Raw genomic sequence first — 72,089 nt, 5'->3', positions numbered from 1 at the left:
GATCTTCTTTGAGAGGTACTAGTGCCCTCGGTCTTTCTCGGCTCCGGCTGAAAGGAGTCATAACTTTTGCTTTCCTTTATCCATTGTCTTTGTTGGAAGGACGTTGGGTTCCACTATGCGGTTCAAGTCCTTCTGCGCATCCTGCTCCTCCTTCCTTTTCTTTATTGGAACGAGAAGGTTACGTAGGATCGAGGAATTTGATGTGGGACCATCGGAGGTAGGACGGGAAGAGTTGTCTCGGGGGTAGGAGTAGCGGCGGGAGCCTCTTCAATCTCACCTGTATTTCTAGGGAAGCCAAACGTTCTCGAACTTCCTCAAATCCGAAGGCGGGGAACTCTTTGCTACGTTTAAAGCTTCCCCCATACTTTTGACGGTATTCGCGGCATAAAGCCGCGAATTCCTGTCCATTGTTCCTCGGTGGTCGCTACCCCTTCGTCGAAACTTGCTGCTTGGCGGCTTGAAGAGAGAGTTGGAAGGAGGCTGGCTTCTTCCTTCATCGAGCTTGGTTGTTTCTTCGAGATCCGAGCACTCCATTTGAGCTTGGGAGAGCTCTTCATTTCTTTCTTGAAGGAGTTTGCGCTTTCCTTCTATACGGGTCTTCATGGTCTTCAAGTTTGACTCGACCCCATTCTTCTCTCTCCTCGGCTCTGCTACCTCGAGGTCGGCTTCTCGTTCTCGGCAAGGGCTGTACCTAAGGTCTTCTCGGTCTCCACCCTAGTTTCGAGCTCAGCCACTGGCTACTTTCCGGGCGTCTTCAATAAACTTTTCAGCTACAAAGACCTCTGAATAGCACAGCAAAAAAGCATGATGGAGTTAGGAATAACAAAAACTAATTTACTTATAAATATTGTTAAAAGGAGAAACACTTACCGGTGCTAAGTCTCTTTTTAGAGAGAGGAATAGTTGTGGTTGGCCCATCTTTTCCAAGGTCTCCATGTCCTTGGGCAGCGGGGAAAGAGGGCGTTCTAGGACCTCGGCCGGGGTGGTGGGCGTGGCCTTGTTGAGCTGCCCTTATGCGGGTGGCGAGGAGATAGGAGCGCCGTCCGGCCTTAGATCGGGGTACCCGGTGGCCGGTGCTCGGTGCACTACGGCCTCGTCACGATTTCCCCAGTTCGGCCCGAACGTGCTCTACCCTTGCACTTGTCCGGCTCCTGGCTGCTTGGGCCGGTGGGAGTTGTTGGCGTGGTTTCTTGGGGTCTTTAGTGATCGCCCGTCATTATCCCCCTTTCTCTTCTTCTTGGGATCCTCGGTGGCGGTTTGGCTCGGCTAGAGGAGGAGGAGGAGGTAAGGCTGGGGGAACTTGGGACGTCCCCGTTTTCTTCTTCTGCACGACTTTGGCAGCCCTATTGAGTGAGAAGACCCTCCATTCGTCCCATGTCTTCTACGGATTCGTCCTCGGGAAGGGCAACTAGGCAAACCTTGCGATTCCGAGAGGCCTCGGTGGCTTCTTCCTCCTCGTCGGAAAGTACCACGAAGCTGGTTTCCGCGAGGTCTCTCGGTGTCTTCGAGATGGAATTGGTCTATCTCATCGTCAAGAGTGTGTGAAGAAGACACCTCCTCTTACTGGAGCGACGATTGTTTGTGAGTGTATGGCGAGGGGGCTGCTTTGCTATCGGCCGGTTGTATAAAATAGTGTCGGGGAGCGTCGGGAGGGTCACGGTCGTCCAAAAAGTGGGGCCGAGCTACGTTTATCCTCTTTCGTCTTCGGTCGCCGGCAATAATGGCGTCCTCATCTCCCCCGAAAGTCTTTGGAAAGGGGTGTATCCTAGAATAAGATGAGCAGCCCGGAGTTGTAGGTACGCACTAACGAATACCTCGGAGCGAAGTACTCGGTTTAGATCGGCAACGTTACGGTGACTCGGACGAGGACGCACGTCTTTGCTTACGCAAAAAAGACGTCAAAACAAACAAACCTGAGTCGGATTCACACAAATATTTAACGAATTTAAGTAAATACAAATACGCATTTACGTGTGTGTGTTAGGAGAAGTTGTGTTGTGGGGAGATTAATCCTATGGTGTCGCACACTGGATCCCCCCCGTGGGCGGGGCGAGTGGAGGCCGTCGTGCCGGTTCCCGGACACGATCGGGTAGTCGTCCTTCATGCCTTTGTTTGATTTGGGCGAGACGGGAGATTAGCCTAACGGTGATAGGCAGAGATTTCATATAATAGCCTACCTTAGAGAGTTTGTGGGACTCATATAGGAACACGACATCGTGCCATGTGAGGTTTAACTCTGTCTGTCGTTTAGAGCATCTACACTACCTAAAACTCTAAAAACATTTGGAAGGCATTGGTCGGGGCACGACCGGTGGTTGCGAAGATACTCACTCATTACGGGTTTCATTGGTAGGGTCATCCCACCCTCTATGAAGGCTATCATAGGAATGATAACCTCTCCTCTTTCCTAGAACCAGCCACGGTACATTGCGGGCGGTATTCTAACCCTACGTCGGCAGGAATATGGTATTTGGCTCTAAAGCCTTCCATCCCGGCGGCGGTATCAACTAGACACTTGAATCTTCCCATTACGGAGAGACGATAGACTAAACTTTAAAAGGGAGAGTGATTGTATTGGTAGCCGAGGAGCGTATCCGAGGAGAAAAGGTCAAAACTAGAGAGAGCAAGAACTTACAAAGTTGAAGGTACGGGTTTCCACGGTTTTTCTGCTGGTGAAGAATGATTGTTGTTGTTTTGATGGGATTGATCCACGATGACTTAAATGAAGGCGCGGGTTCCGAAGCGTCACGACGTGCGAAAAGGCGGCCTCGAAAATTATGTACGTCCCGCCTAAAATTTCGTGGAGTGAGGAGAACCGTTGGATGCCCGTCTCACCCGTTGTGCGTGGGAGACAAAGAGTAACTTACGGTAATAAATGCGCGCGTTTTCGAAAATGAAACCGCCAAGTGTCATCTTAAGGACGCGAAACGATTTCCACACGTGCCGTCACTTATAAAGTGTGTAGAAGCGAGGTTCTCGTCGGATCAAAACCCTATTTTTCTCCTCGGACGTTGAAAATTAGAGTTTTGAGGGGCTATTGTGGGGAGTAAAAATATCTTAATAGGGATATGGGCCATTGGGCCTTGCTAAGGAAGGCGACTGCTCTTGGGTTTAGGGCTTGTTGATACTCTAGGTCGGCCCATGCGCCGAGGATCCAGAGGACCTAGCCGAGGATGCTTTTCCCCCTCGGAGCGACACCCAAAGAACCCGGGACTTCATGGTACGGGTTAGGGAATGGCACGGTCAAGACCAATGGTTAAAGGGGGTGAACCCCGGGAATGCCCCGAAGCACGGTGTTGAAGAAATGTCAAAAATAAAGGCTGCTACTTCCACATTAAAGACCACACACCTACCACCACAGGCTGCATTAATGGGGAGGTGACACTTGAACAGTGGAAGGGAAACTTCTAGTTACTGTTCAAAGGCACTAAGAAAAGAAATATCTAGGCTAAGGGAGGAATTGGGGCAACACGTGTATAAAGTATTAAAAAGAGGAGTATTTAAGGAGGGACCGGGAACAGAAACAAGGGGAACTTTTTGGAACCTAAAAAGAAAAAGAAAAAGAGAGAGAGATATAATATAAGAACAGCTCTCGGCTTACGTCCGAGGAGGCCTATTTACATTACTCCTTTTTGATTCCAAGTGCTTGCAATCTTTAGTTTGTCATTTCATCCTCTTACACTTCTAACCTGGGTTTCAAGCCCACGCTCTACAAATTCATATTGTTTAAGGCTCATTGGGCCTGAGCCCATAACTGTTCTTGGGTCCAGGTGCAATTGTGCACTTACAGTAAGTAAAGCCTAAAATGGAGTTATTCTATTCTGTTGCAATTATTATCTCTTACATGCAAATAAGAGAAACTTGGTTTAGCAATATACATTATAGACGACCATTGAGCTGGATGGCGACCTAGTGGTCATTGGGCTTACACCCAAGTGGTTTAAGAAATAGGGGTCCCAAGTTCGAACTTGTAATTGAAAGTGCCTGAGCAAAATATAATGAATATATATATATATATATATATATATATATTTATTTATTTAAAGAAAATAGGTTGAAAAGGGCGATCGAAAGTGGCTTCCCTATCTAAACATTATCATTGTAGCTTTCTTTTGTTAGGCATTACCATAAAATGTAACTTATTGCAAATTCATTTGCAAATTGTTTAATTTCAATATTAAAATTGTGATTGATTTGCGTATGTAGTTCTCATTCAAATATTTGGTTCTTATTATCTAAGTAAATGAATATGTAATCAGTTGATTCTTGTCATGTAGATGTAGGCCTTGTGGCCAAATCAAGAAAAGCTTTCACGTTTTCCGTCTTCTCTTTTTCCCCTCAAATTATTTCAAAATTCTATTGTTTCAAACTATTTCAAAATTCTACTGTTTTTATTACCACTAGCGGCAGACCCATGTTGTAACACACTGTATTTTTTTTTTTTTTAATACCAATTTAATTATTATACTTAAATTATAAAAGAGGCCTACAATTAAATGGATTAAATTGATCTAGGCCTAAGATATTAAAAGTGAGATATATACTTTGGAATATGAAGCCCAAGTGAGGTGACATAAGTGTGTGTGTGTATATATATATATATATATGGGCCTTGTTAAGCTTTAAAAAAAACAAAAAAATAAATAAAACCATAGCTTTCTTCCTCTTTGGTCACACGTGTATTTCCTTTTACTTCAGCCGACTATTGAACTCTGCTTTCTTCACTGTGGTGTTGAGTTGGAGTCTACAAGTATGATTTTCTAATGCTCTAGATTTAAGAAGTTGGAATAGTCATAGGTAGAAATTGTTATGAACCTAGACTATCTCTATACTAATAGAAAAGAGTGCAGCCTCCATTGTTGATCGAATCAACCATCACCTTTTTGTTATTGGCTAAAACAAGTCCAACGGCATCATGGGAATTATAGGCTACTAGATTGATAGTTAAGGCTTCTACATGGCTCCCTATATTTGATTGAATAGATATATGTATAATAATTTTTTACTATGAAGGTTTAAAGCTTTTAAAAGGGAGTTTTGGCTTCTCTAGCAGACCATGATGATTATTGTAGTAGAAATTGTATATATATAGCCGTATGGTCATCATGGACTTTGAAATTGAACCAATAGAGTAATAGGCTTGGACTTTGTGACTATGTTAAAGGGATAAGGGTGCTTGTGTTAATATGTATTCACACATAGCCTCCATTGTTGACCAAATTAACTATCACCCTTTTATTGTTTTCTAAAACTTGTCCAGCAGCTTTAATGGGGGAATATGCAACTAGATGAACGAATTAAGGCTTGTACATGGGAGCTATGTTAGATTGAATATATATATATATATATATATATATATATATATATATATATATAAAATGTTAGAGTCAATAGATATCCCACTTGATGTATATATATAATATTAGAGTCAATACCCAGCAGCATCAAGTGGGAATGCTAAGCAACTAGATGGATAAATTAAGGCTATACGTGACTTCCAATATTAAATTGGATAGTTAAGTGAATAAATAGAGGATTTTGGATATAAAAATTTTGTCTAGGATAAATCCGTTTAAGCGTGAAAATAGATTTTTAAGTGGGAAATTGTGTATTGATGAACCTATTTTTGGTGTTGCTAGGTTCTAATTCTACAAATTTGTTGTGATTCAAGGGAGGTTGATTTCCTTTATTTTTGCAACTAAGATGTAAGTGGTGTTTGCTAATTTTGAGAGTTTTCCCAAACAGTGTTTGATTATTAAACTATTCTATATCAAATAAATATGTTGATATTATATATTAATTGATACTTCATAAATGCTTGATGTGCACGTTGAATATTCATTTTACGAAAAACATGTGGGATAACCTAAATTTATTTAAACTTGTATGTGTGAATATATATTGATATTTTGAGAATTATGAATGGATTATTTATGTGGGCATCTTGAATATATTTTGAAAACCTATAGCAAGTCGTGATTAAAAAGCTCAGTATTGTGTTAGTCCTTAGCAAGAGACAATCATACTACAGCTAGTCCTTAGCAAGGGATGGTCCTAGAAAAAGAGACAGTGCACATTTGGTAGCTCCTTCACAAGGGAGTATACTATTGATGATCCAAAAAGGAAGCTCCTTAGCAAGGGAGTGCACCTTTAGGTTCCAAAGGAACCATCCTTAAGAAAGGGAATGAAAAGGAGGTTCCAGTCCCAGAAAAAGGGATAGCACAACCTTGTTAACGGGACGTAAACGTTGACCACGAGTAAAGCCTAGGAAATTGTGTTTGTGATGGTATCGATATATATATACATTATGATGGCTCACTATATAAAGATTATTATTTCTTTTATATGAAATATTTGATGATAAAATCCTGATGAGGTATGAGTAATGAATTGTTTGTAAGAATTATTTTTTTAAAGGTTGTTCCCACACCCCATTGTTAGTGAATTTCACTTATTGAGTTATCTCACCCCCCTTTATTTCCCCTTACAGATACATTAGATGGATTATTGGAGTAGAGATTCTTGGAAGTCAACAGTTACAAATTATTTTGTAGGACTAAAGATTTTATTTTTACTTTTATGATATTAAACATTGTACTGGAGAATTTTTTTTAGGATGTTTTAATTTTTGGTGGATTAGAACTCTGACATTTGTGATGAAATTTTTAGGTTGCTGGATTCTTTTATTTAATATTTTTATGGATTTTTCAGATTAAATAGAATTTTATTGCTTATGATTTTTGGAGTGTTACACACGAAATACGTGAGAATATAAATATTATGTAATGATGTGTAATATATAAAAAAGTAACAATTACTTCAGGTATTGTCCATCCCAAGACAAATATTAAAAAATGAACAGACCTATATATGATCCACAACATAAAAGAGGTAGTAATAAAAGGAAAAAAAAAAAAAAACAAAAAACCAACAATCAAAAGAAACAATACTATTAATCTAATCCTTACATTGAATTATAAGTAACAGACATCAATTGTGAATTTAAATTTGTGCCAAGGAATTGCATAAATCAATAAAAGACACATTCCACATGTGCAAGTTATTAATAGTTTTGTACCAAGGAACTGCATAAATCAATTTTTTTGCATCGAGGGGCTTGTTGATTTTTTGTGTTTTTTTTTTTCTAGCAATAGATTCTGAACCCAAAGTTCATTCTTGAAAGTGGGAAACTTTTACATCCACCTAATTAGGAGAGAAGATTGCAAAGTAGAAAGTTCCATGGGACAATTGAGTGACATCCTAAAAAATCCACATACAATGACTATGAGACATGGTGGGAAATTGAAAACCCCCACCTTTGCCCAAACATGTTTGCAAAATTTCAATGATACTCACAATATGTTCCTAAACCCAGATATATGGACTATATGACATAGTGAAAAAGATAAAACCCACATCTTTACTCAAAACATGTTTGAACAAAATACGAAATTAATTGAATCACCTGGAATAGGAATTCAATCATATAAACAGAGAAATAGGTACATAACTAGTTATGTTCACATATGTTAATTATGCAGGAAAAAACTCACAAACTCCATGCGGAGATGCAAAGGTAAAAGAAATTTGTGACTACAAAAATTGCCAAGATGTTCAACTGCAAATATCATAATGATCAAAATAAATAAAATCCATTATACAAAATTTAACATTTAAATAAATAAATAAAAAAGCAAGAAGGTATGGTATGTGTTTAAAAAATGAACGTACTTGGAGTCTGAGTGAATTAAAATAAGAAAGAAAATGATAAACATAAAAGTGGTGTGTGCGCTGTAATTCTTCTCAAGCTATGAAAAGTTATAGTCTGCATTTCTCTCTCTATTCCTCTATTAGTTATTTTCTCTAATTTCCCTCTTTTATTCTTTCAATTCTCTTGGAGGTTAGGCTACCTCTAATTAGCCATAAACTCTTGAATTAGGATCTTAACCATAGGGTCTTTTTAAAAAGGACAACTACAAAAAACTAAGGTAGTTGTCTTGAACCTAGACATTCCGAAACTCATGACCTTAGAAGGGATACACCCAACAAATAAAAAAGGGGAAAAAGAAATTCCAATTAATCACTAACTGATATATACATATATAAGATTATGGCCTTGAACTTCAAGTTATCATAGTTGGTGGGAGGTGTTTAGGCAAATCCAAATTGAAATAGATAAAAGAGGATCTCTGCCAATTATATAAAGGGTACAACTTATTTCTTTCTTTTCTTCTTAAATATCCCGCTCTTATATGTTAAAAAAAAGAGAAAAATTATTGAGCTGTAGCCTAAAAGAGCTTAAGCATATATAGTTCTGCTTCTGTATAACTTTAAAGTCACTAAGACAAATAAATGAAATGAAACTGAGTTAGCATAAAGCTAGGACCCACCATTAGATTTTCCCAAAAATACAACATTAATTGACTCCCTTGAAACAGGAATTCAATCATATAAATAGAGAAATAGGTACATAGCTAGTTATGTTCATATATGTTAATTATGTAGAAAAAAGCTCGCAAACTTCATGCGGGGATGCAGAGGGAAAAAAAATTAGTGACTGCAAAAAACTACAAAGATTTTCGCTTGCAAATATCATAATGATCAAAATAAATAAAACCCATTATACAAAATTTAACATTTAAATAAATAAATAAATAAGCAAGAAGGTCTGACAGTATATCTGGAGCATTTGCAGCACTGGAGAAGAAATAACCCTTGCTACGAGATACAACAGTAACAGATGATAGCAAATATAAGGCCCCTAACTATGCGCACAATACCTGTCAAGGGACACATCATATGTAGACTTAATTAGTATCACGTGTTCTGCCCATCCCATAACCAATTTTAATAGCATCTTCCTAGACAATTTGTCTACTTACAAATATTGGTGCCTGCACAAAGAAAATTTTAAGCTAATTAAAGAAGCTTTAAAGAAACGTTCATACATAACCAAGGAATGTTATTAGATCTGTTAAAGTCTCAAAGGACGTCAAGAGGGATAAGGGGGTGGCATTGTTGTGCAGTCCTTGTCAGATTTCATACTGAAGAAAAAATATTGCATCACACACACAATGAATGCATAAATGCAAGCATGTACTTGCTTAACCAAACGCCTATTAATTTTTTTTTTCTTAAAAACCACCAATTGGAAGCTCCATTCACATCAAGGTAACTTCAACTGTCTTGAACTAAAAAGTCCGAATTTCGTTTTTGTGCAAAATTGACTTGTACCAAATGCAATGCTGATCTGTGGAAAATATATACCTTGCATCTATTTGCCACATTGAGGGACGTGCATCCACACCCAAAATGTCATTTTTCCCAGGTTGCAGATAACAAATGCTTTGATATAACATAAAACTGAATTGAAGATAATCAAGACATACTAATCGTAAATTTCTAACCACCTTGATAAAATATAGTCTGGCAAAGTAAAGTATTAACGACTCTTTCTGTAATTCTCACCATAGTAACCTGAAACTGAGAAGGGAAAAGAAAAAAGAGAAAACTTTATAAAAGGAATAGATTTATACCCTAGTTTTTGTATAACAAGGACTTAATAAAATAGATGTGTAGTGCTATTAAGCCAAAAATTAAGAGACATGCACCTAGTCATATTCACACCTTGGACCTCGTAGGTTTTTTTTCGATCAACAAACTGATTGAAGTTTGCAATATTTGTTCTATTATCGAGATTTAGTGTTGCATCGTGGGAGCATATCAACACTCCATCTTTACTGTTGAGGATGTGTGTTTCTATGAAACTTGTGCCTTCTTCAATAGCTCTCACCTAGTGTTGCGTTCAAGTTTTAAAGGTCTGAAGTGAATCATTTATACTACTATTTAAGAGGCTTCTTCTATTCGGGATCCTCATTTAAGTAGAGACAAAACTAAAGGACAATCTGATAAAAATACAACTCTAATTCTCACTAAAACATTATCTAAAAAATAGGGTCGCTCTCCTGTTGATTTTCAAATTGCTTTATCCACTTATATAAAAAAAAATTACTTTATCAACTTATAAATTAGACTTTCAAAATAAAAATTATATATAAAAAATAAAGACATAGACATTTTTTTTTTGGGAATAAAATAAGACCACTAAACTTAAAAAAAGCCTCATTGCACGTGCGAAAAGTGTAATGAGGTTGGTCAAATTTATTGCTTCAGAAAGCCGAAAGTCTGAAGTTTTGAAAAGACCAAAATGAGGGGATACAAAAAGGATTGGCATTAAAAGAGTAAAGGCTATTCGGATTGGGTTTGGGCGTTATGGTGGACAACATTAATATAATAGACATGTATATAGATTTGGGCTTTTTGGTTAATGTAATAGTTGGATCTATGGTGAAGTATTTTCTTTTTAATAGTATTTTAAAATTATAGGAGAAATTTAATAAAAAGAATGGTAATAACATGAGTGCTGATGCGGCTCAACAAGAGTGTAGCACAACATTAAATACTACGCATCAACTTTTATATATAACTAGTTGCAGACCCGTGCGTTGCGCGTGATAATATTTTTAGAGTTATCTCATAAATATATATTTTATTATTATTATTGTTGTTGTTGTTGTTGTTTTACTATTATCTATGTAACTTATGTAAAATTCCTAATATGAAAAAATTATCCAAATCATGCTATATAATAGAATAATATTATATTCTTTATAATGTAATAAGATAACATTTAACAATCAAAAAGAAAAAAAAAAACTTAAAACACAAAACTAAATTGCATCAACTCAAAGGAGAGTTCTTAAAAATACAAAAAATTAATAGTCTAGAGCAGAGATGCAAGAAAAATAAAAAATCTACCAAGACATTGAGAGAGAGAGAAATAGCATTTTTTTTTTGTGGGGAAAATTATGCATAAAAATATAGTATAGAAAAGATAATGAAAAATTTATAATAGTAGGAAAAGAAGAAGAAGAAACAAAATAAATGAAGCTAAAGGGAAAGATGAAGAGTGATATTAAAGTAGAGGATAGTGGGGAGATGAAATGTGAAAAGAATGAGAAATGTTGGAGAAAATGTAAATGTTAAAAAAATGAGTACGATTTTATAAGGAATTTTTTATTTATTTGTATTTAATTAAAATATTATATGTTTAATTTTTTAAAATTAAAAAATGAGAGAAAATATTAATAATTTAATGATATGGAAGATATGACTGAATTTAAACGGTTAATTGTAGTAGTGCTATTATTGATGTTAGCTTGGAGAGATATATATATATATATATGGCAACATGAATGATAAACCCTATCCATATAACAAATTAAAGTTATTTTATGATGTTGAGTTAACAAAACGAATTTGAGGTTACCAAAAAGCTAAGCATTTTTTTATAAAAAAAATAAACTTGAAAGCTAAACATGAATTATCTTGTTTTAATTTATTGCTTGTCATTTGGGTGAGAATGAAGCCTCGCATAAATTAATGAAGCCTCATTAGACCTATCAACCATTATAGCTCTAAAGGATACCAATAATAAAAAGTTAGCATAAATCAGTATTTATCCTTTGCAAGTCAAGAGGCTACACAAGCAATCTAATGTACATCATTACTCAACAATGTTTCAACTCACCATGCAGCAAAGTAATCATACAAAAAAAAACTTTGAAATATCTATTTGGTGCTACAATTGATGGTATGTAGCTTTTAGAAAAAAAAAAAAAAGTGTAGTAGTGATAAATTAAACAACAATACTATTCAACTACTCAGATTTATCACGATATGAGGAAAACATGAATGCATTATGGACCCCTTTATTCCTTATGGCCCATACAAAATTTAAACTGTTGGAATTATGAAGAAATTAATTTCTAAATATATATAAATAGAATAGTTTTTGTTAGAAGTCAAACATTGCACATAAGGAGAGAAAAATAAAATAAAATGAAAGGATACCATATCAAGTTTAAAAGGAACTTTATAGAACAAATGTCATGTTGTGCAAAAATAACATATATAGAACAACTAAATAGGTGAATCCAAAGCAACCCAAACTAAGAATTTAAAGAAAAACACATGTAATAAAATTAACAATTAAAGAGAGAAAAAAACTTAAATCACAAAACTAAATTGCATCCACTCAATATAGAGTTCTAAAGAACATAACAATTTATCAACCTAAAGCAGAGATGCAAGAAAAAAAAAATCCACCAAAAAATTGAGAGAGAGAGAGAGAGAGAGAGAGAGAGAGAGAGAACCTTTTTTTTTTGTGAGGGAAAAGTATGTAAAGAATTGAAGAGAGAATGACAACTTTATAGTAAGAGGGTGTGAATAAGAAAGAGCAAAAAACAAAAAAAAAATGAAGGGAAAGATGAAGATTGATATTAAGATAGAGAGTAGCGGGCAGATGAAAAGGTAAGGTAGAGGGTAGTGGGGAGATGAAAAAAGATATTAAGGTAGAGGGTAGAGGGGAGATGAAAAGGTAAGAGATAGAGAAAAGTTGGAAAAAGTGTAAATATTTTAAAAAAATAGTAAATGTTAAAAAATATATATAAGAAAATTGGAAAGAAAAATGATAATGACATGAACGCTGATGTGGCTCAACTGGAGTGTAGCAACAATAAATACTACGCTTTAGCTTTTAGATATAATATATAGATAGATAATATATATAGAAGATTTCAAACGTTTCAATTTCATTTATGTATTTATTATCTAAATTTAGGAATTAGAGAAAATTGCATTTCAACCCTAATTTGATTTATTTACATGTGGAATCTAAATATTACTTGGCTAATTCTTTTTTATAACCCTATTAAACACAATACATTCATGTTGATTCTGCTATTAGTTTTGGACGAATTTACAAAATATGGCAATGAGTAAACCAATACATGAGATGAGACATTTTGATTGGACAACCTCACATTTGAGATTTTTGCTTTAACCTCCCAGCTCCAATATAGTAACTGCTCACCTTCTCGCCCTTACTTAACATAGGGTTCGCTGGTCATGTCCTTTAAGAGTTGAATTTGATTAAAATTAAGATGATAGCTAATACTCCTAAATTCAAAGGGGGATTGGTCTATGGTCTATTCAGTAACAAATAAATAAGAATTTTTATTGGGAAAAATTAATGGTTGATTAGTTTTAAAGTTCAATGGCGTATGCCTTTTCCAATAACTCGTAAGATATGATTTTTTTTTCCCGATAATACTTAAAATATTATGATTTTTAATCATATTGTTCAATGTAATTGGTATTGATGTTTGAAATTAAATATCATTATAATCTCTGTTGGGCATTTGAAACCATTTTTTGCACACTTGTGGGTATTGTCTTTAGTCTGATTTTCTACTTACAGGAGTCCAAATAAATGAAAAAGAAGAATGAGAAATTATTATTTATTTTATATGGGTATTAGTTTGGGTCATCAGGCATCACAGTGCATTTGATCTTATATCTTGGGTTATTAGGTAATGGGCTTTCTATGGCTGATAATGGCAATGCCATTTTCAACTGGCCTATATGGTCAAACATTTTTTTTTGATGGTCCATACGGTCTAACATACAAACCCAGTTATTTAAAAGAGTAATTAAGGCCCATGAAGTTCAAAGTTCGAGAATTTAGACCATTTAGCACATTCTACCAGAAAAAAACCACCACCACCACCACTACCCATTTTTTTAAACAATAAAAATTAAATTATAGAAATGAATGTGAATGTATTTTACCTTATGCTTGTCACGTTTGCTCTATAAGAACTGTTTTTTAGTCTTTTTACCACCTAGAAGACCATTAACCATTGATTCTCAAAAAAAAAGAAAAAAAAAGAAAAAGACCATTAACCATTCTTCGGTAAAGATGTCATTTTCGGGCCTCTTGATATAGACATCTTTTTGTTGACTCAAATCAATATTAAGTAATAACAAGTTGTTCAATGTGTTAAGATAAGTTATTGGAATAATCGCTAATTAACATGAAACATTAAAATGAAACATGTGTTTGGCCCCATTTAATAAAGGTGGCTTAAACTCACATGTGAAAAGAGAGTGCTAGATTAATTTATTAAATTCATAATTTTTTAACGGTGTAAACTTTTGGAAAAATGATAAACTTAATCATTTAATCTATCACTCTTTTGTTATATATCAAGTAGAGTTCAACATTTTGAATTCATTTCAGAGAAAGAGAAATTATGAGATGTATAGTTAGTCAAATGTAGTAATTTAACACCAAATCAATATATATATAAAAGCAGAGACCTCATGCAGAAGTGCATGAGGTTCTGCCATGTGTCGCTTTGTATGAGTACTTTTTCGTTTAGCCTTTCACCTTCCATCTTCTTATCAATGATTAGTTAAAGCCATAAATGTAGAAAATTACTGAAGATTTGGTTCTACTCTCTTTTCTAACTTCTTGAACTCTTCTATTTTTAATTTCATTAATTTAAGAAATGAAAGGCTTTCTCCATTCAATGTTAGTTTTCATGTTCTTTTATATATTCCAGGTTCACAAAATATCAAAATTCCAAAAGAAAAATAGGATTGGAGAGATAGAGAGACAAAGAGTTAGAAATTAGTGTAAAAAAGAGTATGAAATTGTCTTTGGTTTTAGGTGCATATGCTCTAAACTCCTTAACAATACTATCAAAACTTGATACAATGCTTTCATAACATAAGGGGTTTTTAAAAGGTATGTGCTTTTTGTTTTTATTTATATTTTTAGAAAATGTTTAATCTTTGTAAGTGATTAAGGTACTCAGACATAAGTAAACTCATTAACAACACTATCAAAGCTTGATACAATCTTTTCACAACATATGAGGTTTCTAAAAGGTATGTGTTTTTTGTTTTTATTTATAATTTTAGAAAGTATTTAATCTTTGTAAGTGATTAAGGTACTCAGATGTAAGTAAAATTAAACGTAAGATACGAAATAGTATAAGTTTATATTTCCCTATTCAATTATTGTTTTATTATTAATCTCTTGGCATGTATATTTAGTTTTAAGAATTAGAAATTATAAACCTTAAATTTTAGATGTTTAGCCTTCAAAAGTTTACATGTTTTCTTTAAAAAAAAATACTTCTAATGAAAAGAAAAGGAAATAATAAAAAAAATTATATTGGAAATAGTCAAATGTAAGAACTAAATATACATGTACATCTGATCAAACATAAAATGGCATATAGTGACATTTTTAAAGTCTAATTAATTATGGTTACTTATGGATATATTGTGTTACAATTTTTTTCATTCATTATATTTTCGTGATGTATAATACATAATCGAAATTAATTTTTCAAACATTATAACACATATGAGTATTATAGAATAACTAATAACGAACACGCGCATCGCGCAGGACATCCACTAGTTCCGTATAATTACCTGACCAAGTATATTGAATACAAGACAAACTTGAAACTAGAATAGCTCTTTGGTTATGAATTTTGTTAGAAAAATTCATATATGCTCGGGACAAGAGAGAAAAATATAGTTTAGTCAAATGTAGTCTCAATAATCCCACAACTTGGTTACATACCAGTCAGACTGAATCAGTCTTTTATTGGGGTCTCCGTCCAAGAGAAAAATAGCTCAGTTCAATCTTGGAAGATGTTTCCCTTATAAGTTGTAACCTCAAGGAAAGTCCTAAAAGGCTAAAACCGCACATCGAGACTTGTTCTTCTTACCATTTAAAAGATATTTCATACTACATATTAATCACTTGAGAAGATAATAAGAACTTGAAACAGTCCCCATGTTGTAACATGTAAGCGTGTCTGAGACTCTTTTTTTTTTTCCCCTAAATTTCTTTGTTTCCCGGCAATTAACTGCATGCATATAAGAAAGTCTCCTAGCTAGCCAAATTTAACAAAACTAGTGCCTATAAAACATGTAGTATAATGTGTAAAATCTAGAGGATATCCTAATTGAAAAACATGAAAGTTCATTGTAAGTGTCACAAACTCACAGCTAACCAAAATTAGCAACCATCTCATTCACATAGCTGAGGAGATCTGATAAAATGGTACTTCATGAAAAATCATTATATATAGAACCTTATTAACCATTTTGAAAACAACTATATAGCTATCTACCATAATTATAAAAGGAAAAATACTATAAATTGGACCCCGTAAAACAAATACAAATTAAAAAGAAAACTAACAATAAAAATAGGAATTGGGACTTTTGTATTCCGTTATATATCATAATCAATGGTGGAGAAAATTTACGTTCAACTTGTGGAAAATGACCATGCACTTCATTTTTCGACACGTATTGTGCAGATGAAGATAAGTTGATTGACTTCTAAAGTCCATTCCTGTCGGTTTGCTCTTTTTCTTTCTTTCTAAATTTGTCACCATCTAATGCTACTTGCAAAATGGAATCTTGAATATTTTCATTTTGTGCATGCAGCAACACCATAATTAAAAGGGAACTGCAATCAGATTCCCTTTATTTAAAATAGACACATTTTGACAATAAATATTACAAATTTTAATGATATATATATAGTGCTGCGGCTTAGATATTTGAAAGAAAATAACTATGATTTGAATTCTTTTCATTTTACTTTGAAATGAAAATTCCTAATTCAGTGCAATAAACCCTTGTTTCAATCGTTTGGCCCTTTGCGAATACTTTCACATGGAGGACTTACTGAAAACAAATACAAAACAACAAAACACAGTTTTTCGTATTGAAAGCTTCAAAATTTCTGCATACAATATTGACTCTGCATAAATTGGTTTTAATTTAGCCAGTGAACGTTAGGCAAAGCGAAACTTCGGAGTAGGGGTGTGAAGAGAGAGAATCTCTGTTCTACAGTCCATGCAACGTTTCGTTTTAGGGTTTCCATTACCCTGTCCATTTTTGCCTGCACTTCTCACATCTTTGGGTCTTCGATCTCTCCATTATGACATCATAGATTAGATTAAATGAGTATGTATCGTTCAAAAGCGTGTACAAAACCCCGCATTGAGTGTATACAAAATCGATGTCTCGCCATTAGCCATAGAATATGCCGCGTGGAAAAGTCCTTCCACAAACAACAATATGCCGAGTGGAAAGTTCATTTGAGGATATATGATTTTCATATGCCGTGTGGACTGGAAAGTTCGTGGAATCTTGTACTTTCGGAACTTGGTCTTTGGTCCCCACCGTCGTAATCCTAGTTGAAAACTATGTGTATATACCGTAGACTCCTTAGTTTAGGAAATTGGAAAGTTCATTCACTATCTGCAGAGCTGATTGCCAAAACAACTTTAGCTCCGCCAGAGAGAGAGAGATAGAGAAAGAGAAAGAGAAACTCTAGAGAGACAGAATGGCGGAAATTGCACTTGCCGGAGCAATAGGTCTACTAGATGTCGTGCTACCCTTCCTCCAGCATGTATATCATAAAAGGGCGAGCCCCGACATTAATGAAGTAAAAGAATTGTTGAATACCATGAGAAGCTTCTTGAAGGACACAGAAGGAAGAGAAGAGACAGAAGGCTGGAAGGATCGAGTGCAAAAGGTGCGGAATTTAGCGTATGAGACCGAGGTTGCAATCGATGAGTTCATGTTTGATGTTACTGGAAACTCCCATCATCACCGGCTCACAACCTTTCTTCATAATGTTCGTCATTCTTTTACTGACATTAAAAGAATCAATCGTTTGTCCTCCCAATTGAAAGATATCAAAGCCAAGATCAACAACATCAAAGACACCGATGCATTTCGCTGTTGTCACTCTGCTGTTACTTCCGGCTTTAATGTTGAAGAAATCCCCCCAGAGGCCTATCCAATTTCTAGGGATGATCATCTTGTGGGCATTAATAGGCGCATAGGGAAAATTTGCAGTCTTATCCTCAACAATGAATCAAGATATGCTATACTTTCAGTCTTTGGAGGTCCTGGCACAGGTAAGACCACTCTTATCCATGAAGTTTATAAAATGGTGAAGGAAGATTTTGAATGCTGTGCTTGGGTTCCTGTCCCACGCTCTTTTGAGCAATTGTTAGAGAACATTTGCAAGAATATGGGATTACATGTTTGCCAAGGAATGGATGGAAGACAGATGTTGATTCAACATATACAACAAAAAAGGTACATCTTTGTTTTTGATGGTATTTGGAATGAAGATGAGTGGCATTACATTGAAAGTTTACTTCCTTTTAATAATAAAGGTAGTAGAATAATTATCTCCACTTGTAAACGCCACTTAGCTTCTATTTGTGCAAGCCCTCATGATTATATTTATGATCTCAATATTAATCCATTAACTTGGCAAGAGGCTTGGGAGCTCTTCTATAGGAAGGCCTTCCCGAGTGGCAAACCGCCAAGTTCATTGGTGGAGTGGTCTGAGAAAATTGTGAAAAGATGTGAAAGATTGCCTCATGCTATTGTTGCAGTTGGCAATATCTTGTCAAATAAACCAAGTACTATTATGGAGTTCAAAAATGTCCATGACAGTCTTGAGTTTGAACCGGGAAGTTCCGTCGGTCACACATACATTAAAAAACTAGTTCAAAGTTATTTTCATCTATTGCCCAATCTCAAATCATGTTTCTTGTACTTCTGCAATTTTCCTGAAGATCACTCAGTTACACGCGGAAGACTGGTTCGCTTGTGGATTGCTGAGGGGTTCATTGGGGCAAAAGCAGGTAAAAATCTAGAGCAGGTGGCAGATGAATACCTAGATGAACTAGTTCAAATGAGTTTGGTTCATGTCAACCAATGGGATTTTGATGGAAAAGTAAAGAGTTGTCGTGTTTATAATCTTGTAAGAGGGTTCATCCTCTCCAAATCTGAGAATGACAACTTCTATACAATTGTTAGAGGACCAGAAACAAGGTTGGGTGAAAATATTCCTCGGCGATTATCTCTCCACAATTTCTCCCCTTGCATATCACAAACAAAGGGCTTCCCTAATGTTCGTACCTTTTCTGTGTTCGGGGTAGGCAATCGTTTGGAATCAATGGCCGAAGATCTTTTCAGCAAATTCAAGTTATTGAGAGTTCTAGATTTGGAAAATGCAGCCTTGCAACATTTTCCTCAAGAAGTTGTCAAACTCATCCTCCTAAGATACTTGAGTCTAAGGAATACAAAGATAAAGTTGGTTCCAAAATCTATTAAGAAGCTTCAAAATCTAATGATATTTGACCTAAGAGAGACTTTTGCAACCGAGTTGCCCAAGGAAATTTGTGAACTTCATAAGTTGCTCTATTTGTTAGTTTCTTGTGTGGAGGCGTGCTTAGGAATTGGGCATTTGACATTGTTACAGAAGCTGTCACTTATCAAGGCAAATAACAAGAAGCAAAGCATTGTTAAAGAGTTGGGAAACTTGATTGAATTGAGGAAACTGGGGATCACTGAGCTCATGAAAGAAGACGGAAAGGATCTGTGTGCATCCATTGAGAAGATGGAACATCTTACTTCTCTGTATGTAGAGTCGGTGAGCATGGAGGAGGATCTTGATTTGAATTATGTTAGGAAATCTCCTGAACTGATTAATAGAGTATTTCTTGGAGGGAGGTTGCATTATATTCCGAAATGGATTTGTTCACTCGACAATCTGAGTAAAATTAAGCTCAAATTGTCAAAACTGGAGAACAGCCCTCTTGAATCCCTTCAGGATTTGCCTTCTCTAAAGGAGCTCCATCTATTTGATGCTTACAATGGCAAGGAGCTGGTATTTGAAGCTGAACGGTTTCTGGAACTAAGGATGTTAGTTATTGAACAATTCAGTCAATTGTGTATGGTGGTCTTTCAGGAAACAGCAGTGCCTAAACTTCAGAAGCTAACTATAAGAAACTGTGACTGCCTGAAGAGCTTGTGTATATCACAGAGTATTCTTCATCGTCTGGAGGAAAGGCATGTTCCCGGGTATTTAAATCAAGGACTTACTATGGAATAATAAGTGACATGGTTGGAATGGAAAGCTACCTGGTAATTCATTATATAGTGCTATCAATACATTATGAGTCTAATACAGCAAAAATACAGTGAGGATTGTCAGTGGTTATTGTAGTCATGATCCAATTGATGTACTTTTTTGTTTCCATTCGATGCCGTCATGGAATTATTTAGTTCCAAATTCTCATTTTCATTGAACTTGAGCTTGACGGATGGTCGATCTCAATCCTTCATCTGTCAAATATTTTTGTGTCATTTTATGTTTCTCTGTAGTTTCAGTTCAGTAATAAATATATATATTATCTTGGTGAAGGTACTGGTTATTCACATACCTCTAATAAGCAATATTAGTTTCTCAACCTTAGCGCACCCCATTTTGTTCTTTCTAATTGAAAATGGTCAATTTTGAAAGACAACTTAGGCTTGTGTTTGTATGTGTAATTCTAAATTAGCCATCATTCATAATTCAAAAAGAAGATCAGTCTCTCAAGAGACAACTTAGGCTTGTGTTTGTATGTGTAATTCTAAATTAGCCATCATTCATAATTGAAAAAGAAGATCAGTCTCTCAAGGGAGGAGCCAAGTAATTAATAGGTACAAACTCTACAATTTTAATCTTGGGTGTAATTAATTTGTAGATACATATGCAAAAATTTCTCTAGAATGATTTAAAAGTTAGAAAAGTTAGACATTCGATCTCACAGTTGCAGTCTTGTTCCTGGCCAATGGAATATTATTAGGTACTCTGAAAGTATAGTGATATGTGTTTCCTCCTTTTACATACTCGATGGACCCCATAATCAATTTAATCAGTAGGATTTATAATGAATATAAGAAGAGGGAACACCATGTTACCATACTTCGGAAGTATTTAAGAATTACTCTCGTTCGTACTTCAAAAAAATGACCCTAAACCTACAAAAGTTTCTTGAATCAAAGAAGAGATAATCTAGAATCCAAAAGAAAAAGATTGAAAAAAAAATCCACATTTTATTTAATACAATGAAAGACAGAAGAGTGGATTGAATTATGTCATCAAATCGCTTAACTATATTTATTTCTTTAAATATCATTAAAATCAAATTATTAATGATGTGACAAAATTCAAATTTCTACTTCAAAAAGAATAATTTTAAAAAAAATTAAAAATTCTAGAATACACACGATAAAAACACATAAAACATAAATAAAAATGAAAGACAAGTTGTAGCAAGTTCCAACCACAAAGTAGGCAAGGACTTGTTGTCATTTTGAATCAAGTAAAGTTATGCACTTCATATTTGAACACGTAGATAAAACTTTGTTGAAACAGAAAACTTTTTGTTGAAAGTATTGTAAATAAAGGTAAAAGTTAGTTAAAATAATACAGTGAAACCCATAAATAGTAGCAAAAATAAGCTGAATAGTAAAATAAGTTGGTAAAAATAATCTTGCCAAACAGACATGAAGACAAGTTAATTGATTTCTAAAGTCCATTACGGTTGTGTTTGGATATATTATATTTGATAACTTATTTTACTATTCAGTTTATTTTTGTTACTATTTATAAATTTCACTGTACTTTTTAGTACTATTCATAGGTCTCACTGTACTATTTTAGCTAACTTTATCTTTATATACTGTATTTCTAGTAAAAAAATTTCAGTTTCAGTAAAATAAGCGAGTCCCAAACCGACGATTCACTATATACTATTTACTCTTCAATTGAATCAATGGCTTGGATCCATTGTATTTTAGATTCATATCATATTGCTGGTTTACTATATCAAACACTACAAAAAACGGGGTCTATAGCCGCGTTTCAAAAACGCGGCTATAGACCCTGAAAACGCGGCTATATCCTATAGCCGCGTTTGTAAACGCGGCCTAAGCGGCGCAGCAATAGACCCACAGGGTCTGTAGCCGCGTTTTTAAAAACGCGGCTACAGACCGGACCTGAAGCCGCGTTTTTGAACCACGGCTATAGGCTTCAGGTCTATAGCCGCGTTTTTCAAAAACGCGGCTACAGACCTGCTTGAGCCGCGGTTATTAACGCGGCTATGGGCTGCGGACTATAGCCGCGTTTATAAAAAACGCGGCTATAGCCCTCTGTCAGGTTCGTTTGCCAACCTTTCATACAAACTATAGCCGCGTTTTTAAAACGCGGCTATAGCTTCTATTTTTTTTTATTTTTTATCCTGCCCTCTTTTGTGGCTGTTTTTTCCCTGTTATCAAAACTGAAGAATTTTTCCCTGCTATCACAAGTTCCAACACATGAAAAAAAATTTCCAACACAACACAACCATCCAAAATGTCTCTTTAGTTCCCTGCTATTACAAGAATGTCAAAATGTCTCTTTAGAAAAAGTGGTGAGCTGTGTATTCACAGCATCCAAGCAGCAGCACTTGATCCTGCAAAAATACAGTGCCAAGAATGTCAAATCCTAAACTCCTGGTTCTCTCACATTTGAAACGGCAGTAAAAGCATGGTGTAAGAATGTCAAACAATGGCCAACTAGTCAAATTGGCAATAAAAAGAACATATTTTTTAACAATGATCAACCAGTCAGACTATATTCCATGTCTCCAGCTAAAGTTTGTAGGCCACAAACATTTCAATTATTTTCATAGGCCTTAGCAAGGATCCAGGAAGAGTACCCAAAACAATAAAGATAAACTTTCCTTCAAAAGCTTAGAATTCCAAAGTAAAATAGAACAATAATATATAATTAAAAAATTGGTGAAAGTAATGATAAGACAAGTGTTACATTAACCCAAACATGACAATCAGTAATAGTGAATGGTAAATGTTTACACGCCTCATGAAGCGGACAACTACAGATTTCTACCTTTTGCAACATCTTTGTAAACCAAAGCCTTTGTTCCTATTTCAATAAGAGCGATGCTTAGGGACAATTCCTTTAGAGTTGTACCTTAGCTTCCCCAATTAAATTTAAGCATGTGACTACATTGGGCAGTGCAATACAAATGTGTTATGTATCTGAAGGACAATTAAATTTAACAACGTGGCTCATGGATTAATACAACCACTTCCACAACCTTGTTCATCATGTCACAAAGCCAATTTAACAGTCCAAGAAAAAGAATTCTTTTTCTATTCTTTTTTATAAGTAAAAACAAATTATTAAATACAGTCTCCATCTTGGTTGAAGATAAATTTCCCCTTATTGGTTGAAGATAGCACTTATCCTATGCTATTGGTTGAAGATAAATTTCATAAATGATTTAGAGCTCAAACAGAAACTCAAAAAAGAGAATCAAAATTTATCTACATTTGACATCCACTCGTAATGGCTAATTTATCTACAAACAGAATCAGTTTTCTGGTTTCTTTATACAACAATTATGCACATTTTGGCATCTTTCACCACAACATCAAAGTTAACCATCACAAAAGGAGGAGATTAGGGAGGGAAGGGGGGACATATAATCCACTGCTTAGCTTTAGTTTCATCTACAAATTCCCAAGAAAATAAATGGTTTAACTTGTGAAATTAAGGTCAAATGATCTAGCACTTCCCCTTATTGTCACTTTAGATACCACTATAATACCACTATATATTCACAGCTGTTGGAAGCTTGAGGCAAACTTCCTCGCTTCCTCCCTAACTAGTTTTAAATTTGAAAAATTTGCTTACCATGTTTAGCCCCACTATAATACCACGAAATGTGACTAGCTATTTTGCTCGTACAAAATTTTTTTGGCTCTGTATCTAACTAGTTACTGTAAAGAAGAGCTACTGACCTTTGACAAAGATACTGCAGCGGGAAGCACCACAAAATATTGGTGCAAGACTTGAAGACCACTTTACATATTTGTTGGAAGCTTTGCTTTGTTGGTAGCTCACTTGAGCAATAAGTATTAACTCGTGGCAATGCCTCACTGTGCTTGCAGTATCTTATTTTTCTTCTTATACTAATATTGTATAGTAAGCTGGATTTTGTAGCTCTCTGTTTGCTCTCACGTGATGCACATGCAAGTTTACCCACAAAGTGATAAAGATTCTAGCAACTTAATGGACCAACATGTGAGCTCTGAGATACACTGCTAGCATCAAAAATATATTTCAGAGAAACCAGGAAATTTTGGCCATTGATAGAAAGTATATATCTAAGATTCCCAAAGTAGATCATAAGTACTTAAATTAATATGATGTATATATTGTGTGGTCATAGGGTCCACCACATGTGTGCATGATACATGGGATCCCACATGAATTTACATTAAGATGGTGACTGCCATGTGGTTCACTATCAGCACATTATTAACAAAGGACTAGTAGTTGATTTTGGCAATCTAAGTGACCAAAACTTTGGTATCCCTTGGATAGGGTACGCAAATAGGTGGGTTGGTGTTGATTTTGGCAGATCTAAGTGAGGTTTGCTTCACAACTAACTTGGATCTAGCAAGGATCCAATCAAATTAGTAGATAAATTTCTGGCTGGTGCTAAGTTAAAATTTTAAAGGAAGTGACACTTTATACTGAAACACATTGAGGTACACAAACATGTTACCATGGAAAATTCTTGATGGTGAAATGGATGAAACTGGACTTATGATATCATAGAAAATGGATGGTTGAAAACTGAGGCGTGAGATTAAAAAGATTACGAGAAAAGATGTGGTAGACAGTAGTAAATTTTTTGTGACAGTGCGCCACAAAGATTAGTGGCCAAGCTGGAATTGCATAATTAGAGCTAAGGGATGACTGATAATTAGAAGAGCCGAGAACCCAGAATTGAATCAGATTTTCCTTGTGTAACATCATTTGAACAGGAAAAATTATGAGTGTTAAGCATGTTGGCAAGGCTTATTATTGGCATGTTATTATTTAAATGATTTAATAAACCAAAAATATTTTCCTATCCACTTCAAAAATAACCCTATTTGCAGAATTGTTTGTAGTCACAAAACCTGCCGAAGTTAGTTTGGCTCTAAGAGGATAATCTGTAGAGCATGGTGTTCCTAAGCTTTCTCACCAATTGAAGGGTTTAAGATTTGAGCATAGGTGGGCCATGTGAACATTCTATGAAGAAACACATAGAATATGTGATGGTTTTTGCTAGTTAAGCTGCCACACACACACACATGCTACCTCTCTCTCTCTATCTCTCTCTCCCTCTCTCTCTCAAAATGAATAAATCATAGAGCAAATATGACTTAGTGTTGTCCTAGAAATTTATAAATGTGTGAACCTCAGTATTTACATAAAATATTTTCAATTAAATTGTAAGCTTATTATTATTTTCATGTGTCCAACATATAACAAAGTATAGAAAGGATGTTCTGTTTCAATGTTCATAATCTATCTGTGGCACCTCACTAATGGCAGAATTACAACATAGGAGATAAGCATTTTGCTTCTTTTTTTTACAACTTTTATTTATACTATATGTTGAAGCCGCATTTTATTAAACGCAGCGCTAGACATGTTGAAGCTGCGTTTGATTAAAACTACCCTTAACACACAATATCAGACACACACAATATTAGACTACTAGCTAGTTATAGGCATCTGAAAACTAACAATCTTACTATCAAGGCATTTAAACTTCAATTAAAAGGTCATATTGTATGAGACCCGCTAAGATTTTTTGAACTTTGTGGCAATCATGTTATTTGAAAAGGTACAACAAGGTTGGTTTGGGAATTTAATTAGCAATTCCACAGTGAGGTCTATAAGATATGTCTGGCTCCAATACCAGTGGATTATTGAATCTTATTATTAATTATTGACCCGTAAACGGCGATTAAGGCTTAATCGTCGATTTGAATTACAAGCCCAAGGAATACTAAAATGGTAACTACTAACTAAGTAGAATATATGATCATTAATTTCTAGCTTATATTTTCTGGATCGAGCACTATTCACCAAATTTCATTAATTATGATAAACTTATCTTAATGTCTAATCAATCCAAAACCCAAGAAGTTTCGTCAGAATTTGCTTCTAGACGAATCTCAATAAAAATGAAAACACCAAATCATGATCATATCTTAGGTAGTCATGTGGTTTTGTTTGCTGCAATTTTTCGAAGTACAAATGTATTCTCAATTTCATTTAATTAAGTACCATATATATGAAGTTGTTTAAAGCTCAACCAACTAATTTAACTTCCAAGTTACCAAAGTAGGGCTTCTTGCAGACTTATTTAGTGAAGAAGCGTTGAGTCACTGACCTCTTGATGGCAAACCAAATTAAAGAAGATAAGGAAGACACGTATTCAAGGAAGCTAGAAAGATAAAAATTAGTCATAATCCTTGCTAATTCAACTCTATCCTCCAAATATTTTAAAAGATACAACAAATAAAACAAAAATAGAGGGTTGGTTGTAGAATTTGGTTAAAAACGCATTGACTATTCGAATGGCAAAGAAAAATGATGGCAACATATACACAAATAACATAAATAATTGAAGAGACTTAAACATGATTGGTATGGCATTTTTCCTAGGAAATTCCTAACTCTTTCCCACCTTTGAGATATATGTGATACTTTCAATCTATGTCTATGAGGTATATGTGGTCGTCATGCTCATACGTACTATAGCTTTGTTTTCCTTCAAACTTGGGACTAATTAAAGTGACACATATGGCAATTACTTGCGCTCCTTAACTTGTATTTCAATAACAAATGCAAGTTGCTTAAGCAGAGAATCAATGAATGGCTTAAGCACTGATGCTCGGCAAACAATTAAATCCACCAATATTATTAGTCAAATCGTATCAAATTCGTATACAGTTTCAACCCCCTCAAGGCTTCCAATATCATCAAATCAGCAACTACATAAAATTTCATATAAGTGGGTGAAAAGAGTTTTCACAAAATCAAAGGAACTCATTGCTAGACAGGACATCCAACAAAATCGAAGCATGTAACCATGTTTCATCCACACCATGGACAATGATTTGAAAGGTCATTCACAACAGATGCAATGCAATAGGAATTTGACTAACAACAAACCACTTAGAAGAGCACATGTGAGATAAGCGGACAACTACTTTCTATAACCAAAACAAAATAATAAACAAGTATTTAGAAGAATAGTGATGACCTGATCTCATTCTCACCTTGGAGACGCATTCCAACTCGGCGAACTTGAAAGCGAGGCCAATCGACGGCGGAGATTGAAAGACGAGGGCGGCCGTTGGATGGGTTGGGTTTGGAAGAGGAGGAGTCGGTGAGGCCGAATAAGAGCTTCGAAATGAGAGAGAGCTTGGGTTTGGGCAGGTGAGTGAGAGAGAGCAAGAAGGAGTCGATGGAGGAGGGGTTTCTGATTTAGGGTTTTTTGCAATCTGATTAATTTAGGAATGATTTAGGGAATTTTTTTTTTTTTATATATTTATACTAAATGTTGAAGCTGCGTTTAATCAAACGCGGCTTCAACATTTAGGAGCTGCGTTTGATTAAAACGCAGCTTCTGCGGGTCTGGAGCTGCGTTTTTTAAACGCTGCTCCAGAAATAATTAAAAAAAAAAAAAGGAAATCCCTATAGCCGCGTTTCTAGAAACGCGGCTAAAATCCTACCAGCCAAACGCAGCCTTAACACCAAAGAACGCGGCTTCAGTGCGGGTCTATAGCCGCGTTTAGTAAACGCGGCTATACGTCTTACCTGGAGCTGCGTTTTTGTAAAACGCGGTTCAAAACCCATGTCTGTAGCCGCGTTTTACAAAAACGCGGCTGAAAAACGCGGCCCAAAAGCGCGTTTTTTGTAGTGAAACTTTACATGCATGTTGTGCCTGATTAATGTTTGTTTAACACTAAGGAAGCTTCAAAACCCAGATAATGTGCCTAGATTTTTTGACAACCTGGTGAACTTTATTCAGATACATCTTTCAGAAGCATGGGAATTGGTGGTGTTATATTATTATACTAAAAAGAATTTGAAAGTCTACATTTTGTTTTTCTAAAATGAACCAGTGTGGGACACATTGTCTGGTGGTTATAAGCTCTGTTGGTAAGGGTATGTGCAGCTTTCAAATGAAAAAAAGTGAATGGCAGCATAGGTTTTGAGGTCTAGAATGTTATTTCACTTCCAACGTTCTTTTTTTTGGGGGGGGGGGGGGGTGGGGGAAGTAGCATCCGCCATTAGCATCTTGTTTAGATGTTCTAATTTGACCTATTTATTCAAATTGCAAAGGTAATACACCAATACTTATAACTTACTTTTAAGTTTTGGCTATGTTAGGTTCTAAGACCTTAGGGACTAATGTATTAGAACTTCAATGTATATTATGTTGGTAAACCATGATCAAAACATTTAGTCTAAATTTAGACTTGCTCAAAGTTTGATTTATTGTAAGTTTGGAATCAAGTAGTTGCAGGAAATTACTGTTTTATTTCTGCACGGCTCAATCGATCGAAGAATAGACTCGACTGATCGAGAGTCATGTATCAGGAATTTTCTGCAGAATTTTAAGTCGGCCCAAACACAGTTCAAGCCCATTTAGGATTAGGGTTTCAGATCTACTTCTCCCACTATATAAAGGAAACCCTAAATACGTTTTTAAAGGCTTCTAAGAGAGAGAAGAGTATGCCTTTTTTTGTATCTAGGGTTTGTACCCAAAAGCTCTCTAGAGTCTTTGTTGCTCATATTGCTGTTTGTGTGAATCTCTTGTGAGATATGAGAGGTGCTTGCCTTCACACAAGTTTAGGATTATCAAAAAGGAGATGGCTTCAAGAACTTGATGATCATTCAGTTGCTGCCATAAGAGCTTAAAGATAAACAAGCGGGAGTGCTTGTACTTGCTAGAGAATCCAAGAAAGAAGGAGTCTGTGGTATCGGAGCTTGCACGTGGTCGTGTCAGTAAGTTCTACTGGTGGATAGCAATAGGATGTTAGTGGTCTAAGTCGCTATTGTACACTTCGCTTATTTCATAGTGGATTCATGTTTATCTTGAGGATAGCTAAGTTAAATCCTCCCCAAATTTTTACCAGTTTGGTTTTTCTGGGTCATCATATCTTTGTGTTTTTATATTCCGTACTTTGCATTGATATGATTATTTAATTGTGTTAACTTAGATATGGAATTTGGACTAAGTAATAACTTGGCTTGTTAACTAGGTTAATTCAATTGTGGTTTAAGGGGTCTAAACAAACTCTACAGGCTAACACGTAAATTGTATATATATGTAGTAAAATTTGTTGTAGATGTAGTTGTAGCATCAATTTTTTTTAGAAACAAAAGCACACTGGAAAGAGGGGATGAAGTTTTAATATAAAGACACTCCACACTTTTTAGTAAAAAAGAATGTAAGAGAGACCAATAATGCTACAATCACTTTTATTTATTTATTTTCATAATTGTTGAGTTGGTAGTCTGTTATTGATTTTTATTTAGGCCCATCATTAACATGATTTTATTGTCTACCATTAAGGATTTGCCATCTTAGCTGTAAAAACTAAAAAAAAAAAGAATATGAAAAAAGTTGTCCCTTCGAAGGGAGACGGAATTGGCAAGAAATTAAAACAACCTAAATACATTGGAAAAGAGAGATGGTGTTGCCAAGAAAGTAAAACAACCAAAATAATTGAAAAATGGAAAAAGAAGAGATTGTTATTCATTTTATATGGGTATTAAGCTTGGGTCATCAGTCATCACAGTGCATTTGATTTGATCTTATATCTTGGGTTATTTTATCAAAAAAATTAAAATATCTTGGGTTATTAGGTAATGGGCTTTCTGTGGCTGATAATGGCAATACCATTTTCAATTGACCCATATGGTCAAACATACAAACCGGGTTATTTGAAAGAGTAATTAAGGCCCATAAAGTTCAAATTTCGAGACCAATAAGCAAATTCCACCAGGAAAAAACCATCACCACCACTACCAATTTTTTTTTAAATAAATATAAAATTATAGAAATGAAAGAATTTACCTTATGCTTTGTTCCACGATAATTTTTCTTTACCACCTAGATGACCGTTAACCATTCTTTGGTGCTGATGTCATTTCCAAGCCTCTTAATAAACATCTTTTTGTTGGCGTAAATTAATTTTAAGTAATAACAAGTTGTTTAATATGTTAAGATAAGTTTTTGGAATAATCACTAATTTAACATGGTACATGCATTAGGTCCCATTTAATAAAGGTAGCTCAAACTCAAATGTGAGAGGAGAATATTAAACTAATCGATTAAATTCATCATTTTCTAACGGTTTAAACTTCTGAAAAAATGATGAATGTAATCATTATATCTATCACTCTCTCTTGTTATATATTAAATGGAGTCCAAACTATTGAATTTGTTTAAGAGACAAAAATTAAGAGATGTATAGGTAGTGAAATGTAGTAATTTAACACCAAGTATTGAATACAAGACAAACTCAAAACTTGCATACCTCTTTGGATATGAATTTTGTTAGAAAAATTAATATATACTCGGACAATATAGAGAAAGTAGTGTAGTTTTGTCAAATGTAGTCTTAACAACCCCACAATTTGGTTCAGTTCGTTGCACACAATGTCAGACTGAGTCAGTCTTTTATTGGGGTCTTCCTCCATTAGGGAAATAGCTTAGAAGTAGCATATCTGCATTGATGGAGACTTGTTCCTCTTACTATTTCAAAGATGTTACATACTCCATAGCAATCAATTGAGAAGAAAATAAGAACTTGGAACGGTCCCCATGTTTTTTTCTTATTTCTTTGGTTGGCGGTAGTGCCTATGAAACAGGTAGTGTAATGTGTAACATCTAGAGAATATTCTAATTCAAAACATGAAAGTTCATTAGTGTCACAGACTAGTTCAGAGTTAACCAAAATTTGCAACTATCTCATTCACATAGCTGATGAAAGTTCAAAACAGAACCTTATTAAACATTTTGAAAACAACTATAGCTACCTACCATAATTATAAAAGGAATTGAGACATTTGTATTCTGTTATATATCATAATCAATGGTGGAGAAAATTGACGTTTAACATGTGAACAAAAACCATGCACTTCATATTTGAGCACGTATTGTGCAGATGAAGACAAGCTGATTGATTTCTAAAGTCCATTCGTGTAGTTTTGCTCTTTTTCTTTCTTTTTAATTTTTGTCACTATATTCTATATTACTGGAAGGTAAATGCTAAAGCTACTTGCAAAAAGTAATCTTGCATATTTTCATTTTGTGTAGGACAACAACCAATTAATCAACACCATAATTAAAAGGATGTAAAAATGTATACAATACTGCATCTTAGATATATGGAAGAAAATAACCATGAATTGAACTGTCTTCATTTTATTTTGAAATGGAAATTTCTTATTAATTCATTGCAATAAACCCTCATTTCAATCATTTGGCCCTTTGTCAATACTTTCACATGGAGTTAATGAAAACAAAAGACAAAACAACAAAACAAGATTTTTCATATTGAAAGCTTCAAAATTTCTGCATGCGACATTGTTAGGACGGCAGTAGAAATGTAGAATCCTCCATTTTTGACTCTCTAGATGCAGCATTGCCTTATAATTTCTATAATTCTAAATTGAGATATATTTTGGTCTTGTTCCATTATAGCTATAGCTATTTAATTTTATAATATACATGGTTCTCAAAAAAGAAAAAAAATTATTTTATATATATGGGGACTATTCTAAGTAGGGTTGTGTAAACTGTTTCCGGTGCCCGTTAATAACAACTTTTTTACAACTTTATGACAGTTTTTTGCAGCTTTTGACAATTTTTTATTTTTTAATAATTTTTTTTTGATAACTTTTTTCACTTTTTTTAAATAAGATCCATAAAAAAAAAATATTAATAAGCATCGTCCAGTGTTAACATTTCCCTTCTAAATAAAGGGAGGAATTTGGAGGCTACTCCGACCAGCTTGAAAAGCAACTCTTACAATGGGCCAAAGAGCTGAAGACCCAATGCATGGTTGTCTAGGTTCAGCGTATCAATATATTGTATTACCTTATAGTACTGTATCTTGTACTATTGTTCTTTTAATTTTGTACTTTTTTTCTTTTTTTTTTAGTTCTTATGTACTTAATTGTCCTTTTGTACCCTATTGTATTTTATTTTATTTTATTTATTTAATGAAAAAAAGAGTTTTCGGTGTGAGTTCACCAAACTTACGCTACGTGACGGTAATAGATAATACCACATGTACCACGCGGGTTTTGTTGGAGCTATCGCTCGAACCTATTCATGGAGAAGCTATGAGAAGTGAAGGAGACTATGGAGACTTTAGTTGTACATTTTATGAATTATATCAGATTCAGATTAGTAACAATAAAGAATAATCCTAACATAATCGAATCCTTTGCTCTATTTGGAACATCACTTTTTTGTACTTGAAGGGCACGTATTGAGCTAAGTGGCTGTTTTGTTGTAGCTGTTGATCGGCTTTTGTTTGTGTAAATTCTGAGTTAGCCTAGTTTTATTGATTTTGTCTTAGAGACAGAGTTGAATTTGTCCTTGCATAGTAGAGGTTTTACTATTTTGTGTAACATGTTATGTGTAACATCCTCTCACTTTGGAATGGGTCCTTGATTTATTATTTTGAGTGACATATCGGTTGAATGCAACATCCTCTCATGTAATATATGAAATTCACCTCATGTGTAAGAATATTGCATGATTGCACATAGTAGTATCGCGCTAAAGAGTCTCTTTTGTTGATTGAATAAAAGTATTTGTTCATAAAAAATAAAAATCTTCCCTCTCACTCTTAATATTTCACCAATTATAACTTGCTACAAGTTCATTTTTTCTTTATGAAATAACCAAAACTTAAAATGGAAAGAAATCAAACACATAATACACGGTAATTGATGGAGTGCAAAGTGAAACACTAATAACATGTTTTAAGCGACCCAATACTTTTATTTAAATACCCTCGTTAGAGTTCCCTTACCAGGCAACTCACTCCAAAGCGGGGGCTGTGGTTGTAAGCATTCAATCACACAAAACATTCTTCAAATTGTCTTACCAAATGGGCCTTAAGAGTTGGTGGAGAATTTTTGCATGAAAGAGCTAGGCTAGCTCTTTCATGCAAAAATTCTCCACCAACTCTTGGCTAGATTTGAAAATTAGATTGTCAAAAAATAAAATAAAAGTTAAAAATATCCAAGAACGAATTAACAAAGAGAAAGATCATTGGAAAAAAGTTTTATTAAGAATTATTGTTGTAGTAAAAAATCTTGGTAAAAATAATTTGGCATTCCAAGGAAAATCTAAGATTGACAATGTCTCAAGAAAAATTAAGTAGATTAGCTATATTATCGATTGAAAATAAAATGTTAATTAGAAGAACTTAAATAACAAAAATTTAATTAGTCAATTTGCATCTCAAAAGGCAAGAAAAATAGATTTTAAATGAAATATATTATAATATAAAAATATTAAATAAATATTAATTTAACTAATACATAAGTATAAAAAAGACCTCATCTTAATTCTCGTCTTAGGCCCCAAAATGTCTAGATAAGAACTTGGAACGGTTTCCATGTTGCATCACTTGTAAGTGTGTCTGAGACTCTTTTATTTTATTTCTTTGTTTCCAGGTAATTAAGTGCATATAAGAAAGTCTCCTAGCTAGCCAAATTTAACAAAATTAGTGCCTGTAAAACATGTAGTATAATGTGTAAAATTTAGAGGATATCCTAATTCAAAAACATGAAAGTTCATTAGTGTCACAGTCTCACAGCTAACCAATATTAGCAACCATCTCATTCACATAGCTGAGGAGATCCGATAAAATGGTACTTCATGAAACATCATTATAGAACCTTACTAACCATTTTGAAAACAACTATAGCTACCTACCATAATTATAAAAGGAAGAAATACTATAAATTGTAACCCGTAAAACAAATACAAATTAAAAAGAAAACTAACAATAAAAATTGGAATTGAGACTTTTGTATTCTGTTATATATTATTCAATGGTGGAGAAAATTTACGTTCAACATGTGGAAAATGACCATGCACTTCATATTTCAACACGTATTGTGCAGATTAAGACAAGTTGATTGACTTCTGAAGTCCATTCCTGTCGTTTTGCTCTTTTTCTTTCTTTCTAAATTTGTCACTATCTTGGCAGGTAAATGTTAATGCTACTTGCAAAATGGAATCTTGAATATTTTCATTTTGTGCATGCAGCAACACCATAATTAAAAGGGAACTGCAATCAGTGGAACCTTGAATGTTATAATTTTCTTATCTTTTTCAACTCTGTATTTATGCTTCGTACACAGTGTTAGTAATCTCATCTATTCGAGTTTGAGAGAGAGAAAGAAAGAGAGTGAAAGAAAAAAGTTTTAGGAAAGTGGATTTGATCTACACGAGCTCAATCTCAGGCAATATCTGATCACAGAGAAGAGCCAAATTCAAACGAAATAACACTTGAGTAAGAAGATAGGCTACATATATGGCAGAGGCTGCGATATCCGCTCTTACTGAGAAGCTCATTTCCTTGTTGAGCGAAGAAGCAACACTATTACGAGACATCCATGGAGAAGTAGCTGACATCAAAGATGAACTGGAGAGCATTCAGTCCTTCCTTAAGGATTCAGATGCAAGGGCCGCAGCAGAGGAGGACATGAGCGAGGGCGTCAAAACTTGGGTGAAACAAGTCAAAGAAGTAGCTTTCCACATGGATGTTTTCATGGACGAGTACTTGCTTGAGATGGCACAACATCATCCCCATCGGCTTCAGGGATTCAGTGGTTTCCTCCATAAATCTGCTCGCTTAATTTCAATGTTAAAACCTCACCGTGAAACAGCCACTACGATTCAGAAGATCAAAGCATCAGTGCAGAAAATCAAGGCAAGAAGTGAAAGATACGGCTTCCAATCCACTGGTCAAGGATCAAGCAGTGGTACTCGGAATGTTACGTGGCAAGACCCTCGAAAGGACTCCCTTTATCTTGAGGATACTGATGTTGTTGGAATTGAATCTTCAAGAAATGAATTGATAGGCTGGTTGGTAGAAGGACAACCTCATCGTATTGTAATTTCGGTAGTAGGAATGGGGGGACTAGGCAAGACCACACTTGCCAAAAAAATCTATGATTATCAAATGGTTAGAGGACACTTTGAATGCTATGCGTGGATTTCAGTGTCTCAATCTTACAACATACAAGATCTATTAAGGTGCATCATAAAGCAATTTCGTGAGGCCAGAATGGAGCTTCCTATGCCTGAAATTGACATAATGGACGAACAATCATTGGTAACTAAATTAAGAGATTACTTATGGCTAAAAGCGTATGTGGTTATATTTGATGATGTATGGAAAATTGACTTTTGGGAGGATATAAAACATGCTTTGCTTGATAATAATAAGGGTGGTAGAATTATGATCACAACACGTAATAGGGAGGTGGCTAGTTTTTGTAAAAAATCTTCACATGTTCATGTTTTCGAATTGCAACCACTAACTCCTGATGAGGCATAGGAGCAATTCTGCAAAAGGGCGTTCCAATTTGAATTTGGAGGACATTGTCCCCCAATATTGGAGAAATTGTCTCAGGACATTGTTGAGAAGTGCAAAGGCTTACCACTTGCAATTGTTGCTATAGGTGGTCTTTTGTCAACCAAAGACAAAACTATCTTTGAATGGCAAAACTTGCATGATAGTGTTGGGTTTGAGTTAGGAAGAAATCCCCATCTTACAGGTGTTGATAAAATCTTGTCCCTAAGTTATGAAGACTTGCCATGCCACCTCAAATCTTGCTTATTATACCTTGGTATGTATCCAGAAGATTACTCCATTAGGTGCATCAAATTGATTAGACAATGGATAGCCAAAGGATTTGTGAAGGAATTGGAGGGTAAAACATTTGAGGAAGTTGGACAAGAATACTTGACTGAATTAATCCACAGAAGCTTGGTTCAAGTATCATATGGTGACAGATTTGGGAAAGTTATAAAATGTCGACTCCATGATATCTTACATGAGATCATGCTACGAAAGAGGAAGGATTTGAGTTTTTGTCATGTTCTCTCAAAACAAGAGTCTCGCTTTGAAGGATTAACTCGACGCATGTCAATTGATGGAGTTTCATATGTTGTATTGAAGGAATTTGGGAACACTCATATTCATTCTCTTTTATTTTTCAATCTTGATGAATTTCCAAAGTCCTTTATGAGTACTTTTGATGCTAATTTCAAGCTTTTGAAAGTCATGGATTTTGAAGATGCTTTGTTGGATTGCATTCTTGAAGATGTTGGAAGTTTATTTCATTTAAGGCATTTAAGTTTAAGAAATACCAAAGTTAAAATTCTTTTAAAATCCATAGGAAAGTTGTAAAATCTGGAGACTCTAGATCTAAAGCAGTCCCTAGTTTCTGATATACCAATTGAGATCAACAACCTTCGTAAGCTACGTCTTTTTATAGCTTACGATCTTGATTTTGAAAAAGACAGCAGTTTGACTTTGGGAAAAGGGGTTAAGATACAAAAGGGAGTTGGGTGTTTAAAGAACTTGCAAAAGTTGTATCATGTGGAGTTGAATCATAATGGGTTGATCTTACTAAAGAGTTGGGAAAGTTAAGACAATTGAGGAAGCTAGGTGTGACAAACCTGTCAAAGGAAACCATGACGGCTTTGTGTGCCTCTATTGAAAATATGAACCACCTTCAATCTCTTGATGTAACCTTAATTAGTGAAGACGAGATAGTTGATTTAAAATTCATTTCATCCCCACCTCAATTTCTTCAAAACCTGCATATAAAGGGGCGATTAGAGAAGTTACCAGAATGGATTTCAGAACTTCAACATCTGGTCAAACTAAAGATTTTATGGTCCAGGTTAAATGATGACCCATTGAAAGTCCTTCAAAATCTACCAAACTTACGGGAGCTCATGATCTCACGCCAAGTATACAGTGGAGAACATTTGCATTTTAAGCTAGGAGGGTTTCCAAAACTCAAGTGGCTATGTATTAGATACTTAAATGCATTGCATACGCTATTGATAGATGAAGGAACATTGCCCGTTCTTGAATTTTTTTCCATTGGGCATTGTCTAGAACTTAAAGAGGTGCCTTCCGGAATCCAACATTTGAAAAACCTCAAAGAACTGGGATTTTGGGGGATGCCCAAAGAATTTGAAGAAAGTTTGAATCCTGAGAAAGGGCTACATTATTGGATCGTTGAGCATGTACCAGTCATTATTCTCTTCCGGAAGGTTTGTACAGGATATTATGGCCATGACAAACACAATCTCCGTTCCAAGCATTTGGCGGGGTTAAGAGGGCAAAGGCAAACATTCAACCAGAATGAGTTTAGATGCTAAAATATCAATGCTTCAGTTGAGAAAGGCTAGTGCAATTTAGCTAAAAAATGGCTTTAGATTTCTTGATAATATATATATATATATATATATATATATTTTTTCTTTTCTAGTGAATAATGTCGTGGGATTTCTGTCGTAGATTTGTATAGTAAAAAGCAATTGTTGTCCTTTTTATCTTGCATTTATTGAAATATGTAATTCACCATCTACCGTTTTAATGGTCTGCTTGTTTGGGTTTTGATATTTTCATATAACGCATTAATTGCACTTCTGTGACAAATTTCGAGGCATGAGCTACTTTGCTAGATTTGGGTGTGTGCTTTTCATATTAATGTACTATACTTGTATCAAAACAATACAATACTTGTATCAAAAGTTAAAACAAAACAAGTTACAAACTACGAGAGATCTGAAAATTGTCAAAACATTGCTCTTAGGAATTTACAAGATTGCACTTTTACTCCTATTTTTTTTTGGTTGAGAAGACAATTTTACCCCTACTTAAAGTGTGTTAGTTGAAGTTTTATTTAGGGAAAATGTAAGAATTACAAACTTTTTTACTAAAAATTTTACAAACTACTGATATGGCGAGCGGTTTTTAGTAAATAAAAAAATGATAGTGGTGGATCTAGATAAGAAACAGTAAGAAAATAGCCACAAAAACAGTTTGCAAATGTAGGGAATTACAATGAAATTTCCAACCTGTGAGAAATAGTAAATAGAGAAAACACATGCCCAAAAAAAAAAAAATTCACATGCACAAGACAGTATTTACGTGGTTCAGCAATTTGCCTACGTTCGCGGAGTTGCAGGGATTTCACTATTATCAGGAAAAAAAATACAAAGTGCGGCTACAGTTTTTCACTCTCTCAAAAACAATGACAGAAAAAACCCTAATCGCCAAAATAACGTTTCCTGCGCACAGGATTCACAATGGCAACACTATTTGAGTTGGGTCGAGTTGGGTCGTCAACTGGATCAAACACAACTAGGCTTCACAAAGCCCAACAAATCTCCCACTTGAAGACTAGTTCAATCACCAACATCAGCCGCTATCTTCCAAAAACAATCCTTCATCCCTGCAACTCATCCTCTTGTCCTCAAGCTAGAAGGCCAGCTGAAGCTGCACACAGCTTTAGCTTCTCAATAGTGACACCCTTAGTCAACATGTCTGCTGGGTTCTTAGATCCACAAATCTTCTCAAATATTACCAGCTTATCTTCAACAAGGTACCAGATAAAGTGGTATTTTGTTTGTATATACTTCGACTTTGAATGAAAAGTTGAATTCTTAGCAAGAAAAATTGCACTCTGACTGTCACTATCTAGAATGCCCATCTCTTGCTTCTTACCCAATTCATCTAAGAAGCCATGTAGCCAAATCATCTCATTTCCAGCTTCAGTTGCTGCAACATACTCAGTTTCTGTAGTAGACAAAGTAACAATCATTTGTAAATTTGAAGCCTAAGAGCATCTACATCAATTCAGCCATAATCTTCTAAACTAAAAAAAAGTACAAATTTTTCACATTTTGAGCAAAAAACTCCCACATCAGTGGGTGTAAAAATATGTAAACTTGTGCAAATCCATACACGAGCTACAGTAACCGTGTATATTTACACGGGCATTGCAACTTGTTTATCCCATATTTTATTAATTTCCCGCTCGCTCCTTTTTTTCTCTCTCTTTTTCGTGCTCAACAAACTCAGTCTCCTCATCTTCTTCTTTTTCCTCAGATGCACACAAACACACCCACACACAAACACATCCACACAGACAAATCAACAGGATCAACACAAAGATACACTTGCTCAAAAAAAAAAAAAAAAACACAGAGATACACGAACATAGACCAGTGCTTGATTAGAACGATCGGTGCTTGTGGAATGATCGATGCTTGACTGGATCAGAGCTCGTGGGTCTTGCCTGTGGATCAGAGCTCATGGATTGGAGCTTGGTGCTCATGGATAGGAGCTAGGGAGCTCATGGATCAGAGCTCGAAGCTCGTGGATAGGAGCTAGGGGGCTTATGGATCAGAGCTCGGAGCTCATGGATCGAAGCTCGGTGCTTATGGATCGGAGCTAGGGAGCTCACGTGGATCGGAGCTTGGTGCTCGTGGATTGGAGCTCGGAGCTCAGTGCTTGTGGATCGGAGCTAGGGAGAGTTGATGAGAGTTAATCGAGAGTGAGAGTTGATGAGAGGGAGAGTTGATGATGATCTAAAAAATGGGTAGAGACTAGGTAGAGAGATGGGTATAGAGAGAGCAAAAAATCAGAAAAAATGGGTAGAGAGAGAGTGCGCGTGTATTAAAGGGGTAGTTGAGGGAAATAATAAAAAATGTGAGAAAATTGATTATTTAATTAAAAGAGGTGGTAAAATAGATGAACTAATGTGGGTATTTTGTAAAAATGGATGTGTAAAATAGAAAAAGTAGGTTTTTAGTGTAAAAATGGATGTGTAAAATGAATGAATTGATGTGGATGCTCTAAGATATAGTTGTACCACCTAGAGTAAATACAAATCCAGTATTACTCTTTCTACTATCAATATCACCAGCAAAATCAGCATCTACATAACCCTGCAGTTTCAAACTTGCACTTGTGAAGCAAAGATATGTATCTAATGAACCCCTCAGATATCTCATAATCTACTTGACTTCCTCCCAATGCTGCTTTCCTCGCCTACTCATGAATCTGCTCACAACTCCCACTGTATGTGCAATGTCTATTCTTATACACACCATAGCATACACTAAGCTGCCAATAGCTGAGGCATAGGGCTCCTTGCTCATATAGTCCCTTTCTTTTTCTGTCTTCGGTGATTGTTCTTTGCTTAGTTTGAAATGACTACCCAAGGGTGTGCTCACTAGTTTAGTTTCATTCTTGTTGAATCTGCTGAGAACTTTCTTCACATACTCTAACTGTGAAAACTTCAATGTACTATTAGCCTTGTCTCTAATGATTCTCATACCAAGGATTTGCTTTGTAGCTCCCAAATCCTTTATTGAAAACTGTTTTGACAATTGCTTCTTTAGATTGTTAATCTCCTCAATGCTAGACCCTGCAATGAGCATATCATCCACATACAAGAAAAATGATGTAAGAATTGTCAAAAAACTTAATATAGCAACAATGATCAACTTCACATCCTCTTAAACCCAATTCTATGCATAAAACTGTCAAATTTCTTGTACCACTGTCTAGGAGCTTGTTTTAGGCCATACAAGCTCTTTTTTAATTTGCAAACTAGATTCTCTTGTCCTCGAACAATGAACCCTTCTGGCTGAATCATGTAAATGTCTTCCTCCTAGTCACCATGAAGGAATGCCGTCTTCACATCTAACTGCTCAAGATGTAAGTAGTTTGATTGTTGACATCTTCACAACTGGTGAAAATATCTCTGAGTAGTCAATGCACTTCTTTTGTTGGAACCCTTTAACAACTAATCTGGCCTTGTAATGTTTGCTACCATCATGCTCATTCTTTATTCTGTATACCCACTTGTTGTGCAAGGCCTTCTTTCCTATTGGCAATTTAGTCAATTCCCATGTCTAATTCCCTAATAAGGAATCCATCTCATCCTTCACGACTAACTCATACTTTTTTGAATTCTCATCTTGCAAGGCTTCATCATAACACTTTGTCAACAAGAGATAGTTTAGAGCTGGTGAATAATGTTATACAGGTCTAATGGTCCGGGAAGATCTGTGGACTTCAGCTACAGGTGTACTTTGATCTACCTGTGAATCTACATTCTCCTTATCTTCTTCACCCATTTTCTGGACAGTACTTTCAGTCAATTCATCTAAGTTGACAACTCATATTTATTTTGATTTATCTCTGTAACATCTGGCACTACAGTTGACCAGTCCTTATACATAACTTATTCATTAAATATCAAATTTCTACTTTTGATGATTTTCCTGTTTTATTCATCCTAAAACCTATAGCCAAATTTCTCATCACCATAGTCAATGAAAAAACATATTTTAGACTTTGCATCAAGTTTACTACGAGCATTAGAATCAATATGAACATAAGAAACACAACCAAAAACTTTTTAATGGGAAAACTTTTTACTGCTCCAAACCTCCTCAGGAAGTCTGAAATCCATAGGAATTGATGGTTCTTGGTTTATCAGGTAAGTTGTAGTGTTAACAGCATCAACCCAGAAAGTTTTTGGTAGTCCAGCATGCAACCTCATACTTCTAGCACGCTTATTGAGAGTTCTGTTCATGCGCTCAGCCACATCATTTTGCTGTGGTGTCCCAAGAATGGTCTTCTCCATCCTAATTCCTTGTGCAGCACAATATTTACTAAACCCTCCATCTATATACTCTCCTCCATTATCTGACCTCAAACATTTTACTTTCAAACCTGTTTCTGTCTCAACCATGACTTTCCACTTCTTAAAAGTTTCAAATACATTAGATTTATTTTTCAGAAAATAAACCCATACCTTTCTGCTTGAGTCATCAATGAAAGTGATGTAGTACCTTGAATCTCCAAGGGATGCAATCGGAGAAGTGCCCCACAAATCAGTGTGTACTAACTCCAATTTCTTAACAATTGGTGTCCTGCCAATTTTCAAGAAGCTTACATTTTTCTACTTTCCTAAGATGCAGCTTTCACACATTTCAAAATCAATGGACTTCAATTTTGGTAGTTTTCCTTTTGATAACAGCATCTTCATCCATTTCTCACTCATGTGACCATGTTTGCGGTGCCATAGGCTTGTATCAGTACTTGCTTCAGCAACTGCAACTGTGTCTCTTGGGCTTAAGGTCATATAGAGAGTACCAATTTTCTTTCCACAAGCCAATACTCTAGCTCCCTTTGTAACCTTCTAAGTCCCACCAACAAATAGTATTGCATGCCCTTCATCATCAAGTTATCCAACAGAAATCAAATTCCTCCTCAAGTCAGGAATATGTTGAACCTTCTCCAGTAACCAAATAGATCCATTAGGCAACAATATCCAGATGTCTCCCATACCCACAACATCCAAGGCTGTACCATCAGCCAAATACACCTATCAAAATCACCTGTAACATAATTCTGTATGATTTCTCGGTGTGGAATGGTATGAAACAAAGCTCCTGAGTCCAAAATCCAATCATCAAGTGGACTGGCTACTGCAAGAAGTAATGCATCATGTACCTCTTCTGTTACAGCATTAGCAGGATCATCTTCATTCTTCTTCTTAGGACTTTTGCATTGCCTCCTAAAGTGACTTGTTTTCCCACAGTTCCAGCATTGTACTTGTTGGCCTGATCTAGATTTACTTCTGTTCTGATTAGAATTTCTAGATTTTGATCTACCCCGATTTGAATTTTTATCATTACCTCTGCCTCTTGACTTAAGGTTTAGGGCAGAACCAAATCCTAAGATTTCACCTACATCTCTTCTGCGAATCTCCTCAGCCAGAATTAAATCTCATATGTCATTGTACTTCAGCTTTTCTTTTCCAGTGGAATTGCTTACTGCCATCCTCATTGCCTTCCAACTGTTTGGCAAAGAAGCCAAAACAATCAGTGCACGGATCTCATCATCAAAATCCATTAAACAACAATTGATTTGTGATAGTGTTGAATTCATTTAGATGTTGTGCTGCTGATGCATTCTTTGCCATCTTTAGATGTTGTGCACCTTGTTGTTTGCTGACGACTTTTCATACATACTAGACAAAGCCTTCATCAGATCTACTGTGGTCTTCTCCTTTACAACATTGTGTACAACAGACCTAGACAGCGTTAACTTGAGTACCTGTCTGTCAAGAAGAGCCCATTCCTCATCCTTCATAGTTGCAGGTTTTGTCCCCAAAAGAGGTAGATGCAATTTCTTTCCATAGAGATAATCTTCAATTTGCATCCTCTAATACGCGAAGTCTGTGCCATCGTACTTTTCTATTCCAGACGCCTTTCCTGCTTCCTTTGCCATCGCTCCCACTCAAACCTAACCTTAGGCTCTGATACCAGTTGTAAGGAATTACAACGAAATTCCCAACCTGTGAGAAATAGAAAATAGAGAAAATACACACCAAAGAAAAAAAAATTACACGCACAAGATAGTATTTACGCGGTTCAACAATTTGCCTACGTCCACAGAGTTGCAGAGATTTCATTATTATTAGGGAAAAAATACAAAGTGTAGCTACAGTTTTTCACTCTCTCAAAAACAACGATAGAAAAAACCCTAATCACCAAAATAACGTTTTTCTATATCCTTGCACACAGGATTCACAATGGCAACATTATTCGGGTCGGGTTGGGTCAGGTTGTCAACTGGATCAAACACAACTAGACTCCACAAAGCCCAACAATAAAAATATTATAAAATAGTTTGTACCTATAGAAAGAGTATTAAAAAAAAAAGTTTTGTTGAAGCATTTAATTTGAAGTTTCAAATTTGAGATTTCTAGTGGTACTTTTTTTTGTGTAAATTTCTTCATTACTAATCAAAGTTTGTCCATTTGTGATTTGTGGTAGGTAAACAATCAAGTTCTACTCAATAATGTTAATACAAATTTGTAAGTACGCTTTTTCCCATAATATGACGCTTTAATAGTTTGAATTTTCAATATCCCTATTAGTTCATTTTTATGCGAAGCTTAGCTTAGCTAGATATTGTTGGGCTTTGTTTGTAGACTTGGATGGAGAACGAATATAATGTTGCTACTGGCACCGGTTGGGCTTGCTTTTTTTTTTTAGAGACAATCAAGTAGGAAATTTTGTGGTTTTAATTTCACATGTTTACAGTTGTCTCCTCTAGTTTGTCGCTCAATGTGCTCATTGTGTCAGCCCAGATAAGTGGTTTTCAGAACAATCATGGATTGGTTGGTGTTACTATTTTCCTATGTACAACTGGAATCATCCCGTAATTGTTTATTTTGTAAAATGATTTGAACCTCTTTGCATAGTGCTCTCTCTGTGGTTCCGATATCTCTCTTTTATGGGTTATTTCTTTTATTAAGAATTTTGTAATTGGTCATACAAGGATTTGATCAGGTACTTTAGGTTAGACCATTTCCAGAATGATCTCTATACTCAACTTTTGGTACCAATAGTATAGAATGTTCTTCGATTTTGGTACCAACTTTTGTTTTTGTTTTTTTAAATTTCCTTTGAATAAACTGAATTGATCGACCAAGTTATCATTGATATTTAATATAAAGCCTACATCTCTCAATGAAGGTCTACATGTCATCCACACCTTCACCTAGTCAAATTATATATATTTATTAGACTGGGTTGAGCGACGATCCACTCAAAGCCTTTCAAAAGCAGGAGGCAAAACAAGTTTCTTGGCTTCTTGACCACATGTGCATGTGGAGATCCTCCCTTGCTCTCTTTCCTACCACATCATATCATTATCGTATCATATAATATTATATATACTATATAATAGAAGTTAAGTTTAGAAGTCGTGGCTGCACCAAATTGCAGTAGTGTTATAGTTTTAGATAGATTTGCTAGAGATGTAAACGATGTACACATATGGCTGGAGGATCCCTCCCCAATAATTTGAACATAGGTTCTTGAATTAACATTTTTTTTATTTAATTTTATTATTCTTTGTAAGACATTGATTTTATTGCGTGTGTGTGTGTTTTTATTTATTTTTTGAATTGCATGTGTTTTTTGATAAAGACTATGGTAGCTATTTGTTTTTTTGAGGGTTTGGTATTGGTATTTTACTATGATTATCAACATGTATTTTAAGGCTTTTAATCGGTAACATATATACTTCCTTGAAATAAATAAAAGTTTAAGAATAAAAAACTTAAAATAACGTTTATGATAAAAATGCCTTTAGTGACGAAGAAATTTTGACGGATCCAAAAAACCCTCTAAAAAAATCTTATTTCTGATGGCAAAATAACGCCCTCGCAAATATTTGGTAAAATGTGAAACATTTGTGACTATAAAGTTGTGATTTACAACTATGTTTTATGTTGGCTTTATTCCATAACAAAAAGTGTTGTAATTGCTTTAATTTTATTCCTTGTATTTTGTGGGATTTTATTGTATTGTTTAGTATTAAGTTGGTGAAGAATCGAGCATTAATTGAAGAATAAGTGGATTTCGCGAGAAGCTCACGAGAAGCTAACCCGCGAAAGAGCCATGTGAGAAGCACATGCTGGAAGTTGAAGAGTCATGCCAGCCTGGAGGATTTTATGAGTGTCTCGCGGGTAAGGCCTTCTCGCGAGCTACCCGTGAAACTCTCTGCCTGGAGGATTTTTAAATGTGACTTTCTTACCCTTCACTCATACTATATATACCCTCATTACCCACAGAAATTGCAAGGAGGCCATTCAGAGAGAAAAAACCTAGATAAGTTTTCTATAACACACACACACACCCATCTTTTAAAGAGAGAGCTACTCATCCTTAGTGAGAAATTATTATAATCTCTTCTCCTTCCCTCTCCCATTATCATACCTTGAGAGAAGATTTGTACCCAAACACAACCCACACCTATTCAGAGTGTAAAGAGTGTTTTGGAGCTTAGGAAGCTTTGGAGATTTGCCAAAAGAAGCCGGTAAGGCTTGGCGGATGCAATCGGGTGTATTGCGGGATTCGAAGAGCTAAGGAAGAAAGGCTTCGTTAAGCCAGTTGGTAGCAGGAGCTTGGAGGGCTCAAATACATTGGGTAAACTAGGCTTAGAGGGTCTTTTGTTATTCGTGTACTACAACTTATTCTCCAATGAATTGATTTACCTCTTGGAGGGTGGCAGAGAGGTTTTTTGCCGAGTTCTTCGGTTTCCTCTTCGATAACACATCGGCGTGTTAACTTGTGTTTGCATTCTTCTTTCCTAGTCTTTTAGCTTTCATTTTACTGCTGTGTTTCGATGAATATGGCTTAGAGTAGTTATATTGTTTGTATGCTCACATTTACTCTATTCCGCACTTAGTTTAAGTTAGAGTAAAATCAACCAAGCTGTAATTTTAATTTAGGGGTCTAAACAGCTTTTGTGTTTTCACACAAATTCGATCTTTCAATTGGTATCAGAGCGGGTACAATTGTTGTGGTTTAAATACCTAAGTGTGATCCTTGAACCCTTGTGCTTGTTGCCATGGATAGTGATTTGTATGCTTCTTTGCTTGATGATGAATGTAGCACGCCACGTGTTTGTAAAAATGCCTCTATGACTGTCAATCCTCTTAATTGTGATGACATGTTAGATGAATCATTGGGTGTCGTTGAAATTCTTAACATCAAACTCTTGAAGAAAAAGGCTAACAAGTTTAATAAGAATTTGAGCAAGTTATTTTGTGAAAATGATGATTTGATTGCTAAGCTCAATGAATCCAACAAATTGGTTGAGAAATATAAGAAACTTGCTAAAAATTTTCTTAAAAAGTTGAAAGAGTTTGAATATGGACTTGGAAGCTAAACTTGTTTTGTCTAACAAACTAGTTGATGATCTTAAATGTGAAAATGAATCTCTTAAGATGTATGCCAAGTGTTTGATTGCTGAACCTATTGCTAAAAAGAATGAAAATATTAGTTGCAATCATGTTGTGGTATCCGATTTTATGCCTATTGTGTGTTCTACCTCTAACGACAAATTGGTGTACATTCCTCCACATAAAAGAAATTAAAAGGTGGATAGAAAGACTTTTAAGCCAAAGCTTCCGTTTAGGTCTCAATCTAAGGTTTTGGATGGATCTAAGTTTGTTTCAACTTGTCACCACTGCGGTGTGATCGGTCACATAAGACCTCAATGTTCCAAGTTGAAGAGAGAACAAAACCATGTTGCTAGATCTATCTCCAAAAAGCCTAATGGACCTAAACACATTTTTTGTCACCATTGTGGTGCCTTTGGTCATCTTAGACTTCATTACTCTAAGTTTCAAGCTCTTAAAAGAATCAAATAAAAGAGAAACTTGAGCTTCTTGGAAGTTGTGCTGTAAAAGCAAAACTGAATTTGGGGGAAAATGGTAAGTTGTTGAAGAAGGTTTTGATGTTCTTACCTCCTTGTCTATGTGCATCTTCAGTTCTCATACTTCCAACCCTCGTCTCACTTCTCATGAGACACTTATTCCAAACAATTTTTCTGTTTCGATGAGGAAGGGTTCCTATGGTTGAGTTTTTGCTCTTTTGGTCCTTGATCTAATTCTTTCAATCTTTATAGGACCCTTCATGCATTAGATGCTTCATCGTCATGCATTAGTGCATCACGCATCTCTTTATATGCATTGTTTTTGTTGTTTTTGCATTTGATCTTACTTTTATACTTTTGTTTTTGTGTTTGTAAAAAATTCAAAAACACATAAAAAGTGAAAAATTCAAAAAGTTTGATTGTATATGTTTGAGCATATATCTCATGTGAGTTTGGCCTAGTACCTTCGTACTAATGGCGTAGTGCATTTACGAGCTTAGTTTATTATGTATGCATATCTATCTTTGTGGGAAAAATCTTGAAATCTATGTGTGCTGTTATAAATCGATTTTCATGCTTGTCATGAGTGATTGATCAATAGTCTTGATGGTTTTGATACATGCATAGACTCGTGCCTATATATCTTCCCACGCTTTTTATATTTTTGCTGTATAGCTTAACAAATGTCAAATCTCGAAAAGAGAAAATGAGCTACAAAAGCCATCACACATACTAGTAATTGACTAGGAAAAAGGAAAATCGACTTGTATTGAAATGTATAGTGCCCAAAAAGCCCAAGGCTTACTCTCAAAATTGAAATATCAAAAATTTCAGACATCGATCTTAAAATGAGATGCATTGTTCAAAAATAATCAAATGTTATGAACTGTAAAGAAGCCAAATGAAAAGTTTCAAAGATATGTAATCATTTTCTTGTGGGAGGTCATATATGTTTATTTCTATAATTGAGAGAGCATTTGACTTAGTACTAGTTGTGTATGACTTGATTGAATTGATCATTGAAATTTCACTCTAAACTAAGGACTATTCCACATTTGATACACACACACAACACACAAGATGTTCAATGAATGTCTATTTCATTTGTGTGATTGAACATGTTCAAATGTGATGTGTGTATTCTCAACCATATGTGGATCAAACTAAAAAAAAATTGTTCTTTTTGTTTGCTTTTGGAAGTGATTTGTATCACCTATGTTTTTCAAATTTTTTTCAAGTTGTTTTTGTGTGAAAAACATGTTTTCTGGGTGTTTTCATGACTTATTTCTGTGAAAAACATGTAATTTAAGTGGTCCAATTCTCAAGTTTTTCATTTTTGGACAGAGAGTTTCACAACTGTTTCGCGAGTAAGGCTTACCAGTGAAATACCAACAAAATTTCACGGGAAGCTTACCAGCAAAAATTTCCAGATTAGCTTTTAAAAGGCATTTGGTGGGACATTTGTTTTAAACTTCTCACATCTTCTCCCAAACCCTTATTTTAATGCTTCAACATCAAAACCCAACTACTTTTAAGTGTTTTACATTCCATAAACATCTCTAAGATAATCTTTAACTCTTTTCATCAATTTTGATCATTAGATTATGTTTTTGGGGGGTTTTATGTTTATAGTTAGGATTTTCTCAAAAGGAAATTGGAAAACTTTTTTTTTTTTTTGTCAATCTTTTTTATTGGGTTTTGTTTTAAATGATGATTTGCTTTGGATGTTGGCCTCTTGTGGAAAAAATAACATGTATTTAGGCAAGATTTTCATATGTTCATGCATTGTTTAACATACGTGTGTAGTGTGTGTACTCTTAAGTGTTTGATAAAATGCCCAAATGGTATTTTCTCATTGTTTTGGACTCCGATGAGTACCAATTTTTGGGGATTATCATGATTATGCATGTTTATCATGTTTTGATCATTGGTTGCGTGTTTTACACACTTTTCCCCGTGAGTTCCTTGCTCATTCATTGCTTATGCATTTCACATGCATACTAGATGCACACTAGATGCACCTTGTTGCATAGACCCTAACACTTGACATGTTTTCTATTCATTCATATAAGTTAAATCTTTTTAGATCTTTTAGCACATATAACATGTTCTTGTGTCTATGTCATGCCTTAGTTTATATCATATTCCATCATCCTTAGCATGTCGTGTTTACTTTATGCTTTGTAGCATTGTGTCTTTAAGATGTTTTATCTTTTGTTTGAGCTTCATTTTCTCATACATCTTGCACCTCTCATGCATCTTTACCCTTGTTCATATCTTCTTTTCTTTCTCTCCTTCCTCTTGATTTATTTGTCTATTCGTGACAAAAAGGGGGAGAGTATACCGGTGTGTTTTGTCATTTCTATATGACTCATATGCACATTCTTAGGAGGAGAAATTCTATCTCGTGCACATTCATAGGGGGAGAAAACTATAAGGGAGATGCATATATTAAGGGGGAGAAGATATTCTTTTTTGAGAAAACCTTTTTTTGTCCTGTTTTACTTTATGTTTGTTTTCTCGTTGCTTTATGGTGCTTTGAGTTACATTTAGTATATATGTTTTGTTGCTCTCATCACATCGTGTTTATGTGTTGGACATGCTTACATCCTTATGCCATTGTGCTTTATTGATTGCATGTTCGAATGATCATTTGCTTTGCTATGTGATCATTGTAGTCATTTCCATATGACTATCATGTGTTTGATCAAGTTGCTTATAAGTTTCACATCATGTTTACTTGATCTTATGTTTATTTGTTACATTATACTTGTCCTTTGATCATTTGATTTAGCTTGAGGGTCTAACGCGTTTTGTGGAAGTGTTTTAGGTTACAGGTATATATGTTCCAAGTTCATCACAGGTTTTAGATTTCGGTGTGAGTGAGTTTTGCCATTGTTCCCAAACTCACATTTAAGTCTAGAGTTTGTTATAAGGTGTTTTGTCACAGAATAGCCAAAGGGGGAGATTGTAAAGTTGTGATTTACAACTATGTTTTATGTTGGCTTTATGCCATGACAAAAAGTGTTATAATTGTTTTAATTTTATTCCTTGTATTTTGTGTGGTTTTTTTGTATTGGATTTAGTATTAAGTTGGTGAAGAATCGAGCATGAATTAAAGAACAAGTGGATTTCGCGAGAAGGTAACTCGCGAAAGAGCCACGTTAGAAGCACATGCTGGAAGCTGAAGAGTCATGCCAGCCCGGAGGATTTCATGAGTGTCTAGCAAGTAAGGATTTCTCGCGAGCTACCCACGAAACTCTCTGCTTGGAGGATTTTTAAATGTGACTTTCTTATGCTCCACCCATACTATATATACCCTCATTATCCACAGAAATTGCAAGAGGCCATTCAGAGAGAAAAACCCTAGATAGTTTTTCTACAACACACACACACACCCATCTTTTAGAGAGAAAGCTACTCATCCTTAATGAGAAATCATTCTAGCCTCTTCTCTTTCCCTCTCCCATTGTCATACATTGAAAGGAGATTTGTATCCAAACACAACTCACACCCATTCAGAGTGTAGAGAGCGTTTTAGAGCTTGGGAAGCTTTGGGAATTTGCCAAAAGAAGCAGGTGAGGCTTGGTGGATGCAATCGGGCGTATTGTGGGATCCGGAAAGCTAGAGAAGACAAGGCTTCGTTAAGTCAGTTGGTAGCAGGAGTTTGGAGAGCTTAAGTACATTGGGTAGACTATGCTTGGAGGCTCTTTTGTTATTCGTGTACTCCAACTTATTCTCTAGTAGATCGATTTACCCCTTGGAGGGTGGCGGAGAGGTTTTTTGCCTAATTCTTCAGTTTCTTCTTTGATAACACATCGACGTGTTATCTTGTATTTGCATTCTTCTTCCCTGCTCGTTTAGCTTTCATTTACTATTGTGTTTTGATGAATATGGCTTAGAGTAGTTATATTGTTTGTATGCTCGCATTTACTTTATTCCGCACTTAGTTTAAGTTAAAATAAAATTAACCGAGCCGAAATTTTAATTTGGGAGTCTAAACAGCTCTTGTGTTTTCACACAAATTTGAGCTTTTAGTGACCCCATTTAATAAAGGTAGCTCAAACTCAAATGTGAGAGGAGAGTATTAAACTAATTTATTAAATTCATCATTTTCTAACGGTTTAAACTTTTGAAAAAATTATGAATGTAATCATTTAATCTATCACACTCTCTTGTTATATATCAAATGGAGTCCAACCTATTGAATTTATTTAAGAGACAGAAATTAAGAGATGTATAGTTAGTGAAATGTAGTAATTTAACACCATGCCTCATATAATTATCTGATCAAGTATTGAATACAAGACAAACTCAAAACTAGCATAGCTCTTTGGTTATGAATTTTGTTAGAAAAATTAATATATACTCGGACATTATAGAGAGAGAAGTACAGTTTAATCAAATGTAGTTTTAACAACCCCACAACTTGTATCAATTCATTGCACATAATGTCAGACTGAGTCAGTCTTTTATTGGGATCTCCCTCCAATCGAGAAATAGCACATCTACATTGATGGAGACTTGTTCCTCTTACTATTTCAAAGATATTACATACACCATAGTAATCAATTGAGAAGAAAATAAGAACTTGGAACGGTCCCTGTGTTTTTTTTCTTATTTCTTTGGTTGGCGGTAAGTGCCAATGAAACATGTAGAATAATGTGTAACATCTAGAGAATATTCTAATTTAAAATCAAAGTTCATTAGTGTCACAGACTAGTTCAGAGTTAACCAAAATTAGCAACAATCTCATTCACATAGCTGATGAAACTTCAAAACAGAACCTTATTAAACATTTTGAAAACAACTATAGCTACCTACCATAATTATAAAAGGAATTGAGACTTTTGTATTCTGTTATATATCATAATCAATGGTGGAGAAAATTTACGTTTAACATGTGAACAATAACCATGCACTTCATATTTGAACACGTATTGTGCAGATGAAGACAAGCTGATTGATTTCTAAAGTCCATTCGTGTAGTTTTGTTCTTTTTCTTTCTTTTTAATTTTTGTCACTATATTCTATATTACTGGCAGGTAAATGCTAATGCTACTTGCAAAAAGTGATCTTGTATATTTTCATTTTGTGCAGGACAACAACCAATTAATCAACACCATTGTTAAAATGATGTAACTATGTATACAGTACTGCATCTTAGATATATGGAAGAAAATAACCATGAATTGAACTGTCTTCATTTAATTTTGAAATGGAAATTGCTTATTCATTGCAATAAACCCTCAAAATTTAATTTTATAGCTATAGCTATTTAATTTTATAATATATATGATTCTCAAAAAATAAAAAAATTTATTTTATATATATTCACATGATGACAATGGGTAATATCATGTGTACCAAAAGAGTTTTGTTGGGACTATCGTTCGAACGGCTTCTTTTTAAGTGCTAGAATAAGGACTCCTACCATCAAGCTACACCGTTGTGTGGTCCTTATGGTATTTTTTTTCTCTTTTCAGCAACAATATATTTATTATTTGGATGGAAAGGAACGGTGGGCCCATTCATGGAGGAGCTATGAGAAGTGAAGGAGACTATGGAGACTATAGTAAAAAAATTTATGAATTATATCAGATTCAGATCAGTAACAATGAAGAATAATCCTAACATAATAGAATCCTTTCCTCTATTTGGAACATTACTCTTTTTTTTTTTTTTTTTTTTTGGGTACTTGAGGGCCGGCACGTATTGAGCTAAGTGGCTGCTTTGTTGTAGCTGTTGATTGGCTTTTGTTTGTGTAAATTCTGAATTAGCCTAGTTTTATTGATTTTGTCTCAGAGAGAGTTGAATTTGTCCTTGCTTGGTAGAGGTTTTATTATTTTGTGTAACATGTTCCATGTAACATCCTCTCACTTTGGGATGGGTCGTTGATTTATTATTTTGAGTGATATATTGGTTGAATGCAACATCCTCTCATATAACATATGAAATTCACCTCATGTGAAAGAATATTACATGATTGCACATAATAGTATCACACTACTAAAGAGTCACTTTTGTTGATTGAATAAAAGTATTTGTTCATAAAAAATAAAAATCTTCTTATCACTCTTAATATTCCACTAATTATAACTTGCCACAAGTTCATTTTTTCTTTATGAAATAACCAAAACTTAAAATGGAAAGAAATTAAACACATAACACACGGTAATTGATGGAATGCAAAGTGAAACACTAACTATTTGTTTTAAACCACCCAATACTTTTATCTAAATACCCTTGTTAGAGTTCCCTTACCAAGCAACTCACTCCAAAGTGGGGCCTGTGGTTGTGAGCATTCCATCACACAAAACATTCTTCAAATTTGCTTACCAAATGGGCCCTAAGGAACGGTGGACATGGGATTTTTATTTTCAAAAAACGAATTTTTGCATGAAAGAGCTAAGTTCCTAATGAGTAGTGCTAGAGATACATAAAATGATTCAACTTTGTGCCATTTTATGTGTCCTTAGCATTACTCGTTCCTAATTACCTAGTATCCACCTGCATTGCTCAAGTTTCTCTTACCAAAAATATTATTCCAAATGTTTCAGAAAATTTCCACGCTGAGATAAGAAACGTAGAATAGTCATGTGGCCTTCATGTTGTAAGCGTGTATTATAGCATCTCCTAAAAGAAATGAAGTTTCCAGCAAATTGCATTTAGGACTAAAACATATCTTAGAAGTACCAAAATTGCTCAATGTAGCAAGTTAACCTTCAATATATATATATATATATATATATATATATATATATATATATATATATATTTGGTAGAATACCTTCATATTTGCTTAGCCAGAGAGAGAGAGAGAACAAACTAGAAGAGAAAATAGACAGAATTAATGGCTGAAGCTGAATTTGCGCTTCCTTAAGGACACAGATGGAAGAGAAGATACTGAAGGTTTGAAGGATCAAGTTAAAAACGTCCGGAATCAAGATACTGAAGGCTGAGGATGCAATTGAAGAATACATGTTTCAAGTTCCTGAACACTTCCATACTCATCAGGCCAGGAAAATTGTTCATAATTTTGCTCACCCTGTTAAGAACTTTATTCCAGGTATTCAATTGTCCTCTTCAATGAGAGATATCAAAGACAAGATCAGAGGCCGAATAAATGACTTAGAGAAACTTCGCATTGGGTGCTCTAACTTGCCTTCAAGTTCTACGGCTGCATAGATCCCTCCATAGGCGTATCCATATTCCTCGGATGAGCCTCTTGTGGGCATTGAAAGGCGCGGAAATGAACTTCGGCGACTTATTCTCAACAATTAATTAAGGGATGTTGTAATTTCAGTATTAGGAGGTGCTGGCTCGGGTAAAACCACTCTTATCTATGAAGTCTATCGAATGGTGAAGGTAACTTTCGAATGCCATGCTTGGGTTCCTGCATCACGCTCTTGTGAGGGCATGTTAGAGAGAATTTGGGAGGCGTTGGAATTACCAGCTTACCAAGGAACAGATCGAAGACGGTGTCTACACAATCATTTACAGAAGAAAAGGTACATACTTGTTTTGGATGGTATTTGGAGTGAAGATGAGTGGAAATGCATTAGAAATGTACTTGTAATAATCAAGGTAGAAATGCAAATATGTACTTGTAATAATCGTTTCTACTCGTAAACGCAACATTGCTTCTTATTGTGCAACCTCTCATGATTTTATTTATGATCTCAATCTAAATCCATTAACATGGGAAGAGGCTTCAGAGCTCTTCGTTAAAAAGGCCTTCCCAGATGGTAAATGCCTTATTTCATGTGAGGAGTGGTCTGAGAAAATTGTGAAACGATGTGAAGGATTGCCACATGCGATTGTTGCAATTGGCAATATCTTATCAAGTAAGCCACAAACTATTATGGAGTTCAAGAAAGTCCATGACAATCTTGAGTTTGAACCAGGAAGCCTTGAATATATCGGAAAATTCTTGCAGAGTTACTACCATCTATCACCTAATCTTAAGTCTTGTCTCATGTACTACTGCAATTTTCCTGAAGATTACTCTGTTACACGCGGAATACTAATTCGCTTGTGGATAGCAGAGGGGTTTATTGAGGAAAAAAGAGGTCAAATTCTGGAGCAAGTGGATGATGAGTACCTAGACGGGCTAGTTCAGATGAGCTTGGTTCAAGTGAGTAGATGGGATTGTGAAGGACGAGTGAGGAGTTGCCGAGTTTCAAATCTGAGAAAGAAAATTTTGTTACTGTTATTACAAGTCCACATACAAATTTGAGTCAGAAGGACCGGCGCTTGTCTCTCCATATTTGCACCACCAATATATTACAAGGGAAGGACTTCTCTCATGTTCGTACCTCTCTATGTTTGGGGGAGACTGGAGTTTCGAATTACTGGCCAGAGGAGTTTTAGCAACTTTAGGTTATTGAGAGTTCTAGACTTGGAAAATGCAGTCTTGCTGGTTTTTCCTGAAGAAGTTGTCACTCTCAACCTTCTGAGGTACTTAAGTCTAAGGAATACAAAGATTGATTCACTTCCAAAATCTATTAAGAAGCTTCAGAACCAATATGTTTTGGACCTTAGACAAGCTTTTGTCCTAGAGTTGCCAATGGGGATCCTGGAACTTCCAAAGTTGCTCTATTTATTAGTTGATTGTCGAGGCAGAAATAATGCTACTGTAGGAGTAGAGGTGTCTCAAGGAATTGGGTATTTGAAATGGTTACAGAAATTGTCACTTACCAAGGAAAATAACAAGAATGGGAGTATTGTTGAAGAGTTGGGGAACTTGATTGAACTGAGGAAACTGGGGATCACAGAGCTCAAGAATAAAAACAGTTGTGATTTTTGTGCAAACATTGAGAAGGTGGAAAATCTTTCTTTTTTGTATGTGGAATCGGCAAATGAGTTTCTTGATTTGAATCATGTTAAGAAGTCTCCTCAAATGATTGAAAATCTATTTCTTGGAGGGAGGCTGCACAACATTCCAGAATGGATTCTTTCACTAAAAGGTTTGCTTGAATTAGAACTCAAATGGTCACAGCTAGCAAAAAGCCCTCTTGAGGTTCTTTGGGATTTGCCTTCTCTAAAGGTGCTCCATCTGCATGATGCTTACAGTGGTGAGGTACTTGAATTTCGAGCAGGATGGTTTTTGGAACTAAGGATATTAGTAATTGAACAATGCAGGTGGTTGAAGCGTGTAGTCATTCCGGGACTAGCAGTGCCTAAACTTCAAATGCTGACTATAGAAAACTGTAACTGTCTTACAATGGTGGACATAGCAGCTATTACTCTCGACCATTTAAAGAAAACAAATGTTCCAGAACACCATTTAGAATTCTTGGACTAATAGACAACAAGAAATATTGTTGGACTGTTGGAAACAATCCATTAATTCGTTCTTATAGTAATGGGATAAGCTGCTCTCCAAAGTTCTTTTTATATCTACCTGGCACGAAGAGTTCAACATGGTTGTTGGAGAACCACTGTGGTATGGTTTTAATTAACATAGATGGTTCTGTTATTTTGTTTTCTTGTAGAATGCAGCTTATTGCAAATTCATTTTGCCGATTGTTTAATTTCAATTCAAAATTCAAATAGTGCTTGATTTGTGTATGTAATTCCCCTTATTAAAGTTAGTTCTATTGGAATGTATTATCATCTAAGTGAATGAAGAAAATGTAATTGGATCGGTTCTTGTACCATGGATGCAGGCTTTGTGGCTGAATCACATAAAACTCTCACGTCTTCTAGCTATTCTCCTTTCAAGTGCAGAAATGTGTATATCCTTTTTTGTAATATAGCAATGTGGGATTATGGTGAGTGGTCTTTCATATCGCTACTTCCATTCACAACGCTCGATTAACTTTGGCTATCATCCAAGCACATATCTTTAGTGTTAGAGGGAAGGTGTGGATAGTCATTGTTCTGACAGAAAATATAATCCTAAGCATGGATTACATTCTAGTAGTTATAGATATATGATGGTTGTCGCATGAATATAAAGTGGGATAGCGGATTTTTATTTGTGGTTGCATATTGCTTTTGCAAATAATAAACTGCATCTCCTGAAGGTTACAATCCAAAATCTTTTATATAGTGTTAAGCATAGTACATTATTTGGCATAAACTGCAAAATTTTATTGGGATTGGCTGTTGCTACTGCCGAAATGACCCTATTGACATACTCTTTGTTTCCATTTGAGGCCTCAGAGCGTCATCAATCATCCAGCTCCAAATCCTAAACCTTCATTGTAAATGATGATCAATGGATTGTCAATCTCAATCCTGAATTTAACTAATCTTTTGGGTCATTTCATAGCCAGAGTCGCCGATAAGAAGACTAGTAATGAGTAAATGTAGAACCTCAACTTAGGTATACCCCATTTTGAACCTCAACATCGTTTCCTTCAATTTTTCGCTCACATAATTAGACAAATTAGGAAATATTCAATGAAGTCGTTGAATAATAGGCACAATGCTTGGTTGAAACTACCATGAATGGTTCTTTTGTTTTTGTTTTTTTTTTTGGTTTTTTTTTTTTTTTTTGATACCATTGATAAAACATTAGAGAAGTAGCATGAATGGTTGAGATGCTTGGTTTGTACACGGTAGTACATGTACGGTAGTACATGTACACCTCACATATAGATATCAGTTAATTTTTTTAATAGAAAAAGATGATTGTTGACTTTTGTTTTCAAATTAATAACTTAGTAAAATCCAAATATTATATTTTAAAATAATAAAATTTTAAGAACTCCATAATAGAATTTCCTCAAAATCAAGAGAATCTTGACCTCAAAAAGGGTAAGTAAAGCCTAAAATGGAGTTATTCTATTCTGTTGCAATTATTATGTAATACGCGGATTTGATTTTATGAACATCATCATCATCGTCATTATTAATATAAAATTGAGGTACTATATGTGTGTGCACAATAAGATAAGAGTAGACAGTTTTGTGTTGTTATCAAATAGGTGAGAAAATTAAAGTTTTAATGTATACAATTTAGTGTGGCAGTTAAAATAATAAATAAATAAATAAAAGAGGAAGATGTTTTATGGGCCTTTTGGAGATTTAAGAGATATGTTCAAGTGGATTTTAAACTCCAGCTCACTACCCCACCAAGCCCACATCTCTGATGCGTTAAAATAAAGGGTAGAGGAAAAGATAAATTAGAGTTTTTATTAGAAAGGTTTCTTAGTAAAAGTGGATGTAAGGATGGCAATTCATGTTTGCGGGTCGGGTTTGTGTCATGTCAAGCCATGAGTATTCAGTTATATGGGTTGACTCGAACCCGACCTGTTTAGTAAGTGTGTCAAGAATCCTCAATCTGAACACAACTTGTTTATTCAACAGGTCGACCTGACCCGACACGTTTAACTCGCTTAATTAACAAGTCATGTAAAGGTCAATATAAATGACTCATTTAATAATATATTTGATTAATAGGTCATATAAAACCTATATAATTTTTATCAATTCCCATATATCTAAAATAAAAATAAAATTACAACTATAAATATTGTAATAAACATATGAAAAAACCATTAATTAAGGAATAATATCAAAATAACTAATAATTTTATAAGCTAAACGTGTCAAATGGGTCAGGCGGGTTTGCATGTTGAACATGAACACGACTCGTTTATTAAAAGGGTTAGCCATGTCAACCCGAATATGACTCGAACCCGTTTAGCCTCAACTCATGACCTGTTTATAAACGGGTTAGTCATGTTAGGTTTGCGGGTCGTGTCAGATTTTGCCACCCCTATGGACGCCAAAGAAAATTTGAGAGGGAGAGAGAGAGGTAGCGTGACAAAAGAAGGGAGCAAAATTGTTTGAGGGCATAAGGTTTGGCTACAAAATCAAGGTGAGAACCCCATCTCAATATTACTATACTATTATAAATCTTGAGATATATTTATGGTTTTGTCAACATGGTAAGATCAAGTCATGTCAATTCAATTACAATGGAAAGATGTTTATATATTAGCATTATTCAAATAAAGATCTGATGGTTATACTCTTATGTTTATGGTAGTGTTACCCATTGAATTTGAGGACTTAGGGTCTAACAAGAGATGATATATATTAGATTAAATTGCTAGTAGTCAGTACACGATTTCACTAGGTTGCCTATGGTTAGTATTTTAGAACAAAATCATGGAATTTCAAATCTTAATCATGAATATGGCTTTAATGATTGGGTTTATACATACATACATACATACATACCTATATATATATATATATATATATATATATATATATATATATATATTAGGATGGCTTTAACATTTTTCATTGGTTATATATATTAGGATGGCTTTGATTTTTTTTTTTTTGGGGTTATATATATTGGATCCTAGTTGCCCACTGTGTGTATATTCTAGAACAAATTCACGGTTATAGAGCCAAATTCATGTTGAGGTTTTACTTTTCTTTTAGGACATATATTAAATCCTAAAGTTTTGGCTACTACCTATGAGTTTTGATAAATTCAAGGAAACATATTTTTGGGTAGAGATGCCTTGCATCAATGTTATTATTTAATTAAACAAAGTATAATCTTAGTGAATTAGTTTGTATGATTCGATAAGCTTTATATTTTGTGGAGGATATTAAGTAATTTCCATGGTTAATTAAAGGTCCTATTTAAGAGTATTTTGAGACTTTTTGGAGGGTGTTTCGACTGGACTTTTAGAGTGCTTCAAGTGCTGTAAGTAATTATGCATAATATACACAAGTTTTGTTCATTAGGTTCTTAGAAGTCAAAATTTTTCAAAAATTATGTTTTTAAGCTTACGATTTCTAAAGTTTATCAAAAGCATTTTTTTTATGTCATTTAAAGAGAAACTTTGAATTTTAAATAATTTTTTAAAGAGAAACTTTGAATTTTAAATAAAGTTTTGAACATCTAAATCTCATTTAAAAGATGATATCTAAATAAAACTATTTTCAGAAAGGAATTGAGTTTCAAGATAAGTTTTCTAAAATGGTTCTTGTTCTTTAAGTTTGTTTAAAACCAAGTGATTTCAAAGTCCTATTCTTATTTTCCAAATGGTATTTAAGACGCTTCTTTTAGCAAATTGGGTTTTCAAAACTTACTCAACAATTGTAAAAATATTCATATAAATTTTTCAGTTCTTATTCATTCCCTAAGAGAATCAAGCATCCTTTGATTTATGTTTCAATTCGATATTGTGATCTTCGATATGTCTCTTTATCTGGAATAATTGTTAATATTAAGAAAATTATTCTATTTTGTATAAACTTTGCTTTTGTGATATGTGACTCAAAATAATTTTTTTTAGAATTGATCAGGTATAGGTGTAAACCTGCTCACAGGGTTGTATGTGAAAATATGTGATATGTGTATATGTGACACTGTGCTTTGATCAATTATATGTATGCGTTTTCGAATAATTTTAAGATGTGATTACATATGTATTAAGTGATTTATTATATGTTTTGGAATAATTACATTTGATATCATTGAGTGAATTTGTGAAGTCAAAATACTCGTGCTTTGTTTTGTTTGACTCTATTCTGTTGTGTATTGTGTATAATTGCTTATTGGATGTGTAGCTCACCCCATTAATTACAATTTTCAGATTAAAGTTTAGTTAGGAGACATAACTTTTGGATTACTTCGTAAGGTGCAAGGTAGAGCATGAGAGTTTTTAGGCGATGTCAATAATACTTGAAGCCTTAAAAGATTTTTAGTTATTTTTATTCTGCTTTAGATTTTATGGTATTTGGAGATTATTTCTAAATTGTGGGTTTTAGTTATTGTAAGAGATTTATTAAGAGCATTGTTTATTTGGAATTCACTGAATTATGTTTAAATTAATTATGTTTATTGAGTTATGTAAGATCAGTAAGTTAGTTATGCATCTAAATTCATGTTCCATGAGTTTGGGTTATGACATATTATCTCTTCCATGCAAACAAGAGAAACTTGGTTTAACAATATATGTTATAGATGACCATTAAGGATGGTGATCTAGTGGTCATTGGGCTTACACTCAAGTGGGTTAAGAAATAGAGGTCCCAAGTTCAAACTTGCAATTGAAAGTGCTTAAGAAAAATATAATGAATATAAATATATATATATATATATATATATATATTATTTAAAGAAAAAAGGTTGAAAGGGGCGATCATAGTGGCTTCCCTATCTAAACATTATCATAATAGCATTCTTTTGTTAGGCATTACCATAAAATGTAACTTATTGCAAATTCATTTGCAAATTTTTTAATTTCAATATTAAAATTGTGATAAATTTGTAAAATGAAAATCATGAAAATGAAGATCATGAAAATGAAGAAAATGTAGATGAAAATGAAAATGTAACCAGTTGGATTCTTGTCTTATAGATGTAGGCCTTGTGGCCACATCGGGTTGTGGGTCGGGTCGAGTTGAAATATTTACATAACTGCATGCAAATTTATTGAAAGATGAATGGTTGAGCATTTTGTAATGAGTAAAGATTTTTAGATATCAAATAGTAAAGTACATGCTAAAATAATCTGGTTACAGTAGAGTTAAAAACATAGATTTAAAATTGTAGACATGTGTGAGAAACATTCACAAGTGTGAAAATAGTGAAGTCAAAGTATCAAATTAGCATTAATTATGAATTCTTAGACCTAATTTTTAAACAATTTATGTCCAAAATAAACGGCTTTTCAAAATAAATTATGATATTTCCTAGAATGTGTGTTGCTTAACATTGACATGATATTATAAAAAGAGACCATGTATAAATAAGTCAACAATCAAACTTTAATGCATGTCTCAAATTGAAATAGAGTGCCAGCTACAATTGATAATAGATTATAAAATTAATTTTCAAGATTGTAAATTTATTATATTTTTTTATTCTTTGTCAAATGAGGTATCTAATAAGTCATTTGTAATTTTGTTTTATATTTTGAGATGTTGATATTGTGTAGTGAAAGCTCACTTAGTGTGTAAAACATTTGTGAATGTTTAGACCTCCAAATCCAAATTTCCCAAAGCAAGTTTATATTCAAATAATATATGTGCGGAATATGAAATATACGCAATATCCAAATATGCAAACTACTCTAAGCCATATTTTAATCACAACTCAACAGTAATTAAAAGCAAAGAGTAAGGGATAAAAGGAAGCAAACACAAGATAACACCGACACGTGTTATCGAAGAGGAAACTAAAGAATTCGGCGAAAATTCTCTTCGCCGTCCTCCAAGTGGTAAAATGATCCACTAGAAAATCAGTTGAAATACTTAAATAGCAATAGACCCTCTAAGCCTAATCTACCCGATGCACCTAAGCCCTCTAAGCTTCTTGCTCCAACAAAGTTACGCCTAACATTGTCTTCTCTAGTTTACTGGATCCCGCAATCAGCCTATTGCATCAACCAATATGAATTAGTTCTCTTTTGAACTGCTTCCTAAACACCAAGAACCTTCTCACTACTCTAAATTTGGTGAGGTAAGGGTTTGGCTTAAGACCCTCTCATGGGTATGACAATGGAGAGGATGAGAGTAGAGGAAGGAGAATCAAATGTATAAGATTGTAGATGAATCAATCTTATTTTTCTCTAGGGTTTCTCTCTCAAAATTCTCTCTAGAAACTCTCTACATTTCGTGGATATAAGGGTATTTATAGTAGGGTATGAGAAGGAATGTGAAAAGTCACCTTTTAGCAAAATAGGGTGCACTAGCGAGTCACTTGCGACATGGCACTACAACAAAATGTATTTTCAGTGACGAAAAAATTCGTCACTAAAATTCCAATATTTCGTCACTAAACACATTTAGTGACGAAATTGGACTTTTAGTGACGAAATTCATTTCGTCGCTGAAACCCCGTCACTAAAAGTCCTGGTGACGAAAAATTTCGTCACTAAAAGTCCGATTTGATTTTTTTTTTTTTAACTTTTAGAGACGAAAACGTTTCGTCACTAAATGTTTTCCTCACTAAAAACACCATTCAGTGACGAAAATATTTCGTCACTAAAAACAATTTAGTTTATTAAATCATATTTAGTGACGAATAATTTCGTCACTAAAACTATTTATCGGGTACATATAGTGACGAAAAAGTTCGTCACTAAAACTATTTTTAAGAAAATCTATGCACATATAGTGACAAAAATTTTCGTCATTAAATCCATTTCTTACAAAATTTTGTTACATTTAGTGACGAAATATTTCATCACTAAAACTTATTTTCTGTTTTTATTTTTTTCATCGCTTTGATATTAACCTGTAACCTATTATTACATTGCTAAAACCTCACATTTGAATAATACATTTATTTCAACAACGCATTTATAAAAAAAGATCCATACATTCCACAAGTAAAAAATAAAACAAGTATCTAATTCAAACTCCTTCCATACAATAATTGTTTTCAACGTCTACAATAACTCAAGATGTGTTATAACAATACAAAAAGTGTAGCATAATATAATTAGAACTAACGGAAGATGTCCTCATATGTCTTCAAGTAATGCCAAAAGTAAATCTTCTTAAAACCACCAATAAGAAATCTGCACAAATATAAAACCAATACTACATTAAAATCATAAAGTAAAAACATTAATTATATTAGAAGAAACATTTCTAACAATACATTAAGAGTAGTCATACCATATAATATGGGTCAATTGCTAAAAGAAAGTACTAACCAAAACATGTTTTAACTTGAAGTTGAACCACCCCCATAGGTAAGAGCGTCATCATAACCATTTCTCCTTAAAAAATTAAGAATATTCTTTTGGACCTCTTCTTGCTTAGCTCGTGCCTCTTGGTCCCTAGCTCGTGCCTCTTGGTCCCTAGCTCGCTCCTCTTGGTCCTTAGCTCTTGCCTCTTTGAGCTCAATGATCTCATTTTCTAACCGTTGAATATACTCTACTGAGGAATTAGATGAGGCGGTGGTTACTAGAGAAGAAGAAGGTCTCATGCCAAGTCCTTTTACAACACCGGACTTTTTCTTAAAAACCAAGTTTGAGATCTCCTCTTGTGTAAGGGGAATTGCATTAGGATCTTGACAATGATCCTCTTGCACTTTGAGAATATTTTCCTATCATTTGAAAAGGAGAAAGAAACAAACAATCACAACATTAATAATACATATGTTATAGCTTTACAAACATGATAGAGATGGAATGATAAGGATGGAATGATATACATACATATGTAGCTTCATCCTCATGGTGTATCCACATATTTGTATTTGGATTGAAATGAACATCTTTGAAGATTTTTGCTAATTCAGGAACTTGACCGTCATTACTATTTGTCTGATTAATTAACATTCAAGTGTTAGATAGTTATACTTATTAATCACAACATGTAATATACTAAAGTTTAAGAAAAATGAAAAAATAGCACCTCCTCATCAACCCTAACAGCAAGTGCCTTCGTCCCGCATCTATGTTTGCCTGAAGTTTTCTTCCTATTTTCAGAGTTCTTTATTGATTTTTCCTAATAAACAACATTCAAGATATCTATTAGATCATGAATCTAAGTATTAATCTAATTAGTTTACAACATAATATAGTAAACATTGGATAATAATAATATATGCATAAATAATTTACCAGCCAATCCTTATTGGTCCATCTCTCATCAATAAGTTCAGTCCACAGCTCAAGTTTGGCATTCTTTGGCGGGTGGCTTCTTGCATAGTCAGCACCATGAGATTGTACGAGCTTTTTATAAGCTTGATGCAACTTGTAGGAGCTAGAACTCAATAATCTTCCACATTTTGTATTTAATGTTTTCGTTACCAAGTTGGAATCTCCTTGTAGCTCAAACTGATCCTGTAAAATGAAAAGTATATATATATACTAAAGCATAGTTTTAGTGACGAATTATGATTTCGTCACTAAAAATATGTAAGTGCAAAACCTATAGTGACGAAATGTTTCGTCACTAAAAATTTCAACTTTTAGTGACGAAATATTTCGTCACTATAGATTAATTAAATTCGCGCTAAAGTTTCCCTCTCTTGGCGCCTATTTTTCAGATCACAATAGTGACGAAATTTATTTTTCGTCACTAAATGTTATAATTTTTTTCACCATTAGTGACGAAATGAATATTTCGTCACTAAAGCTATATTTTTAGTGACGAAAAATATTTCCTCACTAATTTTCGTCACTAAAAATACATTTTGTTGTAGTGTGGATGAGTCGCGAGTTCTAGTTGTCAGTTAACAGAATGACCATACTGTACTTTTTGTCTTGTAGTGATCCAGCTGTCCTGACCTTTTAACTTCTTGCATGCTTCACACGTGTGCTACATTCTAGTGAGTCACCACTCGCGAGTCAGTCGCGAGATACAATCACAAATCACATCTTGTTGCACACTCTTGATTAATTCTTCACACTCTCTCACACACAACCCTTATATTATTCCCACCTAAATACAGGGTTTCTAAATGCTGAATTACAAGTAAATTTGGCATTGAATAAGAGTCTTTTGGCTGAATATTGCAAAAAATCGAGTTTATTTGTGATATGAGCACCATTCAAACTTATTTGGGAAAATGAGGAGAGAAGTGAATTTCGGCAATGGTGTTGCCGAAATTATGAGAAAAAGTAGGAGAGAGGAGAGAGAAATGATGTGACAGATGTGGGAGAGAGAAAAGGAAATTTCAGCAATGATATTGCCAAAATAAATAAATAAATAAATAAAGTTGAATTTTGGCAATTGAATTGCCAAAATTGAAGGATTAAAAAAAGAAAAAAATAAAACTAAACTATGGCAAGAGTAATGCTACGACCACAAACTATTTTACCATATTTTTACAAATTGTTGTTATGACCAATTTCTTACTAGTTCTCATCAAGGCCCACCAATAATATCACTTTTTTATTTACCAATAATTACTCATTACATCAGCAATTTATTAAATTTTTTGTAAAAAAATTTGTATCTCTAGCATTTTGCCAAAAGTGAAGGATTACAACAAAAAAAAAAAAAAAAAAAAAAAAAAAAAAAAAACCTCAATTGTGGCAATTGAATTGCCGAAATTGGAGGAGTAAAAAAAAAAAAAAAAATGCTACAACCACACTTTTTTACCTCTCTAATTTCAGCAATTCAATTGCCACAATTTAGTGTTTTTTTTTTAATCCTCCACTTTTGGCAAAATGCTACAGATACAAATTTTTTTACAAAAACTTTCATAAATTGCTAATGTGATGAATGATTATTGGTAAATAAAAAAGTGATGTTATTGGTGGGCCTTGATATGAACTAGTAAGAAATTGACCATAACAACAGTTTGTAAAAATATGGTAAAATAGTTTGTGGTCATAATATTACTCTTGCCACAATTCAGTTTTATTTTTTTTCTTTTTTTAATCCTTCAATTTCGGCAATTCAATTGCAGAAGAAATTCAGCTTTGTTATTTTTATTTTTTTATTTTTGGCAATATCATTGCCGAAATTCCCTTTTCTCTCCCCCACATCCATCACATCATTTCTCTCTCCTCTCTCCTACTTTTTCTCAGAATTTCGGCAACACCATTGTCGAAATTCACTTCTGTCCTCATTTCTCCAAATAAGTTTGAACAATACCCATATCATAAATAAACTCGATTTTTTGCAATATTCAGTCAAAATACTCCACAGAATAAAGTCAACATATAGTTGAATAAATTTAACTTTACATGTAGAAATAAAATTTGTGTATTTGTTTTTATTTATCTGTGTTATTTTGTTTTAAATAGCAATGATAGGATTTGTATAATTTTAAAATTATTAAATATGTATTAATAAGTTTAATTGAGTTCATTCTTGATATAGGTGATGAAATTCAAAGTAATATATTTTATATAAAGTAATTTGTTGCATAACTTTCTAAATGACAAATCAATGTTATTTTCTTTATTAAAAAACAAATTCATATGAAAATACAAGTCAATCCCATCCACCCGTATTACCATGTCTAATGGCAATGCCATTTTCAACGGGCTATATGGTCAAACAATTTTTTTTGTTTTGATGGTCCATATGGTCAAACATACAAACCCTGTTACTTGAAAGAGTAATTAAGGCCCATAAAGTTCAAAGTTCGAGAATTGAGACCATTTAGCACATACCACCAGAAAAAAAAACCACCACCACCCCTACCATTTTTTTTTTAAAAATAAAAATTAAATTATAGAAATGAATGTATTTTACCTTATGCTTATCACGTTTGCTCTATGAGAACTGTTTTTTAGTATTTTTACCACCTAGATGACCATTAACCATTCTTTGGTGATAATGTTTCGGGCCTCTTGATAGACATCTTTTTGTTGACTCAAATCAATATTAAGCAATAACAAGCTTTTTAATGTGTTAAGATAAGTTTGTGAAATAATCGTTAATTAACATGATACATGTGTTAAGCCCCATTTAATAAAGGTGGCTTAAACTCATATGTGAAAAGAGAGTGTTAGATTAATTGATTAAATTCATAATTTCTTAATGATTTAAACTTTTGAAAAAGTTGTAAACTTAATCATTTAATCTATCACTCTTTTATTATATATTAAGTGGAGTCCAACCTATTGAATTCATTTAAGAGAGAGAAATTAAGAGATGTATAGTTAGTCAAATGTAGTAATTTAACATCATACCCCGTATAATTGTCTGATCAAGTATATTGAATACAAGACAAACTCAAAACTAGAATAGCTCTTTGGTTATTAATTTTGTTAGAAAAATTAATATATACTCGGTACAATATAGAGAGAGAAATATTGGTTAGTCAAATGTAGTCTCAATAACCCCACAATTTGGCTACATACTAGTCAGACTGAGTCATTCTTTTATTGGGGTCTCATTCCAATAGAGAAATAGCTCAGTTCTATCCAGGAAGATGTTTCCCTTGTACGTTGTAACCTCAAGGAAAGTCCTAAAAGGCTAAAACCGCACATCTGCATTGATTGAGACTTGTTCTTCTTACTATTTCAAAGATATTTCATACCCCATATTAATCACTTGAGAAGAAAATAAGAACTTGGAACAGTCTCCATTTTGTAATATGTAAGCGTGTCTGAGACTTTTTTTTTTCCCTAAATTTCTTTGTTTCCCGGCAATTAACTGCATGCATATAAGAAAGTCTCCTAGCTAGCCAAATTTAACAAAACTAGTGCCTATAAAACATGTAGTATAATGTGTAAAATCTAGAGGATACCCTAATTCAAAAACATGAAAGTTCATTGTAAGTGTCACATACAGCTAACCAAAATTAGCAGCCATCTCATTCACATAGCTGAGGAGATCTGATAAAATTGTACTTCATGAAACATCATTATATATAGAACCTTATTAACCATTTTGAAAACAACTATAGCTACCTACCATAATTATAAAAGGAAAAAATACTATAAATTGGACCCCTTAAAACAAATACAAATTAAAAAGAAAACAAACAATAAAAATAGGAATTGAGACTTTTGTATTCTGTTATATATCATAATCAATGGTGGAGAAAATTTACGTTCAACTTGTGGAAAATGACCATGCACTTCATTTTTCGACGCGTGTATATTGTGCAGATGAAGACAAGCTGATTGACTTCTAAAGTCCATTCCTGTCGTTATGCTCTTTTTCCTTCTTTGTAAGTTTGTCACTATCTTGGCAGGTAAATGCTAATGCTACTTGCAAAAAGGAATCTTGAATATTTTCATTTTGTGCATGCAGCAATAGATTCCCTTTATTTAAAATAGATATATTTTAACAATAAATATTACAAATTTAATGGTATATATAGTTATGCGGCTTAGATATATGAAATAAAATAACTGTTAATTGAGCTCTTTTCATTTACTTTTAAATGAAAATTCCTTATTCAGTGCAATAAACCCTTGTTTCATAATTTTGGCCCTCTGTGAATACTTTCACATGGAGTTAACTGGAAACCAAAGACAAAACAACATAACACAATTTTTCTTATTGAAAGATTCATTTTACTTTGAGGGTAGAACTGATAGAAGTGATTATATCCCGTGTGGAAAAGTCCTTCCACAAACAACAATATGCCGACTGGAAACTTCATTGGAGGATATACGATATTCATATGCCGTGTGGACTGGAAAGTTCGTGGAATCTTGTACTTTTGGAATTGGTCATTGGTCCCCACCGTTTCGATGCTGGTTGAAAACTATGTATATACCATAGCTTAGGAATTTGAAAATTCAAAGCCAGCTAATTTACTCTCAACGTTCAAAGTTCATTCCCCATCTGCAGAGCTGATTGCCAAAACAACTTTAGCTCCACCAGAGAGAGAGAGAGAGACTCTAAACTTACAGAATTGACATCCAAGAAAGAGAGAGGACACTGCAGAATGGCGGAAATTGCACTTACTGGAGCAATAGCTCTACTAAATGCCGTGCTACCCTTCCTCCAGTCTGTATATCATAACAACAAGGTGAGCCCAGACATTAATGAAGTAAAAGAATTGTTGAAGACCATGAGAAGCTACTTGATGGACACAGAAGGAAGAGAAGAGACAGAAGGCTGGAAGGATCGAGTGCAAAAGGTGCGGAATTTAGCGTATGAGACCGAGGTTGCAATCGATGAGTTCATGTTTGATGTTACTGGACACCCCCATCATCACCGGGTCACAATCGCTCTTCATAATGTTCGTCATTCTTATGCTGACTTTAAACCAATCAGTCGTTTATCCTCCCAATTGAAAGATATCAAAGCCAAGATCAACAGCATCAAAAGCACTGATCCATTTCGCGATGTTACTTCCGGTTCTAATGTTGAAAAGATCCCCCCAGAGGCCTATCCAATTTCTAGGGATGATCATCTTGTGGGCATTGAGAGGCGCAGAGGGAAAATTTGCAGTCTTATTCTCAACAATGAACCAAGATATGCAGTAATTTCAGTATTTGGAGGTGCTGGCACAGGTAAAACCACTCTTATCCATGAAGTCTATAAAATGGTGAAGGGAAATTTTGAATGCTGTGCTTGGGTTCCTGTCCCACGCTCTCCTGACCAATTGTTAGTGGAAATTTGCAAGAATATGGGTCCAGGAATTGATGGAAGGGAGATGCTGATTCGGCATTTACAGCAAAAAAGGTACATCTTTGTTTTTGATGGTATTTGGAAAGAAGATGAGTGGAATTCCATTGAAAGTTTACTTCCTTTTAATGATAAAGGTAGTAGAATAATCATCTCCACTCGTAGACGCAACTTAGCTTCTCATTGTGCAAGCCCTCATGATTATATTTATGATCTCAATATGAATCCATTAACTTGGGAAGAGGCTTGGGAGCTCTTCTATAGGAAGGCCTTCCCGAGTGGCAAATTCCCAGCTGGTTCATTGGTTGAGGAGTTGTCTGTGCAAATTGTGAAAAGATGTGAAAGATTGCCTCACGCTATTGTTGCAGTTGGCAAATTCTTGTCAAGTAAGCCAAGTAATATTATGGAGTTCAAAAAAGTCCATGACAGTCTTGAGTTTGAACCAGGAAGTTCTGTTGGTCACACATACATTAAAAAACTATTTCAAAGTTATTTTCATCTATTGCCCAATCTCAAATCATGTTTCTTGTACTTCTGCAATTTTCCTGAAGATCACTCAGTTACACGCGGAAGACTGGTTCGGTTGTGGATTGCTGAGGGGTTCATTGAGGCAAAAGCTGGTAAAACTCTAGAGCAGGTGGCAGATGAATACCTAGACGAACTAGTTCAAATGAGTTTGGTCCATGTCAACAAATGGGATTTTGATGGAAAAGTAAAGAGTTGCCGTGTTTATAATCTTGTAAGAGGGTTCATCCTTTTCAAATCTGAGAATGACAACTTCTATACTGTTGTTAGAGGAGCAGAAACGAGGTTGGGTGAGAATATTCCTCGGCGCTTATCTCTTCACAATTGCTCCCCTTGCATATCACAAACAGAGGGCTTCCGTAATATTCGTACCTTTTCTGTGTTCGGGGTAGACGATCGTTTGGAATCAATGGCCAAAGAACTTTTCAGCAAATTCAAGTTATTGAGAGTTCTAGATTTGGAAAATGCAGCCTTGCAATGTTTTCCTCAAGAAGTTGTCAAACTCATCCTCCTAAGATACTTGAATCTAAGGAATACAAAGATAGATTTGATTCCAAAATCTATCAACAAGCTTCAGAACCTGATGGTTTTGGATCTTAGACAAACTTTTGCCTTAGAGTTGCCAATGGGGATCCTGGACATTCCTAAGTTGCTCTATTTATTAATTGATTGTCGATGCAGAAATAATGCTACTTTAGGAGTAGAGGTGTCTCAAGGAATTGGGTGTTTGAAATGGTTACAGAAATTGTCACTTATCAAGGCAAATAATAAGAAGGGGAGTATTGTTGAAGAGTTGGGGAACTTGATTGAACTGAGGAAACTGGGGATCACAGAGCTGAAGAATACAGATGGGCGTGATTTTTGTGCATCCATTGAGAAGATGAAACATCTTTCTTCTTTGTATGTGGAATCAACAAAGGAGTTTCTTGATTTGAATTATGTTAAGAAGCCTCCTCAAATGATTAACAGTCTATTTCTTAGAGGGAGGTTGCACAACATTCCAGAATGGATTCTTTCACTAAATGGTTTGTTTAAATTAGAGCTCAGACAGTCACAACTGGCGAAAAGCCCCCTTGAGGTTCTTTGGGATTTGCCTTCTCTAAAGGTGCTCCATCTGCATGATGCTTACAGTGGTGAGGTACTTGAATTTCGAGCAGGATGGTTTTTGGAACTAAGGAAATTAGTAATTGAACAATGCAGGTGGTTGAAGTGTGTAGTCATTCCGGGACTAGCAATGCCTAAACTTCAAACGCTGACTATAGATAAAGGCGACAGTCTTACCATGGTGCGTATAGCAATTAGTACTCTCACCCGTATAGAGGAAACGAGTGTTCCAGAAGAACTTATAGAATTCTTGGACTAACAGCAAGAAATATTGTTGGACTGTTGGAAACAATCCATTAATTCGTTCTTATAGTAATGGGATAACCTGCTCTCCAAAGCTCTTTCTATATCTACCTGGCATGAAGAGTTCAACATGGTTGTTGAAGAACCACTGGTATGGTTTTAATTAACATAGATGTTACTGTTATTTTGTTTTCTTGTAGAATGCAACTTATTGCAAATTCATTTTGCTGATTGTTTAA

The 72,089-nt window shown here is 34.5% G+C and overlaps 3 protein-coding genes and 2 pseudogenes across 3 annotated transcripts; 4 read left to right on the top strand and 1 right to left on the bottom strand.

Moving 5' to 3' along the window:
• Positions 1-17,290: 17,290 nt before the first annotated feature.
• Positions 17,291-20,112, top strand: LOC142638691 (disease resistance protein RPM1-like). The gene has a single exon (XM_075812750.1). The coding sequence runs from the start codon at positions 17,291-17,293 to the stop codon at positions 19,862-19,864; it is 2,574 nt and encodes an 857-aa protein (XP_075668865.1). The 3' UTR covers positions 19,865-20,112.
• Positions 20,113-34,067: 13,955 nt separating this feature from the next.
• Positions 34,068-37,123, top strand: LOC142641543 (disease resistance protein RPM1-like; annotated as a pseudogene).
• Positions 37,124-53,877: 16,754 nt separating this feature from the next.
• Positions 53,878-56,293, top strand: LOC142638687 (disease resistance protein RPM1-like; annotated as a pseudogene).
• Positions 56,294-63,308: 7,015 nt separating this feature from the next.
• On the bottom strand, positions 63,309-66,920 carry LOC142638683 (uncharacterized). Its single transcript, XM_075812738.1, has 6 exons — positions 66,900-66,920; positions 64,551-64,772; positions 64,342-64,434; positions 64,143-64,250; positions 63,636-64,030; positions 63,309-63,497 (listed from the first exon to the last, which is right to left on the bottom strand). Exons 1-5 carry the CDS (start codon positions 66,918-66,920, stop codon positions 63,647-63,649), a joined length of 828 nt encoding a protein of 275 aa, XP_075668853.1. The 3' UTR covers positions 63,309-63,497; positions 63,636-63,646.
• A 2,372-nt stretch (positions 66,921-69,292) lies between these two features.
• On the top strand, positions 69,293-71,866 carry LOC142638681 (disease resistance protein RPM1-like). The gene has a single exon (XM_075812737.1). The coding sequence runs from the start codon at positions 69,293-69,295 to the stop codon at positions 71,864-71,866; it is 2,574 nt and encodes an 857-aa protein (XP_075668852.1).
• Positions 71,867-72,089: the final 223 nt, after the last annotated feature.

The sequence above is a fragment of the Castanea sativa genome, chromosome 6 (assembly GCF_040712315.1).
Source record: "Castanea sativa cultivar Marrone di Chiusa Pesio chromosome 6, ASM4071231v1".
Lineage (NCBI taxonomy): Eukaryota > Viridiplantae > Streptophyta > Magnoliopsida > Fagales > Fagaceae > Castanea > Castanea sativa.
Note: the sequence above shows the minus strand (reverse complement) of the source record. Positions and strands in the feature narration are given on the sequence as shown.

Excerpts from the sequence above, each read along its gene's own strand:
- LOC142638691 (XM_075812750.1), top strand. The coding sequence starts at position 17,291 with ATGGCGGAAATTGCACTTGCCGGAGCAATAGGTCTACTAGATGTCGTG.
- LOC142638683 (XM_075812738.1), bottom strand. The coding sequence starts at position 66,920 with ATGGCATTGCCATTAGACATG. Across the intron at positions 64,773-66,899 it reads TGGCATTGCCATTAGACATG|GATCAGTTTGAGCTACAAGG; the intron begins GTAATACGGGTG and ends TTCATTTTACAG. Across the intron at positions 64,251-64,341 it reads CTGTTAGGGTTGATGAGGAG|ACAAATAGTAATGACGGTCA; the intron begins GTGCTATTTTTT and ends TTAATTAATCAG.
- LOC142638681 (XM_075812737.1), top strand. The coding sequence starts at position 69,293 with ATGGCGGAAATTGCACTTACTGGAGCAATAGCTCTACTAAATGCCGTG.